Genomic DNA, 64,745 nt, shown 5'->3' on the forward strand with positions numbered 1-64,745 from the left:
AAGTCCTGGCAAGCGGAGGCGGACATTAAAAAGGCGGTAGAGGCTCTGCCGTTTACGGGAGAGGTCTTTTTTGGGCCGGAGTTAGACAAGTTGATTTCTCTGGCCACAGGAGGCAAATCAACTTTCCTGCCTTCCGCGGCCCCTCCTCCCAAAAAGCCTTATCAAGGCCCGGCTTTTCGCTCCTTTCGGGGGGCACCTAAATTCAGAGGTAAGTCCAGAGGATCCTTTACCGCTTCTCGTGGCAGAGGCAGAGGTTTTGGTGGAGCAACCACTTCCTCAGGACCAGCCGCTCGGCGCGCAGACGTCAAGCAGACCGAAAAGCCCGCAGCATGACTCCCGGCCCTCCTACCTGGGGGATCCCAGAGTAGGGGCTCGTCTGTTGGACTTCCGGCAGGTCTGGGAGGGGTCTTGCAAGGACAAGTGGGTTCTGTCCGTCATTGCGCAGGGGTACAGACTGGAGTTTTCCGGTACTCCTCCGCGCCAGTTTTTTACAATAGGTCTGCCTCACGTGGAATTGAACCGTCAGTTGCTTCTTCAGGCAGTACAGAAGCTGTTGACCGCAGGAGTTATAATGCCGGTTCCTTCCGAACAACGCACAGAGGGGTTTTATTCTCCCCTGTTCCTGGTTCCGAAACCGGACGGTTCGGTTCGACCAATATTGAATTTAAAAGCTTTAAACGAATACAACACGTACCACAGATTCAAAATGGAGTCTCTTCGTTCTGTGGTTGCAGGGCTGGAGCCGGGGGAATTTTTAGCATCTTTGGATGTCAAAGATGCTTATTTGCATATTCCCATTTACGTTCCTCATCAGAAGTTTCTTCGCTTCGCGATAAGGGATCTCCATTTTCAGTTTCGGGCTCTGCCATTTGGCCTTTCATCGGCGCCACGTCTGTTTACCAAGGTAATGGCAGTGATGGTAGAGGTGCTTCATTCTCTGGGAGTAAAGATCGTTCCGTATTTGGACGATTTACTGATCAAGGCCGAATCCAGGGATCAGTTGACGCAGGCGATTCAGGTAACCTGCCAGACGTTATTGACCCATGGCTGGATTCTCAACTACCAGAAATCTCAGCTGAATCCTTCAAGAAGGATTGTATTCCTGGGATTGATTTTGGACACGGAGGTTCAAAAAGTTTTTCTGCCTCGGAAAAAGATGTTGTCCCTGCAGGAATTGGTTCGGCAGGTGCTTCGACCTCGGAGAGTGTCGGTGCACTTATGTATTCGATTGCTGGGCAAGATGGTAGCCTCGTTCGAGGCTCTTCAGTTCGGCCGCTTCCATTCAAGGACCTTTCAATTAGACCTGCTCAGGAAGTGGTCAGGCTCCCACTTGCACATGTACAAGATGGTGGCTTTATCGCCTTGCAGCCGTCTCTCTCTCCAGTGGTGGCTACTGTCGGCCAATTTGTTGGAGGGCCGACGTTTCGGAATCTGGGATTGGACGATAGTAACGACCGATGCCAGCCTCCGGGGCTGGGGAGTGGTTGTGTTGGGACAGCACTTCCAGGGTCGTTGGTCGTTTCAGGAGGCGAAGCTATCTATAAACATCTTGGAGCTTCGCGCGATTCGTTTGGCCTTGTCCTATGCGGACGGGATCCTCCGGGGGAGGGCGATTCGCATTCAGTCGGACAATGCCACGGCTGTGGCTTATGTGAACCGGCAGGGCGGAACGCGCAGTCGCGGAGCCATGCAGGAGGTGCGTCCAATTCTGCAATGGGCAGAGCGGCATGCTCTGGCCTTGTCAGCGGTCTTCATTCCCGGGGTGGACAACTGGGAGGCGGACTATCTGAGTCGCCAGGATGTTCACCCTGGGGAGTGGGCCTTACATCCGGAGGTATTTGCCCAGATCGCCCACCGATGGGGGATGCCTCAGGTGGACATGATGGCCTCCAGGAACAATCGGAAGGTGCGGCTGTATTGTTCCAGGTCTCGGGATCCAGAGGCGGTAGCGACGGACGCGCTGACCGCGAGTTGAAACTATGCCCTCATTTATCTGTTTCCTCCGTTGCCCTTGATTCAGTTGGTACTCAGAAGAATCAAGCGGGAGAGGTCCACGGTCATCCTGGTGGCACCGAATTGGCCTCGTCGTCCTTGGTATGCCGACCTTCAGGGGCTCCTGACAGATCATCCTTGGCAGCTACCTCTAAGGGACGATCTTCTACAGCAGGGGCCGTTCGCCTACCAAGGCTTACGGCAACTTCGTTTGACGGCATGGCTGTTGAGGCCGCACTGTTGAGCAGAAGAGGAATTCCTAAGTCAGTGATTCCCACTATGATAAGAGCCAGGAAGGAGGTTACTTCACGGCATTATTATAGTATTTGGAAGGCCTACGTAGCGTGGTGCGAGTGCCGTAACTTGCCCACGGCTGTTTTTTCTTTGTCTCGGTTGCTGCAGTTTCTGCAGTCCGGGTTTAAGGCGGGTTTGCGCCTAGGGTCCCTTAAGGTACAAGTGTCTGCATTGTCAGTTTTCTTTCATCGGCGTCTTGCCGTCATTCCTGAGGTGCAGACGTTTCTGAGCGGGGTTCTCCGTCTTCAGCCCCCAGTGCGGGCTCCGGAGGAACCTTGGGATCTTTCCTTAGTTTTGGATTATCTTAAGTCAAGTGTTTTTGAACCCTTGGACTCTATTGATTTGCGGTTGTTAACCTGAAAAACGGTGTTACTGCTCGCGTTAGCATCGGCACGCCGGGTGTCCGATCTTAGCGCTCTTTCTTACCGGTCTCCCTATCTGGTGTTTCATCCGGACAGGGCTGAGCTTCGGACCAGGTTGGATTATTTGCCTAAGGTGGTCTCATCTTATCACCTGAATCAGCCAATCGTGGTTCCAGCTCTTACGGGAGATTCCGCCTCGCTGAACGTGGTCCGAGCCTTGCAAGTGTATGTGAATAGGACCAAGGATCTCAGAAGGTCGGATTCACTGTTTGTCCTGTATTCTTCGGCGAAGCGGGGTTGGCCAGCATCTAAACAGACTCTGGCTAGGTGGATCTGTCTCACCATCAAGCAGGCTTACTTTCATGCTTCACAGTCACCGCCAGTCAGGATTTCGGCCCATTCCACCCGTTCGGTGGGGCCTTCCTGGGCCGCTGCTAGGGGAGTTTCCTTGGCACAGTTATGTAGGGCGGCCACCTGGTCGGGCCCTAATACTTTCGTTAAGTTTTATAGGTTTGACACCTTTGCGGCCTCTGCCTCCAGTTTCGGCCGTGCGGTGCTTCAGGATGCCCAGTGCCTTCCCACCCGTGGGGATGGCTTTGGGACGTCCCCAGCGTAGACTTCAGTGTCCCCAAGGATGAAGGAGAAAATAGGAATTTGGTACTCACCGTTAATTCCCTTTCTCCGAATCCGTAGGGGACACTGAACACCCTCCCGGCACTGTTCAGGCCAAAGGGGGGGATTTATTTTGAGCGCATGCAGTTATGTTTGGTTATGCATGCGTCTGGGTGTTGTTGATAGCCTACTGAGTAGTATGGTTGTTCTTTTTTGTTAATGTTCTCTCTCTCTCTATTGGGGATTCCCTGGTCTCTTTTCTCCTCTCGGGCACGGTCAACTAAGACTGAGGTCTGAGGGGGGAATAGAGGGGGAGGAGCCATACCACAGTTCAAGTTTCTTAAAGTGCCGACTCCTCCGATACACCACTCTATTCCCAGCGTAGACTTCAGTGTCCCCTACGGATTCGGAGAAAGGGAATTAACGGTGAGTACCAAATTCCTATTTTCTGACTGTCCAGTAGTATAATGAAGTGCTATGGGATCACTCATTAACGTTATGTAGGGATTTATATCAAGGATCGGTGGAAAAGCAGCAAATTGGTTTCTGATTTGAATGAACTTGAAAAATGATAGGCAGAAGCTGATTGGTTCCTCAGTTGTCCTCTTTAGAATGGTAGATACACTTTGGCCCATAGTAAGGTGGGAGGGTGGGTGTGATGGGGTCATGAACACTTTGCCTCTAGTGAGGGCAAAGGGGCATCTATGAGTCAACTAGTGTTTTGTAATTGCAGTGTATATAAGCCCCTATGGGGAGGACAGTAACAGCGAATTGGGATAATTATAAACATTTAGGGGGGTATTCAATCCCGGACGCTATTTCCACCTGTGTAAATAGTGGGTGATCATTATAGCACCCTGCATCTTCCAAAACCATCGCAGTTCCCCTTCCCTCTCTGGGGTGCAGCTCTCTTCTGTGGTGCTTCAAGCACAGTGTGGTCTGTATTTCAGCACTAATATGCAGACCAAATCTGTTCTAGAAGCACAACAGCAGAGAACGGAACCCCAGGCAGGGAAGGGGAGTTGTTTTGGAAACTGCAGAGTGCTAGGATGAACCCTAGGTCCCTTGGGTGCCTCTGCGTAGCGGTGTTTGGATGCACTGATTATTGAAGCATGGTTGGAGCAGTTTCCTATTTTATTGTGAAAGGACCTGGCTACTATAAGCTGCTGTACATTAGACCCATTGTATGTATCACGGAGTGAGCAGTGGTAGGAAGCCAGGCCACTAGGGGGAGCATCACTGACAGTATGCCGAGGTGCTCACCTTCACTGTTGTTTCATTTCTAGGGACCTGGAGAAGCAAAGGGAGAGCTCAGCATCTGAGATCATACACAAAAAGCAAGAGGCAGAGGCTGCTGTGAGTGTTTCATTTACCTCCTACATGTACAGTGTCATTGCTGTGGGGAGATTGGTAACATGCTGTGTAGTAATCCTATCTGCTCAAGAGTATCATATCTGTGTTGTTCTGTGTTCAGTGTGACATGAATGGAGACAATTATGTGACCGCTCCGGATTAAATACCTGTCCCTATGGTTGGGTATAACATGACCCACTTTTGTAGTAACAAGGAAACACATGGCTATCTATTTATTAACAGTTTGTTATATAGCGCACACATATTCCGCAGCGCTTTACAGAGAATAGTTGAACAATCACATCAGTCCCTGCCCCAGTGGAGCTTACAATCTATATCCCCTACCACATGTACACGCAGACACAGACATTCTAGGGTTCATTTGTGAGCAGATTGACCTACCAGCATATTTTTGGATTGTGGGAGGAAACCGTAGTACCCAGGGGATTCCCACGCAAGCACTGGTGGTATGGTGGGAATCGAACCCATGACGTCAGTGCTGCGAGGCGGTAATGCCAACCATTGCACCATCCGTACTGCCCTATCTATGGTAATATTGGAGTGTGTCGCAGCATAAACGATAGAGGATCAGTGCAGAGCAGCATAGACGGAAGAGAAGCATGGCAGAGCAGAAGGTCAGCAGAGCAGCAAAGGACATGATGGAGTGGAAGATGGGCACAGCACAGAGGGGCATGGTGGATTTGAAGGTGGGCACAGCATAGAGAGACATGGTGGAGTGGAAGGTGGGCACAAAATAGAGGGACATGGTGGAGTGGAAGGTGGGCACAGAATAGAGGGGCATGGTGGAGTGGAAGTTGGGCACAGAATAGAGGGGCATGGTGGAGTGGAAGGTGGGCACAGAATAGAGGGGCATGGTGGAGTGGAAGGTGGGCACAGCATAGAGGGGCATGGTGGAGTGGAAGGTGGGCACAGCATAGCGGGGCATGGTGAAGAGGAAGGTGGCACAGCATTGAGGGGTATGGTGCAGTCGAAGGTGGGTACAGCATAGAGGGGCATGGTGTAGTGGAAGGTGGGCACAGAATAGAGGGACATGTTGGAGTGGAAGGTGGGCACAGCATAGAGGGGTATGGTGGAGTGGAAGGTGGGCACAGCATAGAGGGGCATGGTGGAGTGTAAGGTGGGCACAGCATAGAAGGACATGGAGTGGAAGATGGGCAGAAAATAGAGGGACATGATGGAGTGGAAGGTGGGCACAGAATAGAAGGGCATGGTGGAGTGGAAGTGGGCACAGCATAGAGAGACATGGTGGAGTGGAAGGTGGGCACAGCATTAATGGGGAACATGGTTTTGGAGAGTTGCAGTGTTACTTATTCTTTCTGCTTTGTTCCGAATCAGACCCTATATATTTTGGTAAATAATTCCTCATTAAGGGCCATATGTAATAAGCTTCAAAAAGTGATAGTGATAACCAGCCAGTCAGCTCCTAACTGTCATGTTACAGGCTGGGTTTAAAAACTGACATAAGTTAATTGGCGGGTGGTTTATCACTCTCCACTTTATCACTTTTTGAAGCTTGATACACCTGGCCTTAAATATTACTTTTAATGTAAAATCTGAAAGTGTTATTGGCAGCTTACTGTGATGCAGGGCCTGAGTTATTTCTGTCCCGTTCACAGCTGTACCGCCAGGTAAATGGCCATTTGTGTCTTACAGGTGCGGCTAATGCAGGAGTCTGTGCGCCGGATAATTGAGGCTGAGGAGTCTAGAATGGGTAATGAACAGGGATAATGTCTGTGCTGCACTAACAACAAATCTTGGAAATATATACTGTGCGGTACATAGACCCTAAATGTAATGTGGGTACACACTGTGCAAATCAGATGAACGCTCCGATCCTCGCGGGGATCATCAATGTGATCAGGTCATATGAACTTCTAAGCAGGAAATAAGATGCGACCTCCGTATCCGGCCGATACAGAGCCAGCTGTTTATCGGCTAAGGCTCTTGCGTACGCACCTATGCGATTAGTGTGCCAATCAGCCGATATCGCCTGAACGTTTTCTCTTTATAATCATCGTTCTGATTTGAAAATGATAGGAACTCGTTAAAAAAAAGATTTGAAAATGATATGTGTACAGAGAATAGGTTTTATGTAAAGCCCATTGAAAGGTTCCTTCAAAATGATCTGCCTGTTGTGGACATAATCTTTACTATAAAGCCCCCATACATTACTGAGACCTCTACCCTCGGAGAAGTTGCAGCCGATAACCCTTGAGCCGCCTAGTTTCTCGGCCCAATCCATCGGAATTGGGTGAAAAGTCAGACTAGTGTAATGCCTGTTTAACTTTACAGTCATCTCTATAAATAAAAGGTTAACACTGCTCCTCACCTCTATGGGAGGAATTAAAGGTTTTGATTCTCCAACAGGCACTAGATGGCGCTCAGCGGAGCAGTCCGAGAAAAATTTGCTATGTTTTACACGTGCATTTATTTTTTATTTTATTTTTTTATAGCAGAAACCCATGAGTGTGTTTCCTGGCTTTTCATATCGAATTTCCTTTAATATGTTTCAGGCTTGATAATACTTAATGCCTGGTATGGTAAATTTGTCACCGACAACAGCCGGAGAAATGAGAAAGTGAAAGTGATTGACGTGACTGTTCCCTTGCAGTGTTTGGTGAAAGACTCTAAATTAATCCTCACAGAAGCTTCAAAGGTGAGTAGTCTCAGGTATAGCTTTTATTCTGTGGTCACATGTGCGTGAGGTATCGGTTTGCTCATTTCAGAAGTCAAAGCAAATCCTAGTCTGGTGGCTATGATGCAGTACTAATGTATAAAGCAGTATTGCATGCCCTCCATGTCTCTGAGCTAGGATGTATTGCACCACCAGCTTCTGGTGGCAAGTGTAAAGCATTCTGTGCCGTAGTGCGTCAATCTTCAATTACCCCCAACAGGTTGTGTTTCAGGATTTCTGCCTGTGGTATCCAACACAATAGCTTAACTCACATGGGAATAATGAAGGAAATCTAGAAAACATGACCTGGTGGGAGTACTTGAAGATTGGAGTTGAGAACCACTGATCTGGTGGCTAGTGTATAGGAAGCCCAAATATATGGCGGCCCATTTATGTAGCGTATTTCATGACATGTCCATTTCATGCCTCAGGGCTTGTGTATAATGGACCTATAATCTCTGGTGACTAGTTTATGTAGGGTACATTTCATGTCTCAAAGCTGCTATCTAATGGACCCACAATCTCTAGTGGCCAGTGTATTTATGCTTTGTACACTAGCCACCAGGTATTGGAGGCCTGCTTTTGTACACTAGCCACCAAGTATTATTGGCCTGCGTTTGTACGCTAGCCACTGGGTATTGGAGGCCTGCGATTGTACGCTAGCCACCGGGTATTGGAGGCCTGCGATTGTACGCTAGCCACCGGGTATTGGAGGCCTGCGTTTGTACGCTAGCCACCGGGTATTGGAGGCCTGCGTTTGTACGCTAGCCTCCAGGTATTGGAGACCTGCGTTTGTACGCTAGTCACCGGGTATTGGAGGCCTGCGTTTGTAAGCTAGCCACCGGGTATTAGAGGCCTGCGTTTGTACGCTAGCCACCGGGTATTGGAGGCCTGCGTTTGTACGCTAGCCACCGGGTATTGGAGGCCTGCGTTTGTACGCTAGCCACCGGGTATTGGAGGCCTGCGTTTGTACGCTAGCCACCGGGTATTGGAGGCCTGCGTTTGTACGCTAGCCACCGGGTATTGGAGGCCTGCTTTTTGTACGCTAGCCACCGGGTATTGGAGGCCTGCTTTTTGTACGCTAGCCACCGGGTATTGGAGGCCTGCTTTTTGTACACTAGCCACTAATTATTGAAGCTGCCATACTCAGGGCCAGCACCACCACTAGGCAGCTTCAGGCATTTGCCTAGGGCGCCGGCCACTGGAGGGCGGCAGTTCGGAGCAGCCAGGTCCCCCCCGATGGAGGACCCCCCCTATATGCAGCAGGGGGGTCCGTGCTATCTGAGGGGTCCCTGCGGCGCTATCCAGCGTGGGGGCTATATGCAGCAGGGGGGTCCGCACAGTCTGAGGGGTACCTGCGGTGCCCCCACCGCAACTTACAGAGCCCCGTTGGGTGCTGCCGTCCAGCCAGGAGAGAGGGAGCCGCCTGCTGTACCGCCCAGCCGGAGTGAAGTGCTGCTTGCTGCCGTCCATTATCATCCGCCAGGTGGCGGCGCGGGAATCGCTTCTGGGTTTGAAAACACTGGCCGCACGCTGATTGGCTGAGATTCAGCCAATCAGCGTGCGGCCAGTGTTTTCAAAATCAGAAGCGATGCCGGCGCCTGGCGGATGATTATGGACGGCAGCACTTCACTCTGGCTGGGCGGTACAGCGGGCGGCTCCCTCTCTCCTGGCCGGACGGCAGCACCCAACGGGGCTCTGTAAGTTGCTGTGGGCACCGCAGGTACCCCTCAGACGGTGCAGACACCCCCCGTGTAGCTGGTGGGCCTCGCACCGGCACTGCCCACCTTATTGGACGGCTTGGCATGATAACCAAAAAATATGGCTCTATTTTGTTCTGTATAAAAACCACCTGAGAACACTGTAATATGCAGCATGGATTTCATCGAAGATGTGTCCTTTCTCTTGTTACATATCGCTGATAAGTATTCCTATTCTCTACTAGGCTGGTCTACCGGGGTTCTATGACCCATGCGTCGGAGAGGATAAAAACCTAAAGATCCTGTACCAGTTCCGCGGAGTCCTCCACCAAGTCATGTCCGGAGATAGTGAGGCACTTAGGATACCGAAGCAGTGTGAGTTAGCATTTATCAGTACAATATCAGTGCCTTCCATATCTCGTAACCCCCCGACTCATGTAACATTGTGTGACGTGCTCCCTCTTCCACTCCAATCTTCTAGCTCACAAGATTGATGCCGATGGCTAGCCACCTTTTCCAGGAACCAGACAACCTTCTGAAGTCAAAAACATCCTGTTTTGGAATTGGTCCCCTCGGATTATCTGCTCTGGAACCCGAAAAGTCAGAGAGTAGTTTTTTTTTTTTTATTATTGTTTTATTAAGAAGGAAACAGAACATTATATCTGCTGAATAAGAATGTCCAAATAATATATCTTTATATAATGACCATATACTGATAAAAATGACTTATTTTGCCATAGCCATGGTTTTATGGAAGAATGGAAGTGATTGCGCCATTTCTCTCCGGTCATCAAGGACCATTTGACGTATGTTATCTGGTCATATGGCTTTTACCTTTCCTGGGTTTTGTCTAAGAAGCCTTCAAGTGGAAGCAGTTTCTGATTGGTTCACAACGTCTCATGTACATCTGGGTTATTTGGTCACATGGTTTTACCTTTCCTGGGTTCTGTCTAAGAGGCCTTCAAGTGGAAGCGGTTTCTGATTGGTTCAGATCGTTTAATGTTCATCCTGCAGCGGAGAAGCCACTATTTTTACTATAAAATATACATATATATATATATATATATATATATGTGTGCGTCTGTGGCATACCAAATAAAGCCGCCATTTGTGGGCCCTACAATATACAGGGTTGTACCTAAGTATTGTGTCAATGTTGTGTAGGAACCAGGCAGACTAATGGAAATGGCCCAGTTTACCCAATCCTTAGCACGTCCAACAAACGATGTGTTAATTCTCCACAGAAACTGAATATATCTATTTATAGCCCACATGGTCTGAATTTATTATAATATGTTTATCATTTTATGTTCTTTTCCTCCCACCGACCAAGCCAAATACAGACAATTCCAAATGAATTACAAGCTTTGACCTGGGACGCAGGTATGGCATTATGCAGGGACGTGGGTGCATATTTATTGATAACGTACATGCAGATTTTATTTGGTTTTTCTAATGACGCATCTACCGGATGGCGTTTACCGAGTGTCTCTGGCATTTCCCTCATAACCCGGTGACAGTTGTGTAGGGGACAGATAAGGCAACTTAGTCCGACAGCAGCCCTGCCCCGCTAGGGTTCCTACCTGCCTTATTCCTATTATCATCTCCCAGTACCGCGGAACACATTGTTAGGTTTTATTTAAACTAAGGCAACACAACCCCTCAGGGCCGCCCTTGTGATGTGTTCATGCCGGCTGTGATCCCGTACGCTGAGGATAGAATACACTATATGTATATGTGACTGAGTTCCCCTGGTACAACCACCGGGATTTCTCCTGTATAATGTGAGATTTCATTATCTGATCAACAGCAACCCCTGCACCCTGTGCGGGTTCCCTCCTGGTACTTGGCATAGCTGTGGGTTGCCCATCAAAAGGGACTAGACCTGAGATATGCATGGATAATGATTTTCTACTTTCTATGCCGTGGACATTAAATAAATACATTGCAAAATAAAACAGCTTATTTTTCAAAGTCTTGTTGATTCAATGGCAATCGCGTTCTGATTAGGCAACAGGAGACCACAAGCAGCCACTACCCTTACTCACATGGCACCTCTGGGCATAGTAACCTGTATACGGGTATATAGTTTGCCTTCTGCAGCTGGGGGAGCACAGGTGAGTAATGCCAGGTAGGCGGGGGAGGGATCGGTTATTGATGAGGTGATCATTATTGATGTGCAGGTCAATTCGGTTTATATACGTTTAAGTTTTCCTGTCCCGTTTACTAAATACACCAGGCCTGGCCAAGCTGTGACTGTCCAGCTGTTGTGAAACTACACATCCCAGCATGCCTTGCTACAGTGTTAGCATTCCCATATAGCAAAACTGTTGCAACTTGTAGTTTCACGACAGCTTGGCCAGACCTGAAATACATGGTCTCCCTTGTAGGGAAAGCATTGGTTCAGCTGTCTACATGTTGTGCACTCGGAGCTGTTATGGCCGAAGATAATGAACAACTTTTCCTGATGATATAAAAACGTGGGTAAGAAACACGGAGGGACAAATATATCTGACAATCTGATGGTGGATGTCGCACAGGAATGATAGAAACACGGCACAACCTACAATGTTTATTTCCTTTAGTATGACCTATTTGGCCATAGTGACTCCTCTCCGCATGTACCGCAGCCGGACAGGTGGATTATTTTGTTAACAGGTCTGCTAAAAAACCTTCACCAATACTGAAATAACTGCACGGCTCATTGTCCTGGTCTGTGACTGCAGGGATACAGTCATTGGGTCTACAACAACTTGTCAACATGGGTCTAGGTCGACATTGGGTTTTTCACTGTTTTTTGAGCAGACTTGTGCTGACAGGCCCTGCCATCCACAAGGGCGTGGTGGGAGAATAAAATAGTGTGCCGAGTGTAGCGAGGCACTGTGCCCGAAGCTTTCCTAGCAAAGTGGTGCAATTCAAACTGTGTCCATGTCGACAGAGTCGACATCCGGCTCAAAACAACAGTGAAAAACTCCATGTTGACCTTTTGACTGTTGACCTAATGTCCTGTTGACCTTGACCCATGTCAACCTTGCTGCCTGTCGACCTAGTGGTGTCAACCTAATGCTTGTCGACCTAGTTGTTGTAGACCAAACATTCCCAACCCGTGACTGCATCGGCTGCCTTAGCTGTGTACTGAGGAGGGAAACACTATTCTAGGTTTGGAAACCATTTAGTAATCAGTGATTCATTTATGGGATGTTGGCATCGAGATACTGGTGCTGGAATCAGACACTGGTGAGAAGACAGGTCCCAGAATCCCGACTCCGCCCGACACTGCAATCCTAACTGTCAGCATTCTCAATGCAAGTATGGGAGCAGTGAGGGTTAGGCTGCTGATAGGTGGGTTAGTCACTACAGTGGTACATAGAAGGATAGGTGCTGCATAGCACATACTGGTCCAGTCACATTGCAGGGGCTGCATGCAATGTTGACCAGGAGTCAGCGGGCTGTAGAAAGAGAATCTGTGCAGTTGTGTGGGGTCTGTGTAGCGGGGAGGGATTTGCTACAATAGCATGTAGGTTACCTGGTTGATTCTAGTAACATTCCTAAAAATTGCGTTTAAAAAAAAATTTGGTTTATTATTTTTTTTTATTGATCTAAATGAAGCCCTGTACACACGGGGCGATGGGGGAGCCTGCGCTGCGCGATGTGCTTAAGCACAGATCACTCAGCACCCGCAATGTGTGCTGAGGGATATGTGCGGGCCAGTGTTCTCTGGTGAGAGAACACCGGCGATGACTAGATTTTGGCTACATGCAGTCTAGTCAGATGATAGCGATGCACAATCTAGTCCTCGTATCGCCTGGTGTGTATGCCCCCTTTAAAGGAATGTGGGATTGTATTTTAGATCTGGAGAATGCAGAGTTGAGATTTTCTGATCTATGAGTATTGGAGAGGGAAGCTTATTACCCTACGCACCCTATTGTGACACATAAGGCAACTATTCCAGGAATCGAGATGACTTGGGTAGTTTCTATTTGGGCCCAATCCATAAACTATATTAGCAAGAGCAGGACTGGCTAACAGCATGCTTACGTAACACTAGGGCAGCGGTACTCAAACTGTGGGTCCTGACCCCAAAGTGTGTCCCGACCTTCATATAATGGGGTCAGCCATGTTGCTGACTATCAGGCTGATGACTTTTCTAATCTCAGTCAGTGATTCAAGGAGTCTGACAAATCTGTTGAATTGTCTGTTATGTTAGACTCCTCCCATCATGTTGTGCCTCCACAATGCTCTACAATAAACTGTTCAATTTATGACTGTTGGGTACAGCACCCCCCAAACCGTGTTGAAAAATAGGGGTTCTCTCTCAAAAAAATTTATTTTCTCCCGAATTATAGGAGAAACTAAGTACAAATAGTGTGCAAGCCTGCTTCCAGCCACTTAAGAGTGGCAACCCAGCCTCCACAATGCTGCCATGTATGTGCTGTCTGCTGACTACATGTGACGTGATGACCTTCTGCAGTCACTTGCTGGGGTTCTGTCATTATTTTTATTGTTTGATGGGGTCCCAGAGCGAAAAAGTTTGAGGACCCTGCACTAATGCATTGCCCTGTCACCTTACCAGACCCCTGTATTTATACCTAGATAACATAGCGGCAGTTAGAACCAGAACCAAAACCAGCATACATGGTAGTGGGTGCAAAAAGAACACAAAGCATAAACACACAGACACGATTGTTGATGTTATATTATGGTTGTATATATTTGTTAGATGTTATATTATGGTGGTATATATTTGTTAGATGTTGTACAGTTGGTTATACAGTTGGTATAGTTAGTTATACAGATGGTATTGTAAGTTGGTAAATAATAAATCAGAAGGTCAGAGTTGTTACATACATCTGTGAGGTGGTGAGGTGATGTACTGTCAGGCACAGCATTGTTCTAAGCCATCCCCACACAGTTCTCCTGGGCGGTGTCTCCATGTTGCTGGCTATCTCAGTGTCGATCTTCTTACACTTTCTGCCCAGCTTTGTTTGGACCCCGGTCTCCACATTGGTTCGGGTGTTTTTGTTCATGGAAACATTGGTGGCTTCGTCCAGAGTTTCATGTCCAGGGCTTATTTGCGGCCCAGCCTCTTCTACGACAGTGAGGCCAGGGGGTCTGTTCTCCCCCAGAGATGTTTTCTTGGGGGTGTTGTCAGGGTACCCATATATGTGTGGCTGGACTTCTCTCATAAGATTGAAGCTGGAAGGTCTTCTCCAGCTTGGGGCCATTTTCTGGGTGATGTTATACAGAAATTCATGGCAAGCATTTATGTTTAGCTCAGCATCTTTCATGAAAGTGAGCCTGGGAGTATAGAATATGGCAGTTGGAAGTGATGTCTCTGCGCTTGTCTCTGGCTGCTGTTCTTCTGTATATGTCAGGCTGGGAGATCTTTCTTCCTCACCTAGAGACATCTCTGCAGTGACATCATCTTCTTCCTCATCATCCTCTGTATAGTATACCACCTTTCCTTCACCATAGGATGCGGTAATTGTGGCAAAAGTCACAGAATGGTAAGTGACTTCCTCACCTGGAGACATCTCCGGTGTGACATCCTCTTCTTCTTCCTCATCCCCTGAGTAGTATACCACTTTGTCTTCACCAGCATGGGATGTGAATATGGTGTCAAATGTCACAGAATGATATGTGACCATTTGTAAATAACAATCCGTGGCCATCTCCTCCTCATCTATAAGAGGGAGGCCCGGAGGTCTCTTCACGCCTAGAGACATTTTCAGTCTCAGGCCAAGAACTGTCTGTCTTTTTTTGTTTGTTTTTCTTTCTCTCTCTCTAGAAAGCTCCTTCCTCTGGCAACTCGTATTGAGAAGTGAGGTTCCTGAGACAGCAGCTGATTATTCCATGTGTGTGATGTCACAATGCGCTGTCTAACTGACTGTAACATCACCACCAGCCTGGAGAAGGACTCAGCTTGTTAATTAAATTAATCCATACAGGTGTAGATATCATTGTTGCTGTATGGTGTCAGGCCCATAATTAGGTGCAATCTTCCTACATTATATCATACCTCCCAACATGACTCTCTCCAAGGGGGACACCATGCTCTGTACCTGTACTTCCTTTTTCATTTAGGATTGCCATCACCTGATTTGCACAGGTTAAGTGATAAAACAAATATTTCACCACATGTGATGGTAATAATTAATTAAGAGGGGAGTACAGGAATAGAGCATTCTGTCCCTCATCGAGAGGGTCATCTTCGGAGGTATGATTATATCCTTCTAGGATATTCAACTGAAAATTGTGATTTAAGACATAAAAGGGGCACCTGTGAGTTTGGCCAATCAACACACAGGGTCAGATGTACTAACCTTTAAAAAGAAGATAAAGTGGAAAGTGATAAACTACCAACCAGCCACTAACTGTCATTTTTTAAATCCAGCCTGTAACATGACAGGAGCTGTTTGGCTGGTACTTCAATATGTAACTTTTGAAGCTTGGTGCATCTGCCCCCCTGATTTAATAAAGTCATAAGTGTGTGTATATATATATATATATATATATATATATATATAGTGTTGCTTGTAGGGAATGCACACAATTTATTTTATAAACCTGAGTTCCAGGTCATAGGTAGATACAGTCTCTCATACAAATGCAGTAAACATACGCTCACTGCACATGACAGGACCAGCACATCCAATAAATGCAAAAAAGTGAATTGAATAAGGAAGGGTCATGATGCTCGATCAGGTGCACCCACTACCAGCTCAGATAAATATTGACATATTAATTTCTTCATTAAGTCCCTGAGGTGCCAGGGATTGCAGATTGTAAATCCACCGGCTCTCATGTTGAAGCAACCGTTTATGTCGATCACCCCCTCTTCTTAATGGGGGTATGTGGTCGATAGGTATGAACTTGAATTCATTAATTTTATGTCCACAATAGGCAAAATGCCTGGCAACCAGGGGGGGGGTTTGTATTATCAACCTTTAACAATGCCTTCTTTACAGAGGGTCAGTGAGCTGCTATCCTCTTTTAGAGATCGGACTGTCTTGCCCACATATATTTTGTGGCATGGGCATACCACTATATACACCACATACTTAGTGTCACAGTCCATGCAGTGTTTGATATCATACTTGCGACCCATCTGTGCATGCTGCCAGCTGCTGCCAGTGATTATGTGTCCACAATTGACACACCCTGAGCATCTAAAGGAGCCCTTTCTCCTGTTCAGCCATGTACCAGACCTATTAACTCTGGGGCTAATGTCAGAGTAAAGCACGTGTTGCCTAACGCTCCGGCTCCTTTTATAGCAAAACATTGGTGGTTTTCTGCACATTTCCCCTATTACAGGATCTGTCTGAAGGATGTGACCGTGCTTCATCATCGCTGCCCTGAGTTTGCCAGACATAATAAGTATTCGAGAACATCATTCTCTCTTCTTTGTAACTTGGGTACTGTGTTTGTATTCTTATGTAGGGACGGGTAGAGCAGAGATGTGCGTATCTGGGCCTTTATTTAGTGAAAGGAATATTTGTGGTTTTTAGGAGATAGTTTAAGTTTATTCCCTACAATAATAATTGCTTGTTAGGGGCTTTGATCTATATGACTAACTACATTTATAATTGCTGTTTTAAACAGACTAGAGGCGATCCAGTCTAATAATCACTGGGGAAAGATGGGAGTTCTATTTCAGATGTGATGTTGCTATGGGCAACCAATCAGATACTATGGGTGAAATGCGTTTTTTAGACATGCGCGATTTTTGGGCGAAAATGGGCGAATTCACACTTTTTGCCAGGAAATTCGCACAATTTGACATGTCGGTTTTTGTTCACACTTCAATTCACATCCAGATGTTTTCCCATTATAAAGTATACAAGTCGCAAGTTTATTAGGGTGCGATTTTTGGTAAACCGTACCAAAAATTGCAAAACAAATAGACCAAGGATGGCGAGTTTGACAGAACCATGCACAGATCAGTGAGATCTGTGCATGGTTCTGTCCCAAAAAATGTATTAAAGTTATAATCAAAAACTGCGTGGGATCCCCCCTCCTAACCATAACCAGCCCCGAGCTCATTAAACCGGTCCTGGTTTAAAAAAATAAATGTGTAGGGGTCTCCTGTAGATAAGAAACCAGCACCAGGCTCTTGGACCGGTCCTGGTTCCAAAAATACTGGGGTCTCACATATTTTGGAACCAGCACCGGGCTCCAACAGTCATCGGTGTCATGACACAGGTGGGGGACATTTATTATACAAGTTCCCTCGGCTGGCCATCCCTAGACGGGGTCCATGGTGGAGTCAGATCCCTCCCATTAAAGGGGGGCCCCTTGTCCAGGGCTGAAGTCCGGGGCTGTCCCTGGCATCCCAGGGTAGTGGACGCCGGGCTAATGTGTGGAAAAATAGAATAAAACACATTGCTTAATACAGGAGAACTACAAGAGCCAGCGTACAGGGCATTAATATGCCCGCTGGGTCCCGTAGTACACCTGCAATAAATGAAAATGAAAAAATACAGACACCCAGAACAGTAAAAGTTTATTATACACCTCTTTTACCCCACGAAAACACACATACTTACCTTGTCCAGCCCTGTTCTCTCTGCCGCTGCTCACTCGGCCCTGACAGCCGCAAAGTGAGCAGCCTGTTTTATCATGTGCCTTTGACAAGACCAGAACCGGTTCAATGAGCCTGGAGCTGGTTGTGCCATTTTTAGTTTTTTTTTTTACTAAATACGCCACGCTTCCATGTCTAAACAAATTGCATATTATCATTACTAAAAATCACACTAAATCACATGCGTTCTTAAAAAACATACCCTATTACTTTTCCAGTCTTCGACTGAAATTAGCAAATGTGACGTGCGATTTGGTGCGGGTTTTGTCATACACCTAAAAAATCATACACCTAAAAAATCACACCCTATTACTCTCACCCTATGTATTATCTTCTAGAAGGTGCTAAATAAGTTAGTATATTCTGATTAATTGTCCATAGCAACATCACATGTGAAATATAACTCCCATCTTGGTAAATTTCCCCCACTGTGTTTATATTGTGACCATTGATTGTGGACAGTGAAAAAATGTGTGGGTCCCGGGGACCCTTCACTTTATAAAGTTGGGGTCCTATTCCACTGTTTCTGGGTGCCATCACATATTATGCTTTTGAGCTACCCCCAGTACTTTGACTACTGAAGAAAGAGTGAATGGAATGAGACAAGGAGGCTGTCAGGGAAAGCGAATGAGAAAGAGGGAGAGAATGGTGGTCAGGGAGAGGGGGTTTCATGGGAAAAGAGAAAGAGAGAACAAGAGAGACAGTGTCAGAGAGGGAGAGGGGCAGGAATGGAAGGGGTGTGAGCAGAAGTAAGAGAAATTCAGGGAGGTAGAAAGAAAGACAGGAGCAAGAGAAAGTGAGTGTCAGGGGAAGAGGGATAATGAAATCGACAGCTCCAGGTAGAGAGAGAGAGCGACTGAGAGGGAGAAAAGAGAGACTAGGGAAGAGGGTGGTATTTACCAAGCACTGGTGGTACATCCCGCCACCGCTCATTGTATATATACTGACATGCGATGAGCAACGCAAAGGGCAGCTCTCCCGATAAGAGCTGCCCTTTGCGATCCCCGCCACTGCCTGGCAGAGATGCTGGTGGCTGCGGGGCATGCTGGGAAAGTCTGATCCCTCACACAGCTGCGGAGTGGAGCCTGTAGGCTTCTATGGGTTACGCCAGTTAGAGCTGGCATTATCTTCTGAAGCGAAGCCCTACTGGAAGGGGCTTTAGTACATTCGAAAATGCAGTAAATCCCCAGAACACAGGGTTTTTACTGCATTTTTTCTTTGGTACATGCCACTCATAGAGAGATAAGAAAGAGGGGGAGTGAGAGGGAATGTGCAGGGGAGGTGTTACACAGTTCACAGGTGCCACTCCCTTATGTGTCCTGTCCTGACCAGATGGGGCAGTGCCCTGCGCAGGTGAGGTGTTACATAGTGCACAGGTGCCACTCCCTTATGTGTACTGCCCTGACCAGGTGGGGTATTACACAGTGCACAGGTGCCACTCTCGTATGTGTCACACCCTGAGCCCTGCAGGTGGGGCAGTGCCCTGCGCAGGTGAGGTGTTACATAGTGCACAGGTGCCACTCCCTTATCTGTACTGCCCTGTGCAGGTGGGCTATTACACAGTGCACAGGTGCCACTCGTATGTGTCACACCCTGAGCCCTGCAGGTGGGGTATTACACAGTGCCCTGCGCAGGTGAGGTGTTACATAGTGCACAGGTGCCACTCCCTTATGTGTACTGCCCTGACCAGGTGGGGTATTACACAGTGCACAGGTGCCACTTTTGTATGTGTCACACCCTGAGCCCTGCAGGTGGGGTATTACACAGTGCCCTGCGCAGGTGAGGTGTTACATAGTGCACAGGTGCCACTCCCTTATGTGTACTGCCCTGTGCAGGTGTGCTATTACACAGTGCACAGGTGCCACTCGTATGTGTCACACCCTGAGCCCTGCAGGTGGGGTATTACACAGTGCCCTGCGCAGGTGAGGTGTTACCTAGTGCACAGTTGCCGCTCCCTTATGTGTACTGCCCTGTGCAGGTGGGGTATTACACAGTGCCCTGTGCAGGTGAGGTGTTACATAGGGGGTTATTTTGGTTCACTCTTTCTGACAAAATCCTTCTAAAGGTGCGTACAAATGTACAGATTTTCTGTCTGATCTTTCTGGTGGGAACAAAAATCTGGAAATGTATGGGAGCATATGACAATCAAAAAATTGGTCCCAAACACTTGAAAACAGACAGTGATCAGTCAGACAAATTGTTTTAATCATTCTGATATAACAAATTTATCAAAGCAGATATTTTTTCTCCGTTTTCCTGCATTTGGGTGGAAATTTTTGATTGTCATATGCTCCCATACATTTCCAGGTTTTTGTTCCCACCAGATAGATCAGACAGAAAATCTGTACGTGTGTACGCACCTTTAGATGGACAAAACTCTGGGCCTATTCTAGCTCATTCTTTCTGACAAAATCCTTCTTAAGCCCTGTACACACACATCGATTTGCTTTTGATTCAATGTTAGATTCGGTTTTCTATTAGATCTGGCATTAGATCTTTCCATTTGATTTGGCATTAGATCTGTACTTTTGCATTAGATATTGACCTTGCCACCTGTCGACCAAACGGTGTCGAACTAATGACTGTCGACCTAATAGTGTGTACACACGGTTCGATATGGCTTCCGATGTTGACGATATCGTCAACATCGGAAGCCATATCGCATACTGATTGTATGCATTGTAAGGGCTTCCTAGCCCGATGCGCGCTCCCGTTTAAGGAGAGATCGGAGGGGAGATAGAGTGGGCAGCACACTCTATCTAGCACAAATCGCAAGCATATCGCATGCATCGTATGTGCCTTGCGATATGCTTAAGATGCGATGTGCTATACGATTTCCAGGGCCCTGTCAGTCATCCTGTTGTTAAGTCAAAATCGCTTAGTCAAAATCTTAAGCAAATCTTAAGGCACATAGGAAATCGCATAGTAAATCAAATAGGAAATCGCATAGCAAATTGTATGGTAAAAAGTCAAAATCTTAAGCATATCTTAAGGCATATCTAATCTGCATGAGATCCAGATAAGATTTTGACTATATAGTCAAAATCTTATCTGGATCTTATGCAGATTGTATCAGTGTGGAGTAGAGAAAAAAAAGGGAAAAGTAAAAATCGGACAAAACATCGAATCGTACATCGGATCGCACATATGCTGTGTACACACTAGTACAATCTGCATAAGATCCAGATGCGATTACAATTTAGACTATCTGCATTCAATTTAGACTATATAGTGCAGATCTGCACTATATAGACAGGGCAGCCAAGACTTTCTGGTTAAGATATGGGAGCGCGCATCTTGAACGCATCTGGTTCGCTTGGGATAAAACCCATACAATCTGCATGAGATCCAGATAAGATTTTGACTATATAGTCAAAATCTTATCTGGATCTTATGCAGATTGTATCAGTGGTCGATAAAACAAGCCACAACTCCATTACCATATGGGAATACCCAGCGTTTCATGGGCGTTCTCATGCTAATGAGGCATGATGTGCAGGTGGGGGACAGGCAGCGGACATCATCGGATGCGTGAGCCTTCACCATCACTCGATCGACAGCCATCGAATGATGAGTGCGGATCCCACCAGGCTACGAATGGATGTTACTGTCACATGCCCTGTGTGAATGGATGGTGGCCAGCCACCATTCGCAAGGCAGGGTTTGGTGGACTCGCAAGGCTGCAAAATCAACCAGAATAACCCCCATAGTGTGCATTCGCTACACTCCCTGCAAGGGTAATGTGCCCTATTGTCTCCCTTGCAGCCGGTGCCTCAAACCTCCCTATTATGTGCCTCCTATTCCCCTGAAGTTTCTGCCTCACACCTCCCTGCAAGGGTAACAGTGTGCCAGCTGGTACTGCACATCTACTTGCAAGGGTAATGTGCCTCCCCAAAAGCGGGTGCCTCAAACCTCTCTATGTGTCTCCTATTCTGCCCCTAAATTTTGTGCCTCACACCTCCCATAATAAAAAAATAAAAACAATTTGCCTGCTTTTACACTGAACCTCAGCAAGCTAATCGCAAGATGGAGGTGGTGAATGATAACAGCGTGCTTCAGTGCGGCGCAGATGTTTGAGCATATGCATTAGGCGGGAAGACACTGCACCAATGGGGAGCGGGAGGTGTGACGAAGAGGAGAGAAATGCAGGAGAGCAGTGACGAGACTTCAGGAGGAGGACGTTAGAGAATATGTGGACCGTGTAATGGCGCTGATAGGGGTCTGACAGCGCTGCGGAGAAGGTTAGGGCTTCCCGCCCTATAGTTGTAGTGGTCGCCGCAATCAGCCTCCAGTGTATCGTCGCTGGGTTATAACCTAGGTAATAGTAATAATGTTAATATAAATGTTGGTATCCTATTTACTGATCTATTTTGTGTATAAAAGGTTTTCTCTAAAAGTGATATAACACCTTCATCCACTCGCCCCTTCAATGGTAATATAGTGGAAGTCACAGTTCATGTGGAAAACAGCAGTAGCCACAAGGTGGCGCCATAGGCCAGGAATTACAGCTCTAACCTACCGGTAATACTGTAAAAGGTTTCTCTGTAACTGATGGAATGGAATGGGATCATTGGATAGACAAGCATTAGGTCGACACCACAAGGTCGACATAATTTCTTTCTCCAGTAGGACTCAAGGTGCTTAAAAGATAGAATGAATGTAATACAGTACAGAAACAATGAAGTACAGAAATGCTTTTCATAAACAATACATAAGAGAATGAAGGGAATATTTGATTAAACAGGAAAGTCTTGAGTCTGTTTTTGAAGCATTCTAGAGTGGGGGCCTCTCGAACTGTGCGGGGAAGTGAGTTCCATAACGTTGGAGCTGCATGGCTAAAATCTCGACCCCCAGATGAATTACGGGAGATCCTAGGTACTGCTAAAAGTCCTTCATCTACAGATGGCAGTAATCAGCTGGGACAGTATGGAATCAGAAGCTGCTTCAGGTACTTCGGGCCTTGGTCATGTAGGGCTTTGAAACTCAGTAAGTTGATCTTGAAAATGATTCGCCTTTTTTTATGTGCAGCCAGTGAAGGGAGTAGAGAATGGGAGTTATGTGGCTACAGCAGGGCTGGTTGGTTAACAGCCTGGTACGTCGACAAAAGGTCGACATGGGGGTTTTCACTTTTTTTTTTGTCCCGAATATCAACAGTCGACATGGACACTGAAACGAATAACCACGAAATGAAAAACTTGCTACGCTCGGCACATTATTTTATCCCACCATGCCCTAGTGCAGGGCTGGGCAACACCGGCCCTCCAGATGTTAGTGAACTACACGTCCCAGGACGCTTTGCATTAGTTTTGCTATGTGGCCATGCTGAAACTGATGCAAGGCATGCTGGGATGTGTAGTTCATCAACATCTGGAGGGCCGGTGTTGCCCAGCCCTGCCCTAGTGGATGGTGGGGAATGAATTACCGCCTGTCTGCACATATCAGCTCAAACAAAAAAAAAGAAGTGAAAAACCCCATGTCGACCTTTTGACTGTCGACCTAATGACCCTGTCGACCTAACCCCATGTTGACCTTGTGGTGTTGACCTAATGCTTGTCAACATGCTTGTCTGTCTAGTGACCGTAACAAATATTTTGGCATAGGCTGGACATGAATTCTAATGTATAGCATGCAATGGCCTTAACACATAAATCTATGGCAAAAAGCCCCTCTCAAACGCAGGATTCTGAATCAATACAGAATTTCCAAGTGCAAATTGTATTGTTTTGCACAAGTGGCTCCCGATCTGTCTGGAATCACGACACCCTAGTAATTACCTTGTCACTGGACCCCTAGGCACAATGGGGCAGATGTATAAAGCCTTAACAAAAGATAAATGCAAGGGTGATAAGGAGAGATAAACGTCCAGCCAATCACCTGCCAACTGCCATGTTACAGGCTGTGTTTGAAAAAAGTCAGAAAGGAGCTGATTGGCTGGATGTTTATCTCTCTTTATCACCCTTGCATTTATCTCTTGTTAAGGCTTAATACATCTGCCCCCATGTTCTTTAAAATGCATCTTAAAAATATTTCATGAAATAAATTGTTCTTCCATGTCATCCTTTGGTTCAGTAATGTGGGCCGGTAGATAGGGCTGCAGTTCTGTTTGTCCATGTATTCTATGATTTCCAGCCACTAGCACTGTTGTGACCTATCACATTTACCATAATTAGTTATATTTGGGACCAGGCCATCAACACACCTAATCCTCTCTAGTATCCTATCCATCACCCTTAAACTTACCCCTCCCCCTTCCTGGAAAGGTAGGCAAGCCTCCCACATGCCCCCAGCCTCTCTACCAGTCAAATACTTGTAATTTGGTGAGGCAATGGACCTAATATGAAGCAAAATGCATCATTGCGCATTAGTTTAGCCTCTTCCCCTGAACCACATAATTTGCAAAATGTGGGTGGAGCTTAACAATGTCAGGCTCCACCCCCTCCCCTCAAAGTTCTGATGAGTGCCTCCTCCCTAGGCTACCCTCGGAGAGAAGAGAAAAAGTCAGGAAGTATTCCTACAATCCTAATATTAATACCTTGATCTGCACCATTAATCTTAAACCCTAATACTCAAAACATTAACAGTTAATCCTACTACCCTAATACTTAAACCCCAACCCTGACCCTTTAACCAATCCTTGACTCTAATCTAATACTAATGGCCTAACTAAACACCTAATCAAAAGCTAACACTTACCTCTAATAACCGCTCAGACTAGATGGGACAAATATTTCCCATCTGCCATTTTACTGTATGAAACCCGTGGCACCTCTACATGTTTGGGACACCTGTTTTGCATTATGAAATAACATTTGCCTGCAGTATGCCTACATGGCCACAAGATGGAGCTACAGGACACCATTTGTACTGTAGATTCCATTAGACAGGGAACATGAGGCTCATTAATTATATTATTTATAAAGTACTATCCTATTACACAGCTCTGGAAAGACAATATGCAGTTATCAACATAAGTCTCTGCACGATAGGAGCTGACGACCTAAATTCTCTAGCACACAAACTAATGGTGTGTACACACGGTGAGATTTGGCATGAGATTTTGACTATAGTCAATATCGCATCGGGATCACATGCAGATCGCGCAGGTTTTTTAAACTTTGGATCCCAATGCGTGCTCCCGCACAGCACAAATCGAAGCCAGATAGGCAGGGCTGCATTGACTATATAGTACAGATCTGTACTATATAGTTAAAATTGCATGCATGTCTTTTGGCTTGCCGTGTGATTCGATCCTGAGGTGATCCAATCACCTCAGGATCGAATAGCAAGGCCATCTACCATGTGCACACACCATGAGGCCCATTTTAGATAGTAGCCTTCTGTAATAAACATGCCACTCAGAAAACATGCGTGCTACATTTTAGTCTGTAGGGCATGCATGTCCAAACTATGGCCCTCCAGCTGTTGTAAAACTACAAGCCCCATCATGCCTTGCCCCTGTTTTGCTATTAGGGAATGCTAAAACTATGGCAAGGCATGCTGGGATGTGTAGTTTCCCAACAGCTGCAGGGCCATAGTTTGGACATGCCTGCTGTAGGGGTTGACTATCCAGCTTGTTTATACCTTATAGCAGTGGTTGCCAAACTATCATTGCCGTAGGCCCATAGAAATGTTTTCGTGCCACCATGAGGCTAAACATGAGAGTTATTAGCCAGATTCGGTACTTGTGTAGTTTCACGGCGCCAGCATGGCCGTGCTAGAAAATAATGGGTAGCAACTGCGGCGCTGAGTTAGCAGTATAGATGGACGCTGCAGGTTTAACCCAGGGTATACTACATAAAGCGCGTGTCTCTCGCTGTGCTCGCCCATGCTACGGACTCAGTGGCTCACTACGCTCGCCCGCTATCTAGAAACAACTCATGCCAACGTGGATAGTGGGGTTATGAACTATCCACATTGGCATGGACTTTATTTAGTTTATTTTAGAAAGCTTGGCGAGTGCAGAACCCGGAAGTGGCGCCATGAAACTGCACAAGTACCCCAGATTCAAAACATCACACATTAATACAATATGAGCTATCTGGCAGCAAAAACATGTTTGTGTAGGTGAGGTTTCCCCGACATAACCTGCTGGGCACTTACCTGAAGCTGCAGCCAATAGGATGTGGTCTCGATGCTGACAATCAGGAGACAGGCCGGACTATGTCGGCAGTACTACATGGACAACTAAAACTATTTCTCTGGTGAGTGCAGTATAACTGGAAACGTTGCTTTGTCAGCATATTTCCTCTTAGAGTACACAGCCGACACTAGGCTAAAATATCTTACATGTTCTATAATGGTGACCTATTCATTGTCTGTCTAGGCATTGTGAGCCATCCGGATACCTTGTGGGGTTATATGTAGGTACAGAGCCAGGGGAAGTTCTGGCTTTTGGCTCCATAATGAGGGTGTAGGGGGGCAATATGGAACATATGTGAGGTATTGGGTGCCTCTATTCCCATCTTTGCCCCATCACCTATGAGGTGACTATGCCACTGGCTAGGGTTAGTAGGATTCATCATGCAAATATATCCAACATTAGACTGGTACTAGGACAACTGCACCTTTCCTTTTGAATAAAGAAACCAAGCACGCATCTCTATGTGTGGGGGCAGTCAGTCCTCCGGTGCCCTGTTCCTGCCACAAGGAACATTGCCCGTAGGCCAGTGCACCTGTGAGGCCACCTGTCACCCAGTTACCTTTCTGTTTAAGATGTGTCCCTGCCAGGAGTCTGGCGGCCATCACTTCTCCACCACGGAAGAAACTTAAAACTCTATAAGATTTTGGGAAACTTACTTTTTAGGCAGCTATATGGGGTAATTCAAAGTTGTTTCCGACTGTCGGAAAATCGGTATATTCAACAGTCGGAATTCAATCTTGAGAATGCACGTGGATTGCTGAATCCAAGTGTATTTTACCTGATTCCACAATCCAGCAGCCATTTATGACCATGTAGATTCAACTTTTTAAAAAGTCACATCTGCGCAGACTTCAGTGCGGTCAGAAACAGCCACATCGAGTAGATATGTGCCAATATTTACGACTGTCGGAATTGAATCCCTCCAGAGTTTAAAAAAAAGGTGTTAAAACAATTTGACTCTCACCTCAAAATTATATACAACACTGATTAACATCATGTTATGTAGATCATTATAACAGATTATAATATGAAATGATTAATAGATTTTTGCCACATCTTGGAGTTGGGGGGAGCACATAGCAGCAGGTGATTAGATGCCGCATATACAGTATGTGCGCAGCGTCTGGTCACATGGTGGGCGGAGCCTGGGGCACTCCTCTATATTACAGCATGCTTACATAGCATCAGGGCATTACCCTGTCACTTTATCAGGCCCCTGTATTTATACCTAAATAACATAGCGGTGATTGGAACCAAAACCAGCATACATGGTAGTGGGTGCAAAAAGGACACAAAGCATAAACACACAGACACGATTGTTGATGTTATATCATGGTGGTATATATTTGGTAGATGTTACACAGTTGGTATAGTTGGTTATACAGTTGGTACATTTTATTATACAGATGGTATTGTAAGATGGTAAATAATATATCAATAGTCATCTGTTACATACATCTGTGAGGTGGTGAGGTGATGTACTGTCAGGCACAGCATTGTTCTAAGCCTGGGGTAGCCAACCCTAGTCCTCGAGAGCTACCAACAGTGCATGTTTTGCAGGTCTCCTCACAGAATCACAAGTGAGCTAATTAGCTCCATCTGTGTATCTTTTAAAATGTGTCAGTGATTAATGAGTGCAGCAGCTAGGTTGTCTGGAAAATGTGAACTGTTGGTAGCTCTCGAGGGCTAGGGTTGGCTACCACTGTTCTAAGCCATCCCCACACAGTTCTCCTGGGCTGTGTCTCCGTGTTGCTGGCTATCTCAGTGTCGATCTTCTTACACTTCCTGCCAAACTTTCACCCCGTGGTGAGGCCAGGGGTCTGTTCTCCCCTAGAGATGTTTTCTTGGTGGTGGTGGTACCAAGAATGTCAGGGTAAACATTTATGTGTGGCTCAGCCTCTTTCGTGAACGTGAGTCTTTTCTTGCCTGGAGAAAATCTCAATGAAAATTATTGAATTTTAAAAAGTGATAAAGTGGAGATGATAAACTACAAGCTGTTAACTGTCATTTTTAAACCCAGCATGCACCATGTCAGTTAGGAGCAGCACGCAGCCACCTGATTACACTTGCTTAAGTAAAACCTTTTGTGGAGTGAACCACAAGCATGTGATTGATACTTGCTAACGGTAATGGTAAATCTCCTGTGTTACAATAAGCGCAGCTGTTACACAAACGTTGTGAAATGTACAGATGATATTAATGTTGTATAAATTTATTACTTAGTTTGGGTTCTCTCCTTTTAGTATATGCAGGGTTCGAGACTGGGTCATTGTTGCTATTGACGTCTATAATTGAGGCTGGGGGGGGGAGCTGGGACTCTCTGCCAGTTACTACATAGGTTACATAACCCTAAAGTCCTGAAAGAAAACTTATGATGTTCTAAATATACCTCCCAACATGACTCATTCCATGAGGGACACAATGCTCTGCTCCTGGACTTCCTTGCCAGTGGCATTTGCAAAGGTGGGACTGCACCACTGTACAAAATTCAAATAGGGGAGCCACACCTACTGCCAGTGAGTCCCAGACTGTGTGGTTTAGGTGGCAGTTGGTGGGGCTCCTCTATCTGAATTTTGGACTGTGCTGCAGCCCTACATCTGCTACTGGCATGGAAGTCCAGGAACAGAGCATCTTGTCCCTCCTGGAATGGGTCATGTTGGGAGGTATAGTTTAGGCTGCCTGTGGATCACAAGCTGTGGAACCAGAAGCACCAGAATATCCTCCAGGCCTAAGTGACCTCTGTAGTAGTAACTTCTTATGTAATACTGAGGACAGAGCATTATCTTCCTGCAAACCAGTGGTCCCAAGCGACTGGTGTATATTACTTGTCTCTGTCACTTGTATCTCTTTCTATGTATAGGTTCGGAGTGAGAAGAAAGGGAGTTAGTTATAGCTTTACACACAAAACGTGGCAGTGACCTCTGCCCTTTCCTCCCCAGGACACAGGCATCTGTTGTGCTAATGTCACTTCCAGGCCACTGAGCAGTAACTCAGGAACAACGGTCATTATAGGAAACCTGAACAAAAACCCATTCTGGCATATATAAAGAGCCACTAATACTGTATATGTGAAAAACAGAATGACGGGTATCCCTAGTTCTGCGCTCCCTGTGGCTGCCAAAAAAAGTTATAAAAAAAGGAGATTTCCAACTCCTTTGGACAAACCAATACACAAAAGAAAGGTATACAACTTTCAACGGTGCCTGGGTTGGGTGAAGTATTGCAACAATAAAATGTAGTACAGAGGTGATAATAAAATGCAAAGAATACTTCCTTTAGAGCTTTAAGAAATTTCATCAAATCCTCATATTCATTCCATTCGGGTTCCCCACAGGGTGGAACAGTGCAACATATGTGGAAAAAAAAGGCTTATAATGGTGAAGCCAGTTTTTTATTGCACATAAAAACACATAATACACAAAAAAATACTTTAAAACAGAATCTTCCAGACAACAGGGTGTAAAAGGTACTAATTACTAATAGGTGTATCAGAACTGGTGGTTAGTCAGTTCAAATGCATATGGTCAATCAATATTCACCAGTCCGGTGCCCGGGTGACAGGTCTGGGAACAATTAAAGATAAGTCCTTAAGTCCTCCCTATCTGGAAGAATGTCACCAATCTCCACCAACGCGTTTTGACCCTAAAGAGCGTGGGTCTTTCTCAAGGCTGTGTGGGTGGCATGCTCCATATCCTTAATTTATAGTAGGTCCCACAGGTGTAGCAATCAGCAGTGACGAGCGCTCACCTCCTTCCTCCGCTCGCACCCCTGTGTTTGGTAGTCCCGCTATGTCATTTCCGGCAGGTGGAACGCATTTTGCGGTCCACAGTGCCAGACTTCCGCTATCCTATACTCCGTAACTACGGAGAACTCAGAAACTAATACTGTATATGCCTACACTCCCAGAATAGCTGAGGGACAGGCCCACATATTGGTGCAGCATAGTTGGCTTAGTAGATAGCATTGCAGCCTCACAGCACTGAGGTGTTGTGTTCAATTCCAATCAACACCGAGTGGTGTTTGCGTGTTCTCCCTGTGGTTCCTGGGGGCTCCGGTTCCCTACCACAACCCAGGAACGTCCTGTTAGGTTGCAGCGACATGGCTTACAGGTGTACGAAGCTGCAGCGATACATAACAAATCATTGGACACCCGGCTGTTATTGGGTTGTACCATTGAACTTCATGTAAAGGGATAAGACTAATGTAACGGTAAATATCTCGTACGGAAAACCATTCTGTGGTATATCCACAAAATAAGATAAATTTAACTTTGTAATTATTGTATTTCAGATTTATTTTTTTATTATTCAATTGATATTTTTAGTTGCTGGAAGAACTTTGCTTATTTTCCGAGCCAACGCCTCTTGTGCAGCTTTGCTGAGCTTTCCACTGATGAATCATATGTATTGGTTCCTGCTTAGAATGTGTTCCCACATTATTTGGTGCTGTCTGCCCTAGACCCAATGTTTAGGAAGTTAAGACAAGTCACTAGTTCATACTTGCCCACTTTTGAAAACTAATTTCAGGGAGATTATAGTTGGTAGTAGAAGTTTGCACAGTGTCCCATTGAAGGGGCGTGTCATGCTCCACCCAGAGGGCGTGTCTAGTTCCATATATGGAGACATCGTGAAAAGAGATTGTGAACGTGGCACCTAGAAGCTTGGGTGTGCACTACTACATCTGAGAGGAATCTTGCAAAATGACTTATATCCAAATGTAGATGAGCCCCAAAGTACTATACTTGGTAAAGTGCTGAGAAATGGTGCTGATGAATCAATGTAACTGTATCTATCTCTCATTCCTTTTCCCCCCCAAAATGTAACAGTGTAATGTGGGCTAGGTGAAATGAGGGAGATTGCTAGTGCAATGAGGGAGAGAGGGAGATTGCTGCTATTTCAGGGAGTCTCCTGCAGAATGCAGGAGGGTAGGCAACTATGCACTAGTTACTTACCTGCCTAGCAAGAACTTTGTGGGCCCTATAGCAACATTAGGAAGGGCCCCTATATCAATGCTAGAGAGACTCCTCTCCATAGCAGCTGTTCATTTTATGCCCCATAGTAGTGTCCTAGTTTATTTTCTAGACCATTGTAGTGCCCTAATGTTATAAACCATAGTAGTGCCCTAGTAAATGTTATAAACCATAGCAGTGCCCTAGTTAATGATATAAACCATAGTAGTAATGCCCTAGTTAATGATATAAACCATAGTAGTAATGCCATCGTTAATGATATAAACCATAGTGTATATATATTGTAAGGTCCACTAGAGAAGGAACTGATGTAAATGTTTAAATATTCTCTCTGTAAAGCGCTGCGGAATATGTGTGCACTATATAAGAAACTGTTAATAATAATAGTGCCCTAGTTAATAATAAAAACCATAGTAGCAATGCCCTAATTAATTATATAAACCATAGTAGTGCCCTAGTTAATGATATAAACCACAGTAGAAATGCCCTAGTTAATGATAAAAACCATAGTAGTAATGCCCTAATTAATTATATAAACCATAGTAGTAGTGCCCTAGTTAATGATATAAACCATAGTAGTAGTGCACTAGTTAATGATAATAATATTTATATAGCAGTTTTCTCGCAATAGGACTCAAAGTGCTTCACCATTGTCTTTACAGCTCAAAATACAAAACAAGCTTAACAATAGATGTCAGTGAAATGCTTGAGTAAATAGCTTCTTCTTTAGTCTATTTTTAAAGCATTCTACAGTGGGGGCTTCTCGCACTGTGCGAGGAAGAGAGTTCCATAAAGTTCGAGCAACAAAGTTGAAAGCTCGACCCCCAGATTAATTCAGGGAGATTCCGGGTACTGTTAGTAGTCCTTCTTCAACGGATCGTAGTAATGGAGTAGGACAGTAAGGAATCAGCAGCTGCTGCAGGTACCTTGGGCCCTGGTCATGTAGGGCCTTGAAAGTGAGTAAGAAAATCTTGAAAATGATTTGCCATTTTACAGGTAGCCAGTGAAGGGAGTATAGAATGGGAGTTATGTGGCAGGAGCGGGGCTGGTTAGTTAATAGTCTGGCGGCTACATTTTGTACCAGCTGCAAGCGGTGCAATTCTTTTGCTGGGAGACCCAGGTAGAGAGCATACCATTCGCATATGAACCATAGTAGTAGTGTTCTAGTTAATGATAAAGGCCAAGGTAGTAATGCCCTAATTTATTACATAAACCATAGTAGTAGTGCACTAGTTAATGTTATAAACCATATTAGTGCCCTAGTTAATGATAAAAAAAAACATAGTAGTAATGCCCTAGTTAATTATATAAACCATAATATATATATATATATATATATTATAACCTCCACTGGGGCAGGGACTGATGTGAATGTTCAAATATTCTCTCTGTAAATCGCTGCAGAATATGGGTGCGCTATATAAGAAATAGTTAATAATAATAATAGTGCCCTAGTTAATGCTAAAAACCATAGTAGTAATGCCCTAGGTAATGATATAAACCATTCTAGTAGTGTACTAGTTAATGTTATATACCATAGTAGTGCCCTAGTTAATGTTAAAAAAAACCATAGTAGTAATGCCCTAGTTAATTATATAAACCATAGTATATATGTGACAGGAAAGAAAAGTTGCAGGGACCACAGGCGCTCTCCAAGTTCACTTATATTATAAAAAAAGAAAAACCAACGATTTATTAAGAAAGTGACAATGTGTCCGATTGGACTTGTAGACAAAATATGTTAAAAATAGCAATACAAGGACATCAAGTAATATGGATAAAAAGTTCCAGGGATTTTTCCCTTACCCAAGCCTGGTGGTGGAGCCACAGGTGAAAAAATTCAGAGTGCCTCCAGATGTACCCTGCTAGGCTCCAAGTGTTTGAGGCTTGGAAGGTTCCCGGTCCTGAATAGGCACTGCAGTGGCCGCCCAGTGCCCTAGTTAATGATAAAAAAAAAACATAGTAGTAATGCCCTAGTTAATGACATAAACCATAGTAGTAGTGCCCTAGTTTATTTTCTGGACCAGTGTAGTGCCCTAGTTAATATTATAAACCATATTTGTGCCCTGGTTTATTTTATGAACCATAATAGTGCCTTAGTATATGTTATACAACATAACAGTGATGTCATTATGGTGGTGCCGGCCGTGGATGCCACATCCGGGTGTCACACCAAATTTCCAGATTTTGCTTAGTGACAGGAGCTGCACCTCCACATGGAAGACCAGGCTTACTACATATGGGAAACACGGCCAAAGTCCAAAACAATGTGCTTTTTATAACATGTAACTGACATGGAAGGCGAGACCCTATCATCTTTGGCTCTATAGCAGCTGTGACAGGGAAGGTGGCCTCTCTCAGCTCCGGGCCCCAGAACAGCTGCACTTCCTGCACCTATAGTACCTATCTCCTTGTGTATAACATGGCATGGAAGATGATCCCTATCAGGTCTGGGCCCCATGGCAGCAGTGACAGAGAATGTTATGCTGTGTACACACGGGGGCGATAGGGGCTGAAATCGCTGGAAATATGGTCGCAGGCATATTGGCAGTGATGGGAGTGTGCCCCAGCGATAAATCGCAGGGTGCGTGCTCCCATTTTCAGCCCCATTCTAATCACCGGAGCGCCCCAGATGCCCCGGGGGGGGGGGGGGTGGTACCTGTGGTGGACGCTGTCGGCGTCCCTGCAGTGCTGGAGCGCGCAGGGGTGTCAGTGCCACGGGGGTACCTGCGGCGATATCACTGTATAAAGCTGATGGCGGCAGCGGGGTCCCTGCAGTGAATAGAGAATAACTTGCGCGACGGCGCGGGAAGCGCTTCTGATTTTGAAACCACTTGCCGTCCGCTGATTGGCTGAATCTCAGCCAATCAGCTGGCTGAATCTCAGCCAATTTATACAGTGACAGCGCCGCAGGTACCCCCGCGGCACGGACACCCCTGCGCGCTCCAACACTGCAGGGACACCGACAGCTATATGCTGGGGGTGAGTGGCAAACTGCCGCCCTCCAGGTGCCGGCGCCCTAGGCAAATGCCTAGAGCTGCCTAGTGGTGGCGCTGGCCCTGCCGACATCTCTGGTTGCTGATGAAAAGGAGACACTGGGCAATATATTGCTCAGCAATATATCTCCCCCGTGTGTACGGGGCTTTAGGGTTAGTCTACATGGGGATGATTAGAGCTAGGTACACAAGAAGGGGAGGGTTAAGCACTAAAGGTAGGGTGGCCATACATCTACAGATCGATTGTCAGATTGGGCTGGTTGGAACAAAAATCTGGTAATGGATGAGAGTAAATGACAGTTGACCATCTGCTTTGAAATGCTGGAAAACTGCCAAAAACGGTCACTCATCCATTACCAGGTTTTTGTTCCAACCAGTCCAATCTGACAATTGATCTGTAGATGTATGGCCACCTTTAGGCTGCAAAGGGTCGGTAGGGATCAGGGCAAAAATACTTCCTTAAAGGCTGAATGATTGGAGGCCTGACCTGGAAGTCACATGCCTGCTGAAACCAGGAAGACAACACTGCTCCTGCAGCTGCCAGGGTGGAATGCCAACATATCCTTACTGTTTACATGACTGTCAACATGTTCAATGTGAGCCTATCATATGTAACCCGCTAATAGGACTAGATTCTACTCTACTGCAAAGCGTGTAATGTTAATACCATCCCAAATAATTTTTTTTTAGGTTTATCACATTATAAACCTACTGTCACTAACACATTAAAAACAATTATCTCAAGCTCTTCCAGAAATCTACCTTCCCATTTACTGGCACAAACCCAAATAAATCATTCATGTGATTTAAACAAGGATTTCAGACATTAGCATGGGGATGCTTTCATAATGTTTGAGGACTTTAAAAGTATATACTAATTAGCATTAGGTTATGAAGAGTCTATGTAGTCAGCCATTTTGTTGCTAACATTGGTAGGCAGGCAGCCATTTTACTGCCGAGTGTGGTTTAAGGGCAGTGATTGGTGGCTTTGGGATGTAGAGCAGCCATTATGCTGGAAATAGTATGATTGCAGCCTCTTTATTACTGGAATTAGCTTTTAAGCATACATTTTTATTTTGAGTTAATCCATTCTATTACGGACATAGAAATAGAAGCTAAATAGGTTTAAAATTGCATATTTTAAGGGAAGTGTGTGTGTGTTTGTTTGTTGAGGGGCTAGAGTTAGATATCATGAAAGGAGGGTAGGGGTATAAGGTAAGTATCATTTTCCAGCCCCTCTCTGGATTCGGATCAGCGGGATGCCGCTATCTACCACTGGTCTCACATATGTATTCCGTTTAAGCAATGGGACAGTCTGTAGACATGAAAAGCACACAAGTTAAAATATTGATATCTTTATTTACAAATGTACAGCGTTTCACAGAAACATTGTCTTTACAAATACACAAGTCTTCTACATCACGTAATGTTTCCCGGTCTGTGCTCTATTACGCATGTTCAATGTTTCTCTCAGTCTTAAACAATTTCCAACATTTAAAAAAAAAAAAAAAAATCTATATATTTATTATAGTCCTCCAAAAATTTTACATTTCTATTTACACATACTTCTGATGTAGGTGTCGAGAAAATTACTGAGAGTAACTTTAAACAACGCAAGACCAAACACCCTAATAAAAACATTAAGAAACGAGCAAATTGTGACAAATGCACTTAAATCTTAAGAAAAAAAAACAAAATTGAACGTCACTCTGAAAGTTTGTCAGCTTACACGCAGTTTCAGTCACTGGATTGGAAAGCTTTGAACACAACTACCAACGATTTAAGCATCTTGTGGTTAATAGGAGAAAAATAAAACCACACCTTTCCTAAACTATTAAGAACTTTTTTTAAAAAATATAATTTTTTTGTCACCAACTACAAGTTTGCCCAAAGATGCCGACTGTATAGCACCGCCGCACAAGGCAAGGTTGTAAGAGGTACTGCGGGCTATAAGTAGCTTTATCAGCGTTATCACATTGGATCAGGAGGACTGGGTCATGTGACAACCGATAAAGAAAAGCAAAATGGCACCTCTGTGACTGAACATCCAAATGAAACTATTCTTTTAATAAGCCCTGTGTATCCTTACAGAAAATAACACGCATTAACACATACATGTGCAAAAGATGGACACAGGTATGTGCGAGGAAGAACAGACAAGACTACAGGTCACATAATTGCTTCGTTTGGTCAGGTGTAATACACAGCATCTATGTACCTTAGCAGAACAGTTGTGATTATAGAGCAATAATTGTTTTCCAGAAACAGCTGCAGTAGTGCTGTGTGCATTGGGCAGGGGGGGGGGGGTCGTCATCACAGTGCAGTAATGATGGATAGTAACGTAAGAGGGGGGGTGGGTACCAGCCCTGGCAGCAAGGGGATTAAATGGGTCGACAGCAAATTATCACTAGACATTAAGAGACAACAGAATCCTTTAGTTTATGACTGCAGTGCATAAGTGGACAATGCCTGATGGTTGGGACTAGGCACTGACAAATGCATTCTGCAGTTGCAGAGACATTTAGTGCAGCAGCGTTTGACCAGTGTTAGCAAAAATAATCTTTAATCGATAGCTGGAAATGTATGACATCATTCGGTCGGTATCTCTGCCTGGCACAACATGGCATGGATAATTGAAACAAAATTAAAATATTTATAAAACCTAACATACTAAACTAGAAAAAGGCAACTTAACACCCAGTATATTCTCCCCAGGATTTATAATAAAGATCAGCAGTATATAACCAAGTATTGGACCAGTGCTGTGAAATCCATAATGCTCCCCAATTCTGAGATTTAGGTTTTAATTTGACATTCATTATGCCTTTAACAAGCAGGTAATGCTGGGATATGTAGTGCCAAAATATTTGATTATTACTATTAAAAGCAACTCATTTCATACTGCTGAAAGTGTCTTAATGTCTTTATGTTCATATTCGTGGACCCTTGAATACATGTGACACAAGATTTTAAACAAGGTATTTCTAACTTGGGAAACAAATATGTACTTATACCCTAGTCACGTCATAGTCAGTTAGGCCTGTCCCCGGTCGCTCTAGCATTTCCCCGGGAGGGAACATTTTAACCAGCACACTTAGGTCAAGCCTCCTTCAGCAGGCACAGCAGGAAAGTGCAGTAGGCCGGCATCGTACAGTCTTACCGTAAGGCTGCACACTCAGCGCTCGTTCCCAGCTACAGGAGGGTACTTTATAGGTCAGGGGTAGCCAAATCCAGTCCTCGAGAGCTACCAACAGTTATTGTTTTCCAGATCTCCTCACAGAATCACAAGTGAAGTAATTAGCTCCACCTGTGGATCTTTTAAAATGTGCCAGTGAGTAATGACTGCATCTGTGCAGCAGCTAGGTTGTCTGGAAAATGTGAACTGGTGGTAGCTCTCAAGGACTGGGAGTTGGCTACCACTGCTATAGATGAACCACTGCAGCAATAGCCACCTGGCATCCATTTCTCAGAATTAGGGATGTTTTACCATTGCCGATAGCCCGGCTAGCTAGGTTAGGTCTACAGATATACAGAACTTTGATACTGAACATCACAGAAACCAATATTATGGGGTGATTGGGAGCAGCCATGTTTTCCAGATTTAATATCTGTATTCTGTCAATTTAGTGGAGGCCTACATAACATTTCCTCTCCCTCATGTGGTAAACAATGTCATTCGTGTCCCCCCCCCCCCCCCCTCCCTCTTTGACAGAAATCCAGATAACAAGGCAACAGTGTCTAGGTTGAAACCAAAAAGGTCAACTTTGACGGAAGATCAACATGGCAATGGGCTACACATGAAAGATTAGTTCTTCGATTATTTTGGGGGACTTTTTTTGTTATATTTTACCATCTACATGGACTCTGGGAAAGGTAAATCAAGCCTGAGCGATAGAATAATTAGGGGTCGTCATAGACAAAAATAAAAATGAAAAACTCATGTCAACCTTTTCTTGTGTTGACCTTTTGTCAGCCTCAACTTTAACAGTGTCAACTCTATGAGCCATAGCCCCCTGACGTATCATGGACATAGAAATATAAATGAACGCCCCAACTAACTTTATATTAAACCTTCATGGTATAGCTCCTTCACAAAAAAAAAAAAAAGGTACAACCATCTAGAACTAGGTAAATGTAACTGACCAACTGAGGGAAAAGAAACTATTATTTATTGAGAAATTAAGATTTGGACTCTTTCACACCAATCTTTATGTAGTGGCTGTGCTAGAAACAAAAACGTCTATTAAATAAAACAAAAAAAGTAATGATGAGGCCGGATTTTCTTTCTCTTCGATAGAACAACTACACAAGACCTCAGAGATTGTAAGAGTGACATTCCCATTCCTATACTAAAACTTTATTTTGTTTGCGCTCAATCCCCTCAGTGGACTGTTAAGGACTACCTGAGAGGGACACCAGATATTGCTACAAGAGTTGCATTTAATCCCCTGCTGCCAGGTGCTCACAATATCATAACACAACACATCATGGCCGCCCGCTCTCACACAGGCAGAAGCAGCCGATTTGCAATAAAGTCACTTTTGGGCCATCAAAATAATAATAACGTTGAAAAAAAAATTAAAAAAGTGAATAATAACGAACCAGTCAATAAACATGTGCCCATTTAAAACAAACATGGTTTGCTTGTTTCTGAAAGGATTAAAGGTGATCTGTGCAGTGGGTGCAGGTCTGTGTGCTTTGATCGCTGTCCCTGTGCACACACGGCCTCCCTGCTTCCCGCTTTTTTTTAGTCCAAGAATAGCTTCCGACACCCCATGCGCGAGCGGTTTGATCGCCGGATGTCGAATTTGGTGTCTCGGCACTTTTGGCAAACGTAGATCTCTGGAACGTTAGATTTGCGGATTTTGGCACAGGATAGGTGAATCCAAGTGTTGCATTCATTGCACTCAATCATAGGCCGTCCAGCGAAGGGTTTCATGCAGAAACACGTGACAAGATGCCAAGATTCGTCATCTGCAATAAGACAAGGATAAATATAAGCATGCAATCGGTTTTATTCACATATACATGCCCATAAAATAATAAAAAGGGGCAAATGCACTAATGCTTCTAAAAATTAAGAGATGTTACCCATAGCAACCAGACTGTCCCTATCATTTCTGTATTGCATCCCAGAAAATGATGGACCGAATCGGACTGGTTGTCGTGGGCTACAGCAACATTTTTCATTTTTAGAGGCTTTTGTAAATATAACATGTCTCACTAATATCCATTTCACACTGCCAACCTGGCAATTACCCGGCATTTTTGAGTGCCGGGTCATTCTGCCGGGTGCAGTCTGACCCCAATTCACACCATTATCAAATTACCGGGTTAAAGCTTTTTGGTGCTGTGGTGTTCAAGCTGTGGTGTGAAAGGTTGACCCTTTCACACCACAGAAAAACCAGGGGTTTTCAGGAAATTTCCAGGTTGAAAAGCTTTAACCCTGTAATTTGCTTCAAGGTGTGAAAGGGGTAAAAGTCGAAGTGGTTGGTTTGTGGTACAAACCAAATAATTTTTTTTCCCCCTCAGACTAGACCAGTGTTTCCCAAACTTTTTTGAATCACGGCACCCTAGAGCATCAAAATATTTTCAAGGCACCCCTAGGCCAAATGCTTCTTATTGAGAAATTCAGAAAAAAAAATTAAATTAAGTGCATTGTGTGTATATGTCACAGTTATCTGGTGAGGGACAGGCTATGCTTCTGTTTGTCCACATATATTATGATTGGCAGCCACAAGCACTGGTTTTGCCTAGTACATTGACCATAAATAATATGAATTGATCTTGGTCCACCAACCCAAGGCACCCCTGCAGGTGTCCTGAGGCACCCCAGGGTGCCTAGGCACACAGTTTGGGAACCACTGGACTAGACTGTACCGAGAGGACATGCTGCATCAATTAGGTTCAGTCAGTCAACAAAATGGCTGCCAGCATGTAGGGCACCAACACGATAACTTGTCATTACACTGAAATAAATAGGTTAAATCAAAAAGGGATAGTTTACTTAGATGAGTTCTATTTCACACAGGATGTTGCTTTGGGCAACCATTTACAATCTATTATATTCTAGAAGGTGCTAAAAAATCAAGAATAAATGGTTGCCCATAGCAACATCCCATGTGACAGAACTCATCTTCGTTAATTTCTCCCATAATGGGGCGAGATGGGGCGAGACTTTGCGAAAATAAAAAACCTGCACTTAGACTGATTTTTTATTCTAACGCTCTCTAATAAATACGCCTGTAAAGTCTCCGATAACCCTATGTCTATAGTTACAGGAGGAGCCCTTCTGAATGTTAAACAAAGGGATCCTTTCGCCTTAAGCGTTACGACTCCCCTTCATATCAGTGACACAATGAATCATGAATGGAACACCAATAAAACTATTAATTTAACCTCTTCATGGCCATGCTACGTTTGGATTTGGAGGAGAGAATTACTATTCTGTTACATCCCGCACGCACGGGTTACGGTAGGAGGGTATGCATAATCCATTCCGCCAACGCTCATGCTAAGTGTGCGACAGTCTGGGGAATAACTTTTTATTTTTATTTATCACAATATTTGAATTTGTAATTTTTGTTTCAACAGCAGTTGCAAAAGCCTTTGGTGTCTCGGCACAGAGCCTCCAGTTCTGAGCTTTGTTGCACCAAGACCCAGCATAACAGAGTGTAGATCTACACATGGGAACCGGGAAAAGAGGGTTAAACCCCCCACTTTGGGAAATGCTTGTGCAGCATGTTGAGGAGCTCGCATCTATTGTGGTGTAATTGGGAATAATTGCTGCCTGATTGGGAGAGGCAGTGCGCTGTAACACAGCACAAATCTCTATAATGGCTTGCATTTTAATGACGGCATTATAAGTCACTGCGAGCACAGATCAGCATTAAGAGAGCCTGACGATGGATTATGCTTCACTCAAAATGCAGTTCAGTGGAAAAGCAGACATAATACACTGGTTGGTTGGTAACAAAGACCTCATCTTTGTTTATTACTGCCGCTGCCTAATTTTAATTAGAGATTTCTACTGATGGCAATGGATGTAGATCTTCACTGGCTCCTCCTTCATAGCTCCTCAGTCAGAAAGAATTCCATCTTAATTTTGTCCACCCCTAAGTTACACCTACATTTATAACTTACAAAATTTAGTTTTTCTGGCTTATACTGTACCTGTGTGTCAAATGATTCAGTTTTACTTCAGTTTTAAAAAGGTGGCCATCTTGAGAGAAGCCAGAGTGGCTGCCATTTTGTGTGCAGTCAAATTGAAGCTAGAAATTTACACAACACTGGTTCCCTGTGAATAACTGCCTCCTCATGAAAATGTATTTAGCCCAGAAATTATCTGTTTCCATTTATTTAAGCAATGGATGCCTTTATCGCTGGCAATTTTAGAGGAGTGAAATGAGAAATTGTGGCTCTTATATGGAACACTGTGCCCTGATTAAATAATTTAAAAGCAAGCTTAATTATAAATCTGTGCATATTAATAACTGTTGTTTAGTCCAGAACAGCTGGAGAGAAAACACCATTTCATGCAACTCCATTTTAAAATGTGACACCGCAGCAACATTCAAAACCATAGCCAATCCATGACACACCTCCAGGATGTATGCAGACAAACGGGATTGCTAACACAACATGTCTGTATATATTTTATTTGTATAGTTTCATCTAGCATGCAACAAGCACCTCACATCAGATTTACTTCTGCTTATTGTGAAGCACAAACACCGCTAACTGATATTTCCTGCGGTCACTTAAAACATCCGTTTATTGCATGAACAAAGGAAAATCTAAACTCTTAAAGAGAACATGACAACTACAGTAGAGTCAGCCATTTTGTGAACTCAGTATTTAGAACAGGGCTCTCCAGCTGTTAAAATACACATCCTAGCATACCCTGCAACTGAGCATGGCCAAATAGCAAAACTGTAGCAAGGCATACTTGGGATGCGTAAATCAACAACAGCTGGAGGGCCAAAGGTTCCCCATGATTTAGATGAATGTACATCAGTGGTTCTCAATGAATTCGCTAATTTACTTCACAAAATGGCTGCAGACAATAACTACTTTTTTAAAGCATTTTGTGTTTTCTACCCCACATCTATTGGTTAGGTGAAATCAGCGCTTACCTGAATCCACCATGATGTCCTCATCATTGCCTGTGCCATCTTCGTCCCGGAAAACCACCTGTTTTCCCTGTCGTATGACTGTTCTTTTCCCCGGGTTCACCTCATTGTACTCAGTCTTTATTTCATCTGTGTCGTAAGACGCCATAGTGACAGAGCCACTGTCCATGCTGTCATTGTAGCTCTCTAACATCGGGTCCGGCATCTCATGTGCTGGTGACATCTTAAGGTTCAGGGGGTGGTCCGGGATTGGAGCAGGGGTCATCTCTTCTGGCATGTGGTCCTCTGGCTCCAGTTTTATAATGGCCTTCAGATAGGCTTCCTCTTTCTCTGCCTGCTCCTTCTTTCGCAGCTTTTTCTTTTTCTTTATTTTGTCCAGTTTCTTCCGGTCCAGGAGAAAGCTGCTGAGCTTGGCGCGTTTCAGCATCGATGGGTAGGATCGGTCATGTTTTAGGTCTCCAAAACTTCTTCGCTTTTTGAGTGGCAAAACCCCGTTAGATGAGACGTCCTGGAACCTGGAATCCCAGCTGTCGCTATCCACGGTACTTCCGGTGCTGTTGGGGGGGCTAGCGTCTGCCCGGAGTGGGTACTCCTGAAGAGATTAGGGTAAAATGATCATCTATTACTCAGTGCAAATGTGGCGGGTAATAAATTACTTTTTTCCCCTCAAAACACTTTCATTAGCATGATGTTTTTGCACCCCATGGCATTGGCACATGTAGATAAAATGGACAATACCCCAAATGGAGCTCTTACTAACAAAATGGCCGCCGCCAGTGAGTGCAAAATAGTGAGTAGGTCCCCGCTGTTTAGAAGTGTCTTTGCAGAAACATTTTTTGCACTTATCTCCAAGGTACCTGGCAGAAATAGATATTTAATAAAAAATAAATAGTAAGTACATGGTATAATTTATAGCCCATTTCTGGTAGAAAGCAGATAAGGTCTCTCTTCCTAAAACAAAACTTACTTATCAGTCTCAGCTGGCAAATATAAGCAAATTCCCTGGTGGGATAATGCTCCACATTGATACATTCAGTGGGCCAATTCCATTGCCAGAATAAACAGGAAAGTTTCACCACAAAACTTTACGTTTTCAATCATCCCCCATTTCCCAGCGCTCAAAAGCCTTGTGCTTGTTCATGTTGCAGCCTGAGGTCCCAGTACCCTCATCACCTACTTTACACCACGCATCTACAAGAAACGGCAGGCTGGCTATTACTATTTGCTACAACAAAATTATAATTCAAATATTACCCAACTTTATTTAGACATTTGAGGGGTTAAAACCCCTCCTCAAACTGTACAGAAGGTGCAGGCAACCTGTGGACTTTCAGATTCTCTCAAACTACTATTCCTTGCATGCAAAGCATGCTGGAACTTGTAGTCACCTCAGCAGCTGCACTGCCACAGGTTGCTTACATCTGCTGTTGAGAAGCGCTAAGCACATTACTGACATTGGAGATCGCTCTTACCCCAGCTCAACTGCTGAATATGATCTCTCCTGTAACCTGACAAACATTATTAGGAAGACATACTTCCTCCAGTACAGAACACACACACACACACACACACACACTTCCTGCAAGATAGAGCTGCAGATCACGGCTGTAACAGGGTAAATCAATCACACCCCATGCACAAGTAATATAAAGTGGTAGATTACGTTTGATCCGCCTGCTTTAACCCTTTGATAACGGCACCAAATACTCTGCATAGTTCTACAGGATAATGGAACTAACATCATCCACTAAATTTCTGTTCTGTAGCGAAAGTCATGGAAAACATTTTCTGTCCAGACTAACATGCGCATATTCACGCATGCACAAACACCAAACACTGGGTGGGGGAGCGAATTGAGCCAGTAGGTTTGAATGTGGTCAGTATTTTAATCACCCTATGAATATAAAGTATATAACAGTCTGTAAATGGTATAAACATTCCCCTAAAATATAGCTATAGAGACTTACCTCTTCGGGGTACGGTATGTATCCAGCATATGCCAACACAAATGTACAGAACTGATTAAAGTCTTCCACAGTTCTCCTCCGCCTGTAGTTAGGGGTTCCATCCTGAAAGACAGCAAGGAAGGTTTTCCTCATTTACACTTCACCACATACACACAAGTAGCGACACCTAACTGTTGCAGTGTCCCCAGCCTGTGACCTGGACATACGCAGGATCTCAGACACACAGCAGAGAGCCCAGCACCACTGAGGAGGCTGCCGAGTACTACAGTCAACAAGTATGGAACATGAAGCAAGCAGTCAATAAGCCAAGTTGTATATACATGTATATACCCCCCCCCCACCTCACACTTTTATAGCCTGAACCATGGCCTACACGTACACGAGTAGATGTCCTAATTCTATTGTGAACAGTTTTAGTGCGGCATATAATATAGCATGGAGATAAAGCACTAAATCAACCAGCTTCTATCTCTCTCTCAGCTTTGATAAATACACCCCCCCTCCCCCAAATGTTACACATTTTTCTAGATCAGCATTCCTGTTCTCAGGGACCCCTAACATGTATCTCCTCAGTATCATGAAATAAATAGCTTCACCTGTGGATTTTATTTTTCCCTGCGGCAGTCAGTAATGACTACACCGGTGACCCAAGTAAGAGAGGACATTCAGTAAATGGCTTAACCTGCACACGGACTCAGAGAAAGCCAAAAATAAGTTAGGGGTTCCTGCTGAACTGGAGTTGGGAAACACTGGGGCAGATGTATTAAGCCTGGTGAAGAGATACAGTTGAAGGTGATAACGCACCAGCCAATCAGCGGTGTTTGAAAAATTACCGTTAGCAATTGATTGACTGGTTCGTTAACACTGTGCGATTTGGCCAGGCAATTTTTGCAATCCACCAGCAGATTAGACTGTGCAGGGAAGGCAATTCTGACATAGCCGCACGTCTGTGTGTGTGTATTTGGCTTTCGCTTAGTGCACTATGCCAAAATCAGCTGACGTAGCGAAGTGTGTATGGGTGATCTGCGCTAACTCATTGTTCTTTATGCACATGCAGGCGATCCATCTAGATCTTGACTGAATGTGCCAATGATCTGACAAAAACGACACATAGGACAACACAATGCCATCGAAATGGGGGCATATACATGGGCCGATGTGGGCTTTATTTCTAAGTGATCTTGACAAAAATCAAGGAAAATTGCCCTGTGTGTATGCCCCATCAGTCAAAATAACCAGCAGCCTACATCCCTTAACATACGTAAGCCCCCCATCCACTACGCAGTCATATCTGAAGCTACAAATCTCTTCAGATTTTTCTTGAACTCTCAGATTTTTCACTTCAGATCAGATGGATCTCTGGCGCAGCACCAGGGATTTTTTGGTCAGATGGATCTGAAACTCAGCCGCACATCTGATCTGAGGGAGCTCAGATTTGACCTTTTTTGTCAGATCGGTCTGTCAAATCCATCTGAATCTGATGAAAACAGGCCAAATCTGATTAATGGATGGGAAACTTACACAGCAGTGACTAATACACATTACCACTGAGCTAGCTTGAGCCCCTTGTGGCAAAACTTAGGACTGCAGTAAAAGGGGAAAATTATGCCCTCTCACACCTGTTTGTCGCCGGCAGGCCCGTGGCCTACAAATGTTCTGGCAGAAGTGACCCTATTGCACTGCAAACAGGTTCAGCTCTCTGTTGATGTACTATATAAACAACTGATACAAGGGAAAACTAGCAACTGGTCTACACTCAACTAATAGTCCAACAGTAAATGGCCACAACCTACTGTATGTGCTATATAGCGGCCTCAGCACAATAATTGTCAGTATACAATTCAACATTAAGAGGCCGTAATTCCCTGATTGGCTGCTGCTCCTGGGCTGGGAGAGGTCACACCTGGCTTAGTATATGGACAGACAATGGGATAAAGTTGTGGCTAGGACAGGGGTTTCCAAACTCGGTCCTCAGGACCCCACACAGTTCATGTTTTCCAATTCACCCGGCAGGTGCACTCATTGACACATTTTAAAACATTCACAGGTGGAGCCAATTCTTTCACGAGACCTGCAAAACATGCACTGTGAGGGGTCCTGAGGACCGAGTTTGAGGACCAGTGGGCAAGGACATAGGTGGCTGCAGCTCGCAATGTTACAGACAATAGTCATAATGTGTGAATGCAGATTACAGAGCCATCCGTGTATCATTGCTGGCCCTCTACATGCACTCGGGTATCCTGAGTGACTGCAAGCCCCCATACCATTACCTGACTGCTATACACTAGTGCAGGCATTCCCTGCCACGGTCCTCAAGGCACACCAACAGTGCAGGCATTCCCAACCACGGTCCTCAAGGCACACCAACAGTGCAGGTTTTAGTGATATCCAGGCTTCAGTACAAGTGACTTAATTAGTTTAGTATCTGAGGGATTCTGATTAAACCATCTGTGCTGAAGCCTGGATATCACTAAAACCTGCGCTGTTGGTGTGCCTTGAGGACAGTGGTTGGGAATGCCTGGTCTAGTGCATAGCTAGCTTCTGTTGATCCTTAACGGTTACATGGTATGCAGGGCTGATCCCTGGCGCTGCACAGAGGTCTGATCAGCATATACAGTCTCCGCCTTGCATCGAGGAGGTACACCCACTTACACCCAACCCCAGGCGGTTTCTCCTCCATCTCACAGGATTTACATGTCTGCCATTGTACACCTGATCCAACCTTACTGGGGACAGAGGAAAATGGATGTAGGGAGGTGTATACCTACAGTGTGTCTGCTTTAACCCATGACCTTCCAGCAAGAGTATCCCAAGCCACAGAACAGCAACATAAGGATATAGTCACACGGGACGTCTGCTTTGTGCAGAAATAGCTTAGCTTCAATCAAAGGCATCTAATCCGATCTACTGCCTTTCTGGCATGTGAAAAGATGAGATAAATACGTCCAGCCACCACTAGTAGCCAAGGGGCCACCACCAGCCGCCAAGGGTCTGCAGCAGCAATGGAGGGTCCCAGCCACAGGCATGTGTATCAGGATATGTCTGCACATAAGGGGCTCACATACACACATACATACACACTATGTACAGTCCCTTGGTCCTGGAGACCAGTGGAGATGCATACAACAAACACACACACACACTAATGGCACCAAGACTGCACAATTAATTGCTTTGCACCTTAAGTAGCTGCATGGGTTAAACCGGATGAATGCCCTAAGACAATAAAGATCTCTCGCATGTAAGATGCTAATTGCAGGCTAAGCATGTAAAGGCGTGGGCACAGGAGGGTGCAGCGCTCAGGTGCCTGACTACTTACTGCAGGTATAATACACCAATGACCCATCTGCACACTCACACAGCCCAGCCTGCACAGCATAAGGTACTGGATGCATCATATGTCTTGCAGATAAGGAGAATATGGACAGAGTCTTATAAGGGATCCCCTATGGCATTATGTAGTGGGCAAACCTTCAGTGCCCCAGACATTGACTGAGACCATGCTATGACTCCTCTGCCACTCCCACCCTCTGGGAAAACCCATCTGGGGCACCAGCCCATCCACGTACCCAGGCATATATGTGCTGTGGTGAGCGCAGCCTGCGGGTACTAGGAAGGGATATGTGTCGGCATTCTATTATTATTATTGTGCTTGTTTCAGAGTCAATGAAACAATGTAACAGGGACAAACAATAACACTTCCCACCCCATTAACAAACATTAGGAATAAACTCAACCAGACTTTAGTAAAATGTTGCAATATTATAGACACACAGGACAAGCCAACCATTGTTAACCCCTGCACACCCAGGCAGTGTCTGCAACCCGAGACTCAGTGTTGCAGATTCAGGTGCAGGGAGGGGTGCATGGTGATCAGTGGGACTGCAGCCTCCAGGGACATCCTCAGTCCCGGTGACACTGTAGGAGGAGCCAGGAGGAAAACCCAGGAGGGCGGAGCTTGGTATGAGTGACAGTTAACCCTGAATACGCTGAGAGGGGGCTCTGGATAGCAGAGTGATCTGACCTGCCTGTACAGGGGACACGGATATACCAGTGAAGGCAATATGAACGACTGATAAGATCCACTGTTTGTGACACAACTCAATCTTCTATCCTAAAACACCCCCTCCCATCCACCGCAGTAGCACAAGACCCGTATAGGTCCTCCAAATACTGGAGGGACTCCTTCCATCCTGTACATGGGAGCCTCACTGATACAATGTAACACACACACCCCTCCCCCTGGCTGCAGCCCAGGCACCAGCGACCACTTCAGTGCTGGACTGTAGCTGGATCAGGGCTGCAATAGGGAGAAGGGGCTTGATGGGGGCAAACCCTGCCTTTTAAATTAGGGGGAGGAATCTAGGAGACCTGGTCAGCCAGATTACAGAAGCAGCCACAGCACGGAACCCCCACAAACACGTTGTGTGGATACAATGTACAATCAGATCGCCACATTATCGTATGGATCACGATATGGTGCAATTTATTAGTGTTTTACTGGAGATTTAAGGCAGTGACCCCCCCCCTCCCCCCCTGAGGATCGCTGGATGAGAGCACGCACCCCCCACTCACACGACATGCAGAGCACACCACCTCCCCGATTCTGGTGCACCGCTCCCTAATCTCAGCACCCAGGACCTGGACTGGACACCCAAGGCAGAAACAAAGCATATGTATAGGCAATACTAGAGGGAGTGGGTGTAGTCGGTTTTATCTGCCTCCCCCATCCGCCTGCATTTCACCATATCCAGTGACTGGGGACATCTGCAGGGGGAGGGGGGCTAGCAATACCAGTACTGGGGTCCCAATCACCCCCACCTGGGAGTGACCTGCAAATGCTGGTCTGAAACTTCAGGGTGGGGAACAAACCAGTGGGGTTACTGATGACAGTGAGGGGATCTCCTTAAGCACCCCCCCCCCCCCCCCCCCCCCGACTACAGCTCCCACATATTGCATCCATGGCTACGGATTAGGACTTGGTCGACGTTATAAACTGAATTGGGGAGATTTTAGTCGAGGTCAGTGCTCAGTGGCATCTGCTGTGTGAGACAGGGCAGCTCTGAGCCTCAAAGTGTTAAACCATAAGGAAACTGGGGTGAAGCAATATGGGGGGGGGGGTCTGGGGGTGAGATCCACTGGAAAGGGGTAGCGATTAAGTATTGGGGTGGGGGAGGTCTATCTGGGTACAGCTGCTGCACCCCCACCTCCCCCCCCCCCCCCCCCCCATGTCCTGATCATTGCTGATCACAAGCTCTAACTTTATTCTTATTAATCTAGGATATATATTGGGGGGAGGCTGGATAGTCACTACAAGGAGCCCCCTGCACCCCCAAATATGAGGCAGGTCACGCCTCAGAGCCCTGACTGTGGAGTGGATTCAAGATGGTGATTGCTGGTGATCACACTGCCAGCCTGATACCTGGGGAGCACAACCCCAGGCTCAGACAATGAGTAGTCCCAATCAACATCAGGGGGGGCCGGCAGGGGCAAGTGGGGGGTACAGGCACCAGAGAGGAGGGGGGGGGGGGGTGAGCATGCTTCCCCCAAAATACTTTTCCTTCCCCAGTGCAAGGACAAGATGGCGCAAGTTGTAACGAGAGATGGGTCAGGCAGTTAGAGGGTTAGGCAGCTCTGCCATGGGGGTACACGGGGCGGCGGGGGGGGGGGGGGGGGGGGGTATTAAGCATATGGGGTGCTGCATACGAGGGGAGGTGCTTTTAGGGGTGGGGGGCTGCATAAAAACCAGCAATGTATGGTCAGAAATAAAAAAACAACTTACCTCGGAGTCAAAAGTTGAGGTGGATGCAGTGTCCATGGCTGGGGTCGGTGGCGAGCAGGCAGCAAGGCAGTCCAGGGTTATGGGGGGGTCCAAGAAGGTGTGTGTGTGGGGGGGGGGGATCCAAGGAGAGGGGGGAGGTGGGTGATCCCAGAAAGGTGCTGGGGGCACAGGAGCAGTAGGTGGTCCCTTGGACAGGGGGTGCTGTAGAAGAAGGGGTGCAATCCCAGGGAGGGTCAGGTGTCCAGCCCGCCACCTCCAGGATCTGCAGACCGAGCAGCAAGTGCACACAACGTGCCAGCAGCAGCGTCGTCGTCGTCACCTGTGTCCCAGGAGCCCCCCCAAAGTCCACAGCACTGCAACGCCAGGCAACCAGCCCACCCAACTACTCCAGCAGCAGCTCCCAATGAATGTCTCCTTCTTCCCCCCTTCGCTCTCACCCTCCTCGCCTCTTCTGATGTCACTGACAATTTGCTTTTGTTAATCTCTCCTCCTTGGTAGGATTGGCCAGTCTCACGAGGAAATCACCCATGGCGGCCGCGCACGGCATGCCGGTAGATGCAGTTTTTGTAGGCGCCACCGGACTGCTAAGAATAGTCTGTTTTTTTTTCTAGTTTTTTTTGTTACTTTCAACCAGCTTTATTGACATCAAAAAGCTGTTTTAAAAGTGGCAGTAGCATACTGTATTTGGATTCCCCCAGGTGTGATACAGTCACCATGATTATTATTATTATTATTATTATCTTTTATTATTATTATTATTATTATTATTATTATTATTACTACTACTACTATGCTTTATTCCGTTTAAAGGGGATGTAGCATGCTGCTTTCACATTACAAACCTTTCAACCCGTTTTTGTAAACGTTTCTTAAAATGGGTCTAAGAGGACAGGTGCCATAGCAACCAATCAGATTATAGCTAAATTATAGACTGTCATAAATAAATGATAGCTACTTTCTGATTGGTTGTTATGGAAAACACCTCCATTTGTCCTTTTTAGGAAGTTTGATGGTTTCATTTGTTAAATCAACAGTGTCTAGGACGGCAATCAATAAGTTGACATGCAAAAGGTCAACCTGGTCAACATGCGCTAGGTTGACATAGACAAAAGGTTAACATAAGCAATAGGTCGACACGTCAATGGTCAACACATTAAAGGGTCAACATAAGTTTTTCATGATTTTTTTCATTCAGATAACTTGTTCTTTATGATCCTCATTGGACTACAATTGGGAATGGTAAAGTGTGGGGAGTGCATATGTTACACTAGTTAAGGGTCCATGTTGACAGATGAAAACAAAAAAATCATGAAAAACTCATGTTGAGCTTTTCAATTGTTGACCATTTCAATGTCGAAATTTTGTTTGTGTCAACCTTTTGTCCATGTTGACCAAGTCACCGGGGCTGATATTACTGTTATGTTGTTCAATTATTTTAATGGTCTGGTAACTAATTATTATTATTATTATTATAATTAACAAAATATTTGAGGGGCAGGGTGTAGCAGGCCCATGGAGGACAGATGGAGACAGACAGCTAAAGTTTGTGTCAGTGGCGTGACTATAAATACAGCGCCCCCCCACCGGAATTTTCTGCAGCGCAACACACAAACACACCCCGGGTAAAATAAAGCCCCCCTGGTAAAATAAAGCCCGCCCTCCTCCAACCCTGCCTTACCCCGCTGGTGCTGCTTGCAACCGCCACCGTGTGTGTGTCCGGGACCTGCAGCACAGATCTACTTGTCTGCAGTCCCTGCTGGCTCCTGATAAAAGCAAAAATAGCTTTCACAAAATGTCCGTCCCCCTACAGCAGACACTGTTTTAGGATGCTAGAGGAGCCTCTTAAGGGGACGGACATTTTGTGAAAGCTATTTTTGCCATTATTAGGAGCCAGCCAGTTGGAGAGCCAAGACCGCAGACAACTTCAAGTAGATCTGCAGGTCCCATCCACACACCCGGCGGCGGCCACAGCAAGCAGCGCCAGCGGGGTAAGGCAGGGCTAGGGAAGCGCATCAATAGCCCCACAGACCCCCGGCGCCCACACATACTCAGCACCTCCCCGCGACCGCGAGGTCTTCGGGGCTATTGTTACGCCACTGGTTTGGGTCCTTGGGAGGGGACACAATGCGGGTTTGGGTTTCCACAGATTCCATGCGGACGACATGGAATCTGCAAAAACATCTACCCAAAAATGGTTGCTGCCTTCTAGGAGTCAGACGCTAGAGGTCTTACCACTAACATCTGTCAGGGGAAGGCAGCACAGCCAGAGTTACCAGGAAGAGCGGATTCCAGGAGTGCTAGTGCGCTCCGAGCATGGAACCCCTTTGGCAATGAGCATGTAGCCCCCTGACCACGAGCAAGAACCCCCTGGCAATGAACATGTAACCCCAGGCAATGATCATTTGTAACCTCCGGCAATGAGCAAATGTGACCCCTGGCAACTAACAAGAAACACTGACACAAGAAGAGAGAAAATTTCGTTAAACATGTAGCAGTGGTCGTCCCTGCCAGCAGGACTCCACTTCTGCTTTTCTCCCTCTTGTTGAAAACAGCGGAGGGAAAATGAGAGAGTGGGGCCTACCCGGGTTTTGACCTACAGATAGCCAAGTGACCGATTCCAGTGCCGGCAAATTTTGCAGGGTGCTCCTGGTGCTATATAAGCATTGCAGGATGCATTTCCTGCTAATAGTCAGCTCTCATATCGGTCATGAAAAAAGGAGAAAGTCAGTACAGTTTGAAAATTATTATGAGAATTGTGGATCCCATCCACTCAAATGTAGTTATTGCACTGGTCTCTTTCACAAGCTACATGACATTTCTCTATCTATAAGTTCCCTGTTCTTTCTAAATTGGCTAATTGCCAATTTGTATCACTAAGGGGTCAGTGATTCTAAATTTCTACATAGATATAATTATTTCTACTAACAGTATAGGAATTGGATTATAACGGCATACATCACTCGCATTAATTGCTGCCAGACAAAATTAATAAAATTACATTTCAACAGGAATCATTATTTTCTACCAATCAGAGCCATATATCTCTTAAAATTCAGGCGCAGTTCACAAGAAAATATACAGTTAAATGTTCTATTCAATTATCATTTGAACATTTTGTCACTGTGTTCCCACCTTGATACTTCATGTCACAATATATACAATAGCTACATTTTCATGGTCCACACAATAAATACACAATGTGGTTGCAATATTTACCCATGTAGCAAGTAGTTATATACAGTGTAACAGTTTGGGAGATGTAGTTAAATTTGGCACAGCTCTGCAACACCGTGATTAGGGCTCTCAATATTATCCCGTGCGGTTAATTAATCTGAGAATTCTGCCTAAGGTCAGGCATTCTGTCCTGCTACATGTTTAACGAAATTTTCTCTCTTCTTGTGTCAGTGTTTCATAGCAAACCCGATAGTCGGTTGTGATCCACTGGGAATACCCTGCAATGCCAGATATGGTAACAGGGTTGCCAGGGGAAACCACGCTGGCATAATGGTTGGCTATCTTATCTACCTCAGTCATAACCCCGGGACAGTACACTCTCTCATTCCCCTTCCTCTGCCCTGTGGCATGAAGGGTGAACAGCAGAAGTGATAGAGTCCCAATAGGGCTGACTTCTTGTTTCCTCGATTTTGGGAAGATACTAACAAGGTTTATGTGTATTGAGACGGCATAAGATAACTAATGACCGATGATTTAACCACACAACTGACCCAAATTTATGGGTAATAAGTGGATGGACATATGATGGTCATTTTTCATCTTTTATAAATCTTTCACTTCTCTTTATATTCTTCTACACTTTCTAAGCATATGACGAATTATGGATATTTAAAATTGTCAATATTTTCGCAGTGTGTAACAAACAGTAAGAGGTGGTCCATAATTTTAACAAAATGATAATAAAAGTTATGTATTAAGATTAGTCATAGTACTTCCAATATATTTTGGGACGTAAGGGTGCCCCCAAACAGAGTTTTCTTTTCTTCTCTTGTTCTCCCTTGAACTAAACAGTCATATATGACAACTTTAAAACTCGGGGTGCACCACTGACAGTCACATTTAACCCAAGAATATATCTAAGGGCGTGGTGACCAATTGGAGAAATTACTCCGAATGTCAATAGTCCCATAATATTTAAAATATTTAAGACAGCAGAGATCACAATAATTAATTAATTAATATATAGTGCTCGATAGACTGGTGCGATCCCCATCCCAATTCCCCTTTCCCCCTTTACATAACTAACAAGAAACCCCTGGCAACAAGCACGTAACTCCTGGCAATGAGCAAGTAGGTAACAAAAATATATAATTAATGTATGGGGGGGCTACTTCTGTTTTAGCCTAGGGCGGCTGGAACCCTTAACCAGGCCCTGGATGGAGATGTTGCCCTTTGAACTCATTCATATTCGAGCTAGCATTTTATAAATGTTCTGGTCTTTAGATATTATTTGTCTACTCTCCTGGAATTGCCGAGAGGCTCACATATATTGGGTGGTGCTTCCAGCCACTTGGAATATGGGGAGCCATACACCACCCATCCGCAGCTGCTGAAATTGGTCAGCCGATGGCGCAAATCAGCGTGCAGGGCCGGCGCTAACCACTCAGCAGCTCCTGTAGTGCAGGGAGGCACGGAGCTGAAGAGGCGCCGAGCTGCAGTGACTGCCACTCTGTGCAGGGAGGTGGTGAACACGGGATTGAGCACACCCTGCGGCGCGCGCGCAGGGGGGTGACAAGTGAACAGGCTGGGCTTTCGGGAACTCGGACTCCGTGCTCACTCAGGAAGGAGAAGCTGGGTAGGGAGGGGGGAAGGGGAGCTGTGGGGGGCCGAGGGTGAGACTTAGGAAGGGTCAGCGGGTGCTGGAGGTCAGACCTAAGAGGTAGGAGGAGAAGGAGACCCCGGGCTGCAGTGACTGCCAGCTGGCCGCCAACTTCTCAGGTAGGAGCTGCTCCAGCCATCGATGGGGTTGCCTGGGGATATATAATAGAGTATGTCACACTGCCATAGAGTTCCTGGGGTCTAGCTCCAACATTGCACTGTGGAACGCAGTTACACTGGTCTAAGCATGAAATAATTAACAATTAGAAAACATATTTAGCAGGCAGCCCACATAGATTAGCAGTTATGTATGTGTAACTGTATGTAACTGTGGGCATTATTTATATATATATATATATATATATATATATATATATATATAAAAGCAGAGCTACTACTCCTGCGGTAAGTCTGGCCGTTATTTTTGCAGCGCGCCTTAGGCAAGCACTCTACCAGTTTTTACTGTAGTGGTGGGGCAGTCACCAATTGCCAAAGGGCACCATAATGGCTAGTTATAGCACTGGTGCTGTGTAATGTGAATAAGATTGTGCTACTGTATGGTGACATTTGGAATGGGGTACTATTGTGTGGCCATGTGAAGTATGAGAGGGCGCAAATTTATAGTTTGCAGGAGGACGCCGAACACCCTAGCTCCGGCCCTGTCAGCGTGGCCTGGCCCCAACTTCACAATGCCAGCAATCATAGAATTAAAGCACATTGCAGTACCTGTCCCCACCAAGCCAAATTGACTGCTGGGAACATTTTCCTGATTCCATGGCTGACCAAAGGCGATTGGGGCCCCAAGTAACAGCACTTGCCGGTAATATCACTGTCATTGCATCACCACCTCACCTTTTTTCTGCTCAAACCCACCCTGCCCCTCCCCATATATCGCCACAGGTGTGACCCAGTAAGTGACTGGACTGTCAGCCAGCTCAGCACGTCCTGTTCAGCAGGCCAAGTTAGAGGCTACTTATCGGATGGTGAGTACATCTTCAAGTTCTTCATTTATTTTAAAAGATCCACCATTTGAAAGGGTTGGTTCACCTCATAATCTGGACAATTATTCAACCTATCTCACACATTCTCAAACTTGGTCCTCCGGACCCCCACACAGTGCATGTTTTGCAGGTCTCCACACAGAATCACAAGGGAAATAATTAGCTCCAGCTGTGGATCTTATAAAATGTGTCAGTCAGTAAAGAGTGCACCTGTGGGGAGATCTGGGAAAGATGAACTGTGTGGGGTCCTGAGGAATGACTTTGAGAACCACTGGACTCTTTAATCAACAGTTATTATGTAGATTTTTTTTAAAAATTTTTTATATAGAAACATCCACCAATAAGATTCATCACTCATTGCAGTTATTTTGGTGGTCTCTGGACATTGAGGGTTATCATGATTGATTTGGCCCCCCATGTGTTCGCACAGGGGACGGATGTTTTTTCTCTGCGCATTCGCATAATGATTTATGCGCATTGTGCAAGCTCTCTTGGTGAATGCACTCGGCGACTTACATAGTCACCAGCCTGTTCGCACGGAGCAGTGCGGGCGGGGGTGGGGGGGGGGGTGCATGGGGCAATGCTTCGGGTCACCCCCATTTGAACAGGCAGCATTTCATGGGCGTCCCTATGAAAACGCTAGGCGTTCCCATGGTATTGAGGGTGGGAGGGCGGGTGTTGGAGCGGGTGGCTGACATCCAGTGGTGTAACTATGGAAAAAACCTCCCCCCTGGCACAAATCTTTTGCGCCCCCCCCACCCCACCCCACCCCACCTCGACCTCCCCAACCCCCTTAACCCTCCACATAGTGCCGCTGTCACCTTCCGCCGGTGAATCAGTCTGCGCTGCGGCTCTCCGTCTCCCTGCTCTCCCGGCTCCTGCTGTCATAAAAAACATGTCACTTAGAAAATGGCTGCCCTGTACAGCAGACCGTTTTAAGGTTAGCATCCTCAAAAACGGCAGGAAGAAAGGTGCGCCCCCTGGGGTGCACCGACAGGCGCTATCAAGGGTGTCACGCTAAGAGCTGCCACTTAAAAAGGGGTTGTCAGCCCCAAGGACCAAGCAAAAAAAGAGAAAGGAAGTGGCGCTGGTTTGATGAAAGGTATAAATGTTTAATAACAATTAAGAATAATCAGTACAATAGCACAATATAAAACAAGTAAAAAATGAAATAATAAAATTAATTGGGAATCAAGTGGATAAAAAACAAACTAATTTGTTATGAATGGACCGGAAGCTGAAATGATGAATGGAGTAATATGACCAGTTCCGTAGAATAAAGGGGTATAATGATGCAGATAATCAAGAGGCCCACTGGGCTGATAGTTACCACACGATGTCTCAGATGGTCTAGTCCCAGATATAATTAGGAGAGTGTCCTCAATTGAATGCGGTGGTGGGGCCACAATGGGCCATTGTGGCCCCACCACCGCATTCAATTGAGGACACTCTCCTAATTCTGGCCCTTATTCTGATCGGTTCGGTAACGGCCGCATGCGGCCGTTCCGCCGATGTTTTTGCTCTGCGCATGTGCAGAGGGCACTCTGCGCATGTGTCGGCGAAATCGCCGCACACTTTTTTTGACCGCCGCAAAGGGGGCGGATAGGGGCGTGAGGGGCTACTTAGCCTCATTTCCCTATGCATACGCCCCGCGTTTCATGGGCGTTCCCATGCAAACGCGGGGCGTATGCATGGTAATGAGGCCGTGACGCGCGTGTAGGGGGCGGGCAGCTGACATCGCCGGATGTCAGCTGCCCGCCCCAATACAAGATTTCACACGGACAAGTGTCCGTGTGGTCTTGTGTTGCGGGACCTGGTGGAGCGTGCGGCCATGCATTCGATGGTCTGCGACCATCGAATGCAGGGGCTGCTCCCAAGGTGGAGGAGGCGTATCCCCGTCCACTTTCATACGGATCGCCACATATCCGCGTACGGACGGAGGTGGCGATCCGTATGCAAGGCGGGGATTCGTCTGTGCGGTCGGAGCCGCATATGCGGCTCCGGCCGCACCGATCAGAATAAGGGCCTATATCTGGGACTAGACCATCTGAGACATCGTGTGGTAACTATCAGCCCAGTGGGCCTCTTGATTATCTGCATCATTATACCCCTTTATTCTACGGAACTGGTCATATTACTCCATTCATCATTTCAGCTTCCGGTCCATTCATAACAAATTAATTTGTTTTTATCCACTTGATTCCCAATTAATTTTATTATTTCATTTTTTACTTGTTTATATTGTGCTATTGTACTGATTATTCTTAATTGTTATTAAACATTTATACCTTTCATCAAACCAGCGCCACTTCCTTTCTCTTTTTTAGCATCCTCAAAAACGGTCTGCATTATGGGGGCAGCCATTTTCTGTGTTTCCCATTTTTTATTGCAGAAGGAGCCGGGAGAGCAGGGAGACGGAGAGCCGCAGCGCAGACTGATTCGCCGGCGAAAGGTCCCAGGTCAGACGCAGCGGGTAACAATAGCCCCGCAGCCGCCCCGGCGCCCTCACCTTCCAAGCGCCTCCCCACCACCGCGGGGGCTGCGGGGTGATAGTTACGCCACTGCTGACGTCATAAGACATCTGCCGCCCTGTCTTCGGCCGGAAGCCCGCAAATATAAGGCAGTCTCCAACTGACTTATATTTGCGCGGCGTGAAGAAATCATTTGATGGTCGGTGACCATCGAATGATTTCTCCGCCACTGGGACATGCAAGGGGATGTGTCTTCATGATGGCAGGGCAGGGGGTGGCAAATCGACAGGGCGGGCCTTCTGGGACTTTCAACCAGAATGAGGGCCATAGTCTATGCCCTTTACCCATCATACATACTTTCCCTCTTCCCTGCACTTTTATCTGCTACCCTCTTCTGCCAAGTCTGAAATCCTCTCACCACTTACCCGCCCTCCTCCCCCTCGTCAGGTGATGTCACTGGAGCATTTCCAGCAGAAGAGGAGAAGCGACATGCACTAACCTGAGGATGTCAGGTAAGAGCAATAATCATATTTTATTATATTGTTCCCAACAGAGCCAAATAAACTTCCCGCCATTGATAAAACTTATGGCAATAGGATTATCCGCTTTTCTCAGCAAAGGTTTCAAGTGTATGTCATTGTGCTGTAGGAATGGGATCCCAATATAAGAAGTTGGGATGGGGGAGGTAAGGTGCACCGCTGGTGGTAATGTACATATTGGATGCTATCCAATGTCTAGGTTTGCTAAGGGCAGATAAATAGTGGGGGCCCAGGTCCTGCCCCCCCCCCCCTTCCAGAACTGAGCAGTGGGAGAGAGAGGACAGCAGCCTCTCTCCCCAGCCCAGTACACGCTGCGCAGTGCTGTGTGCTGAGCTGGGGAGAGAGGTAGCTGCAGCGGCAGCCTGTCTTCTATCCCCTGCACTGGGGTGCGATCACACCCGCACCTGCCCACCCACACCCAAAAACTAAGCATTTTTTTTTCCCACTGGGATGTGTCCACACCCCTTTTCTGGTAGACATGCCTCCAGTGGCCACGCCCCTTCATTTCACCAGGACAAGCCACCCTGTCTGCATCCTCGCCCCCACAAGTAACTATGTGTTGGTGCCCCAATTATGTGCGCAACCAAAGGCGTAACTACCATTGGTGCAAGGGGTGCAGCTGCTATGGGGCCCAGAGCTGCAGGGGCCCCATCTTTGCTGTTTAAGTAATCTCCTATATATTTGGCTACATCTGTCACTCAAAGTGGGTGTCTGTGTCTATAACGCTCTGTTCCTGGACTTTCCTCTTAATGTGTGATTGCCTTCATCTGTGCTGAACACCTTTCTGAGAAATTAACCTGTTTAAAACAGGTGATGGCAATCATACATTAAGGGGAAGTCTAGAAACAGAGCATTGTGTCCCTCCTGGAGAGGGTCATGTTGGGAGGTATGTGACAGAGAACCAGCCCAGTGAGCCCACAGACAGTGCCAGACACCCTCTGCCTTCCCGTGTTGCCCAGCACTGCTACTCCACAGCCACCAGGTGAGCGCCCCCCTCCCGCGATTTGCGGCAAAACCTCCCCCCCCCCGCGCGCCCCCCCTCCCGCGATTCGCGGCAAAAACACCCGCTCCCCCGCGACCCCCCCTACCGCGATTCGCAGCAAAAACACCCCCGCGACCCTCCCTCCCGCGATTCGCTGCAAAAAGAACCCCCCCACGACCCCTCCCGCAATTCGCGGCAAACCCTCCCCCGTGACACCCCCCCCCCCCGATTCGCGGAAAAAACACCCCCCCGCGACCTCCCTCCCACGATTCGCGGCAAAAAGAACCCCCCCGCGACCCCCCCTTGCACGATTGGCGGCACCCCCCCTGCGACCCCCCTCCCGCGATTCGCAGCACACCCCCCCCCCGCAATTCGCAGCAGCCCCAGGATTAAATGGCACATGCAAAACACTGACATGGCTATGGTCGACAATGAAAAAGGTTGACATGAGTTTTTGAAGATTTATTTTTAATTTTTTTAATTTTTTCATATTCATTGTCATGTGTCGACATGGACACCAATGAAGTGGCACACTTATGTCAACATTTACATGTGTTGACCTTTCTGTGTTGATTTTTTTCTTGTGGCGGTTCGCGTCACACCCCCCGCAACCCCCCCTCCGGCGATTCGCGGCACCCCCCCGCGACCCCCCCCTCCCACAATTCGCGGCAACCCCCCATCGGAACCCCCATGAACCCCGCTCTCCCGCGATTCGCGGCACCCACCCCCCGCAACCCCCCCTCCCGCAAATCGCGGCACCCCCCGCGATTCGCGGCAGCCCCAGGATTAAATGGCACATGCAAAACACTGGCACGGCTATGGTCGACAATGAAAAAGGTTGACATGAGTTTTTGAAGATTTATTTCATTTTTTGAATGTTTTCATATTCATTGTCATGTGTCAACATGGACACCAATGAAGTGGCACACTTATGTCAACATTTACATGTGTTGACCTTTCTGTGTTGATTTTTTCTTGTGGCGATTCGCGTCACACCCCCCCGCAACCCCCCATCCCACGATTCGCTGCACCCCCCGTGACCCCCCACCTCCCGCAATTCGCGGCAACCCCCCACCGGAACCCCTGTGAACCCCGCCCTCCCGCGATTCGCGGCACCCAACCCCGCGACCCCCCCTCCCGCAATTCGCGGCACCCCCCCGTGATTCGCGGCAGCTCCAGAATTAAATTGCACATGGAAAACACTGACATGGCTATGGTCGACAATGAAAAAGGTTGACATGAGTTTTTGAAGTTTTTTTTTTTCATTTTTTGAATGTTTTCATATTCATTCTCATGTGTCGACATGGACACCAATGAAGTGCCACACTTATGTCAACATTTACATGTGTTGACCTTTCTGTGTTGATTTTTTCTTGTGGCGATTTGCGTCACACCCCCCCCCCCCACAACCCCCACTCCCGCGATTCACGGCACACACACACACCTCCCCCGCGATTCTCGGCACCCCACCCCGTGACCCCCCCTCCCGTGATTCATGGCACACCCCCGCGACCCCCCCTCCCATGATTCGCCGCAACCCCCGCCCCGTAACCCCCCCTCCCGCGATTCGCGGCACCCACCCCCGCGACCCCCCCTCCCGCAATTCGCGGCACCCCCCACGATTCGCAGCAGCTCCAGAATTAAATTGCACATGGAAAACACTGACATGGCTATGGTCGACAATGAAAAAGGTTGACATGAGTTTTTGAAGTTTTTTTTTTTCATTTTTTGAATGTTTTCATATTCATTCTCATGTGTCGACATGGACACCAATGAAGTGCCACACTTATGTCAACATTTACATGTGTTGACCTTTCTGTGTTGATTTTTTCTTGTGGCGATTCGCGTCACACCCCCCCCACCCACCCCCCCCCCCCCCGCAACCCCCACTCCCGCGATTCACAGCACACAAAAACCCCCCGCGATTCTCGGCACCCCACCCCGTGACCCCCCCTCCCGTGATTCACGGCACACCCCCCGCGACCCCCCTACCATGATTCGCCGCAACCCCCGCCCCTGTAACCCCCCTCCCGCGATTTGCGGCAACCCACCCCGCGACCCCCCTCCCGCGATTCTCTGCAATCTCTCCCCTCCCGCGATTCGCAGCATCCACCCCCCCACAACCCCCCCTCCTGCAATTCGCGGCACCCCCCGCGACCCCCCCTCCTGCAATTCGCGGCACCCTCCGCGACCCCCCCTCCCGCGATTCGCGGACACCTAAGTTGCAATACAGGGCATCTTTCATACATTTCTAACCATATTTCTCATATACAAACGTTCACAAATTAAGGGGGCGCAGCCCCTTACGACGGTGTGAAGAGCGCCCGTAGGGCGCGATGAATCACCTAGTATTTTTTATATATATTTATCACCATCAGTTGCTAAATAGGGGGCCCTTACAAACTTTTGCTATGGGGCCTGTGAATATCTAGTTACGCCTCTGTGCGCAACCTACCACCCTGTTAGAGATGACAACAGTATGAAGGTCGACATACGCTAGGTCGACCACAAAAGGTCAACGGGGCGTATTTTGACACATGAAATAGGTCAACATGCCTTAGGTGGACAGGGCCTGAAGGTCGACACATGCATTAGGTCGGCAATTGGAAGGTCGACATTCAAAATGTCGACATGAGTTTTTCACGTTTTTTTTTTTCAAAAACAGGTGGTATTTCATACTCTACCATCCAATAGGGCATGGAGGCGGAATATAATAGTGTGCCGAGCGCAGCGAGCCATTGCTAGACACGGTACACTCACACAGTGTCTGTCAACTTACGTAGACATACGGCACCAAAAAAATGTAATCCTCATGTCGTCCCTTTGACTGTCAACCTAATGCTTGCGCCGACCTTACGACCTTCTTCCTTAGGCTTTTTGACCTATTTCATGTGTCGACCTATGTTATGCGTTGACGTAAGCCCTGTTGACCTTTAGTGGTTGACCTAATGTATGTCGACCTTCATACTGTCGACCATATGACCCATAACCCGTGGCTGCTCTGTTGCTAATCTGGCTCCGGTGCTGGCACCCGCCCTGTGTAAAGCCGTCTCCCTGTGTCAACAACGGCTTCCTCAATATTAAGCTCCAGTGTTTGAAGTGTGCAGGGTAATGACTGCTCGCTCACTGCCTTATGTAAATTGTTTTGGTAATAAATATGAGAAGATTTTAGCTTTGCAGATTAGTGCTGCCCTAGTCCCAGCCTCTGTATCTGGCAGAGGTACAGCATTGCAGAATACCACTGTACCAGGAACAAGGATGATTGCTAGGCTGGTATAACCTAGCTGCCTACTGTCCCAACACTGTACACGTACAGTCCCAGTGCACAAAGAAATGCCACGGTTTTTGCCCCAGCATGCCAAGAGGGTCCGCCCTGCACATTTGATGGTGACCACTGTCTGCTCTCTGACAATGCCTATGCAAATAAAAAATTCATGTAGGTCTGCAGGACGAAGAACAGTGTGACACATATAGATCACAGCCCAGCCACTCCTTAGTACAGCCTCTTTCCTCTTATATTACTCCACTGAGTGCTGGATTAAGATCTGTGTGGGCCCGGGGTAGGGATAGTGGCAGGTAGTTGTTAATGTCAACAGGGAACATGTTGACATTCCCAGAATGTCGACATTTGGCCTACGATGAGGGCAGCAGGGTTAGGCATGGGGGAGGGAAGTAAGGGTTCAGTCACTAGAGAGACTAACAGGCAGCAAGATTCAGGCAACAGGGGGCAGCTCCAGCATCAACACCACTAATTCTATTTTCTGAAAATCAGTGACATCACATGCATAGAGGGTACTACAATGCTCTATGCACTATATGGAGGGTACTACAATGCTCTATGCACTATATGGAGGGCACTACAACACTCTATGCACTATATGGAGGGCACTACAACACTCTATGCACTATATGGAGGGCACTACAACACTCTATGCACTATATGGAGGGCACTACAACACTCTATGCACTATATGGAGGGCACTACAACACTCTCTGCATTATATGGAGGCCACTACAACACTCTATGCATTATATGGAGGGCACTACAACACTCTATGCACTATATGGAGGGTACTACAATGCTCTATGCACTATATGGAGGGCACTACAACACTATGCATTATATGGAGGGCACTACAACACTCTATGCATTATATCGAGGGTACTACAACACTCTATGCACTATATGGAGGGCACTACAACACTCTATGCATTATATGGAGGCCACTACAACACTCTATGCATTATATGGAGGGCACTACAACGCTCTATGCACTCTATGGAGGGTACTACAACGCTCTATGCACTATATGGAGGACACTACAACACTCTATGCACTATATGGAGGGCACCATAACACTATGCATTATATGGAGGCCACTACAACACTCTATGCATTATATGGAGGGCACTACAACACTATGCATTATATGGAGGGCACTACAATACTATATGCATTATATGGAGGGCACTTCAACACTCTATGCACTATATGGAGGGCACTACAACACTCTATGCATTATATGGAGGCCACTACAACACTCTATGCCCTATATGGAGGGCACTACAACACTCTATGCATTATATGGAGGGCACTACATCACTATATGCATTTATGGAGGGCACTACATCACTATATGCATTATATGGAGGGCACTACAACACTATGCATTATATAGAGGGCACTACAACACTCTATGCATTATATGTGGGCACTACAACACTATCTGAATTATATGGAGGGCACTACAACACTATATGCATTATATGGAGGGCACTACAACACTATGCATTATTTGGAGGGCACTACAACACTATTCATTATATGGAGGGCACTACAACACTCTATGCATTATATGGAGGACACTACAACTCTATATGCATTATATGGAGGGCACTACAACACTATATGCATTATATGGAGGGCACTAGAACACTATATGCATTATATGGAGGGCACTACAACACTCTCTGCATTATATGGTGGACACTACAACACACAGAGGGGTACTTGTTTCCTATCTGGGCGCCCACAATTTTGATCGTGGGCATCGCAAGCAAAAAAAATCGCGTCGGTCGCGTCGCGTGCTGACAAAAAAACGCATGCGATGCGACCGACGCGATTACCGCGATTTTACATAGGGAACAATGTTAAATGGCCCACAGACCCCAAATACCCACCCTGAAGTGTGAAATGCCCCCCCCCCAATTGTTAACGCCACCCCACGATCAACGTCAACCTGAAGCGTGCCCACGAGGGGCAGCGGTACGCGTCCTCCGACCTTTTCATACCCCTACTATCCACTAGGGCGTGGAGTGAGAATAGAATAGTGTGGCGAGCGCA

The 64,745-nt window shown here is 46.2% G+C and overlaps 2 protein-coding genes across 2 annotated transcripts in view; one reads left to right on the plus strand and one right to left on the minus strand.

Annotated features, from left to right (window-relative positions):
- DNAJC11 (DnaJ heat shock protein family (Hsp40) member C11) overlaps positions 1-10,982 on the plus strand; it is a 126,049-nt gene extending 115,067 nt beyond the window's left edge. Inside the window, exons 12-16 of the mRNA XM_083162954.1 lie at positions 4,547-4,616; positions 6,288-6,345; positions 7,148-7,290; positions 9,254-9,383; positions 9,490-10,982. Of these exons, the coding sequence (XP_083019080.1) occupies positions 4,547-4,616; positions 6,288-6,345; positions 7,148-7,290; positions 9,254-9,383; positions 9,490-9,515 (427 nt within the window). The 3' untranslated portion in view covers positions 9,516-10,982. The remainder of the gene's footprint in view (positions 1-4,546; positions 4,617-6,287; positions 6,346-7,147; positions 7,291-9,253; positions 9,384-9,489) is intronic.
- A 24,051-nt stretch (positions 10,983-35,033) lies between these two features.
- On the minus strand, positions 35,034-50,149 carry PHF13 (PHD finger protein 13). Its single transcript, XM_083162955.1, has 4 exons — positions 49,576-50,149; positions 43,794-43,895; positions 41,830-42,418; positions 35,034-38,668 (listed from the first exon to the last, which is right to left on the minus strand). Exons 1-4 carry the CDS (start codon positions 49,609-49,611, stop codon positions 38,442-38,444), a joined length of 954 nt encoding a protein of 317 aa, XP_083019081.1. The 5' UTR covers positions 49,612-50,149; the 3' UTR covers positions 35,034-38,441.
- Between the last annotated feature and the right edge of the window lie 14,596 nt (positions 50,150-64,745).

Source organism: Crinia signifera, chromosome 19, assembly GCF_055691185.1.
Source record: "Crinia signifera chromosome 19, ASM5569118v1, whole genome shotgun sequence".
Taxonomy (NCBI): Eukaryota; Metazoa; Chordata; class Amphibia; order Anura; family Myobatrachidae; genus Crinia; species Crinia signifera.

Coding starts and splice junctions, on each gene's coding strand:
- PHF13 (XM_083162955.1), bottom strand. CDS start 49,611: ATGGACACTGCATCCACCTCAACTTTTGACTCCGAG. Junction 42,419..43,793: donor ACATACCGTACCCCGAAGAG/GTAAGTCTCTAT, acceptor TAATCTCTTCAG/GAGTACCCACTCCGGGCAGA. Junction 38,669..41,829: donor GGACATCATGGTGGATTCAG/GTAAGCGCTGAT, acceptor GTCTTATTGCAG/ATGACGAATCTTGGCATCTT.